The 69547-nt window shown below is 47.0% G+C and overlaps 6 protein-coding genes across 10 annotated transcripts in view; 4 read left to right on the top strand and 2 right to left on the bottom strand.

Moving 5' to 3' along the window:
- The window catches only part of LOC118092313 (GTPase IMAP family member 2-like), a 13674-nt gene extending 259 nt beyond the window's left edge, over positions 1–13415 (top strand). The window contains exons 2-5 of one of the 3 annotated variants that reach the window (XM_035130245.2): positions 3659–3737; positions 8465–8559; positions 10164–10188; positions 12000–13413. In XM_035130245.2, coding sequence (XP_034986136.1) covers positions 10170–10188; positions 12000–12736 — 756 coding nt within the window. In that variant the 5' untranslated portion in view covers positions 3659–3737; positions 8465–8559; positions 10164–10169 and the 3' untranslated portion in view covers positions 12737–13413. Of the gene's footprint in view, positions 1–3290; positions 3738–8325; positions 8560–10163; positions 10189–11999 lie in introns of those variants that run through there. The other 2 variants (XM_035130246.2, XM_035130244.2) reach the window with 2 other exon arrangements.
- A 1647-nt stretch (positions 13416–15062) lies between these two features.
- LOC118092301 (GTPase IMAP family member 1-like) lies at positions 15063–36168 on the top strand. Of its 3 annotated transcripts, XM_035130223.2 has the most exons (6): positions 15063–15496; positions 17959–18059; positions 26430–26552; positions 27640–27728; positions 29503–29611; positions 31397–36168. In XM_035130223.2, the coding sequence occupies exons 4-6, from the start codon at positions 27684–27686 to the stop codon at positions 32197–32199; spliced, it is 957 nt and encodes a 318-aa protein (XP_034986114.2). In that variant the 5' UTR covers positions 15063–15496; positions 17959–18059; positions 26430–26552; positions 27640–27683; the 3' UTR covers positions 32200–36168. The 3 variants fall into 3 exon arrangements, with proteins under 3 accessions (XP_034986114.2, XP_034986115.2, XP_060136501.1); XM_035130224.2 differs by lacking the exon at positions 17959–18059; XM_060280518.1 differs by lacking the exon at positions 17959–18059 and having other exon boundaries at positions 15065–15496; positions 29587–29611.
- Positions 18371–20918, top strand: LOC118092046 (GTPase IMAP family member 2-like; the record flags this gene model as incomplete). Its single annotated transcript, XM_060281075.1, has 1 exon — positions 18371–20918. A coding segment is annotated over one exon (636 nt), but the record flags the coding sequence as incomplete, so codon positions are not given.
- A 1848-nt stretch (positions 36169–38016) lies between the features above and the next one.
- LOC118092317 (GTPase IMAP family member 9-like) lies at positions 38017–45033 on the bottom strand. The gene is made up of 3 exons (XM_035130251.2): positions 44925–45033; positions 42347–42412; positions 38017–38983 (listed from the first exon to the last, which is right to left on the bottom strand). The coding sequence occupies exons 2-3, from the start codon at positions 42354–42356 to the stop codon at positions 38301–38303; spliced, it is 693 nt and encodes a 230-aa protein (XP_034986142.1). The 5' UTR covers positions 42357–42412; positions 44925–45033; the 3' UTR covers positions 38017–38300.
- A 3342-nt stretch (positions 45034–48375) lies between these two features.
- LOC118092315 (GTPase IMAP family member 7-like) lies at positions 48376–55742 on the bottom strand. Its single transcript, XM_035130249.2, has 3 exons — positions 55508–55742; positions 53339–53392; positions 48376–52502 (listed from the first exon to the last, which is right to left on the bottom strand). Exons 2-3 carry the CDS (start codon positions 53355–53357, stop codon positions 51814–51816), a joined length of 708 nt encoding a protein of 235 aa, XP_034986140.1. The 5' UTR covers positions 53358–53392; positions 55508–55742; the 3' UTR covers positions 48376–51813.
- Positions 55743–55766: 24 nt separating this feature from the next.
- On the top strand, positions 55767–64679 carry LOC118092286 (uncharacterized). The gene is made up of 6 exons (XM_035130190.2): positions 55767–55910; positions 58649–58696; positions 59364–60101; positions 60747–60953; positions 61838–62619; positions 64027–64679. Exons 2-6 carry the CDS (start codon positions 58669–58671, stop codon positions 64132–64134), a joined length of 1863 nt encoding a protein of 620 aa, XP_034986081.1. The 5' UTR covers positions 55767–55910; positions 58649–58668; the 3' UTR covers positions 64135–64679.
- The last annotated feature ends 4868 nt before the right edge of the window (positions 64680–69547 follow it).

Raw genomic sequence — 69547 nt, 5'->3', positions numbered from 1 at the left:
ATGTGGCTGGGTAGGCTTGTGGAGCTTCTGGTTGAAGCCACCTTGGGGGGGGGAGTGTCTGTCTCCAGATGTGAGCCAAGTGATTCCATTTATTAATAGGCTTGGAGTGGAGGATGCAGAGCTTCATTTGCAGCCCTGCAGAAACAGCCTTCTGTGCCAACACTCAGCCTCGGAATACATGGGCGTAGACAAGGGGGGCAGGAGGGGGCAGCTGCCCCCCTAGAAGCAAAACATTATTGTATTTTACAGACCATAACCAGCACTTTCCCCCTCCAAAAACTGAAGTGGAAAGGGCTTTGCTTTAGCAAGAGCAGCTCTCCACTTGCTGGGGGTGGGGGTGGGGCGGGAACACAGCTGTAACAAAAACACATCAAATAAATAAAGCAAAGTGTCTACCGGTACTTAAGCAGTTAAGACAATGGAGCAGAATATCCCTTCAGGCAAGGTTCACCCTATTCACCCTATTGTTCTTCAGTGGGAGCTGTTAATGAGCATTCAGGGATCACATTAACAGTTCTATTGGCGATTTAATGAGGGTGCAGAGGATTCATTTTGACTAAGGTGGCCCTGCAAGGCTAAAAGGAAGTGAATAAGGGGGGGGGGCTGTAGCTTTGATAGACACAGTGATGTTTATAAAAAGCAGTGGTGTTCCAGTCTGCTCCTGCATCTGTATACTGTAAATCAGGGGTGGCCACCTCCCAAGAGACTCTGATCTACTCACAGAGTTAAAAACTGGGAGTGATCTACCCCCTTTTGGGGGGTTCAGGTCAAAGCTGTTGAGTTTTTTTAAGGAAGGGAAGCCCTGTTTTGGGGGGTTTAGGTCAAACTTGTTGAGCTTCTTTTAGGAGGGAGGGAGGCCCATTTTTGTTTAGGGCTTCAGGTCATAGTTCAGCTTTTTTTAGGGAGGAGGAAAATTTTGGGTGAGCTTTTTTTAGGGGTGCCAGTGATCTAGCAGTGATCTACCACAGACATCCAGTGATCTACTGGTAGATCACAATCTACCTGTTGGACGTGCCTGCTGTAAATCAAGCAGAGAGAAAGCTGCTTACAAGGCTCCTGTACAGGTGAACCGGTATCTTCCTCTTGCTGCAGAGTTCTAGCATCACAGCGTCACCCAGAGGCACCCACAAATATGAGTTATCCCTCTCTATTTCTTCCTTCCTTTCCTCCCTCTTCCATCCTCAATAAAATACTGGGGGGGGGCAGATAAGCCCCACAAAGAAAGCCCATCAACATGGGGGGGATGACTCTTTAAAATACAGTATTTACCAGTAATTGGGGGGGGGAGGCACCTAGGCCTCTAGGAGTTGGCTGCTATGCCTAGGACAATTCAAGAAAGCAGAATGATGCATATGCTATGGTAATATATCAATAGAATCATGGAATTGTAGTTGGACGGGACCACAAGGGTCATCTAGTCCAACCCCCTGCAATGCAGGAATTTTTTCCTAAGGTGGGGCTTGAACCCACAACATGGTTGAAATATTTTGCTGATATGCAGCAACGCCTCGGAGCCGTCGTGACTGCGGCCGTGCCGTGCCTTGCCTCGCCCTCGCCCACCCTGTCACCCCCTCTCGCCTGCCCGACCCTCCCGTCCTCTCCAGCCAAGCAGGGTCCACGTTCCCACTTTGTGGCCCCGCCCCTGAACGACCATGGCTTGCCCCCCCCCCCCTAGTTTTGATCCTGGCTACGCCCCTGTCGGAATATGTCAAGTAATTCAGGAAAAAGTGGGGAAGACACAAGTGCTTGGATGAGTTAACTGCCCAAATTTTCTTGCTAAAAGTTAGAACAACCTGCAACACCAGCAGCTCTTGTTAAATGCCCTGATATCATTTTAGTTGCTGTTGACAGATCAGGGATTTAGGGATTTTATTTCTTTTGAATTGTAACCACCCTGTGCTCTTAGGAACTGGCTGGTTAGTTGTCATTAATGTGTAAATATCTCATATCATTTGCAGTGACAAGTATCTAGAGAGTGACTTGGTGGAAAAGGCTCCAGTTTAGCTGCCTAAATAAGCTTTTCCTCCTGGCTGTTGCTTTTTGTGCGAATAAGTTTCCAGGTGCCAATGTTCTGCAAATGTCTCCCTCTCCTGATATTTTTCACCCTGTTTTCCCCAGCTAGGTTCCACTGTTTCTGAACACCAGTTTCTGGAAATCATAGCAGGGGAGAATGCTCATGTCCTGCTCCTGGGTTTCCCAGAGGCATCTAGCAGGCCACTGTGAGAACAAGATGCTGGACTAGATGGGCTGCTGGCCTAATCCTGCAGGCTCTTCTTATATTCACTCTTCCTACTGTCCAGTTTTTGTGGGAATGTGGGTAGCAAGAGAGGATATATTGATTAAATATTCTTCTTCCCAACTCACGCTAGTGAGTTTATTCATACAGCAGAGAACATCCCCCCCTATTTACACAGCAGGAAGCTGGTTGCAGATTCGTTAGAATCTCCTAAGTTCTATTATTCCTGGCAAGACCCCTTTGCTTCCCTCCTAAAAGAATAAAGACACCACAGTCTTGCTCATAAGTAACAAGAAGAAGTTTACTCACGATCAGAGCACAGTGTGGTCCCTGAAGGAAGGCATTAGGCTTGAAGTTACAAATAAGTAGAAGGAGTGGATTTGCCCCATGTGGGTAGTCCAGGAGGCAAATGGCAAAAAAGACTCCAAGAGTGAAATGTACTCGGAGTCGAGAGTGAATTTCATGCTCTTTATTCAGCTCATAGTCATCAAGGAGAAGAGGAGGAGAAGAATGGCTCTTTTCCCAAAACCATCTGCTTATATACATTATTTACACAATGGGCCTTGCGTGATTGGCTACTTCAGGGCTACACCTGTGGGCCAATTATATTGTGGATTGACTTCTGCCTGCAGCCTGATTGGCTGCTCCTACAGGCCAATCCGGTAGCAGATTCACTTCTGCCAGCCGCCTGATTGGCTGCTCCAGCAGGCCAATCAGGTTGCGGATTCACTTCCACCTGGAGTTGGATTGGGTAGCTCCCGCTGATTCTGAATCCTATTGTTCTAGGATTCAGCTCAGTACATAACAAAGAGGAAGATGGCTGCATGAATGGACCTTTGATTAGGTCTGGAAGGGTCACACCCACCTACCTGGTCACACGCAAAGGAAGGATGTTCCAGACCAGGTGTAACAGGAAGTTCAACTGGCTGGACCAACATTCCCCTGCATGTTCACTCTAGGCAAAACAGGAAATGTTATATTTGACTGCTTATGTTCCATCCCACAGTTTTCACCTGGAACAGCTGCCTGGTGGTGGTGGAGGAGGAGGAGGAGGAGGAGGAATTTTAAACCAAGTCTGCAGTGGGAGTCTAACTGGCTGCCCTCCCAGAGGCCGAGGAGGAATCTTTTTGTCCTCTTCTTTGATCAGTCTGCAGAAAGGATCCCCCCTCCACCTTCTTCACACTGTCTTGCCAGGGAGGAGCAGTTAGCAGTGGGTGCTGGATAATTCAGTAGGTGAGTTTCTTTGGCTTTGATCAGTGGGCAGGTGTGTGGGGGACAGGTAATCATGGCCTTGTAGAGTTGGAAGGCACCCCAAGGGTCATCTAGTCTTACCCCCTGCAGTGCAGGAAGAGATTGAAAGAGATGGTGCGGCACTTTTCCAGTGGGTCGTGAATTAGTGTTCTCTGTGTGTTAACTTTGCAGACTGGGAGCTGTTTGGATCTTACATACTCTATTCTTACAACTATTTCAAGGACAGAAGGATGGAATCATATTGGATAAGGTGTAAAACCAAGCATTGCGCTCCAATGGCATTTGTGCAATACCACATGACTCGCTTTAAAAACACACGGCCTTTATTTTTTGCAATTTCTATTTTCTTTTAGGTTCATTGTCAACACTGACCCACCCTTATATTATTTTTTTAATTCCACTTTTGTGTGAGAGAGTATTGGTGGTGGATATTTTTTACCCCAGCTCTGACACAAGTAGCAATGCTGTCAACATTCATAATCGCTCGAGTTTTGCCCTCCCCAGAGTGGCTGGGGAAATCCATCCAGATGGGCAGGATATAAATATAAAAGTTGTTGTTGTTCTTGTTGTTGTTGTTACCACCACAGGTTAAGTTATGGTTTTTGCATGTCAGGTAAAACATTGACACTTGGAGACTCAGGCAGAAGTTGAGCACAAAGGAAAAGATTTATTATATGAAGTTGGTAAAGCAAATGGTTTGCCAGGAGATAATCATAGGGAATCATAGGGACAGAACTACCTAAATTTTATAGAAATTATTTATGTCTTCTACTACAGCAGCAAGAATGTTGCTCACCTGAAAATGGAAAGAAGCAGAAGTCCCAGCCAGGGCTGTCTCTAGGCCCGGGTCCGGTGGCGCGGGGCACTAGGGCGCCAGGCCACCAGGGGTGCCGCTGCACTTGCTGCACTCGCTGAGAGGTGTGACGGAGGCCACCCCAGGCGCCCCGGATGCAGTCCCAGGCGCGCCTCTCAGCTGTTGAGCGGCTTTAGGCCGCTCTCCAGAGGCACGCGCGATCCTGGGGCCGCCTCCGCCGCGCGCTGGGAAACGGGGGGGGGGGGGGGCCGCCGGAGGGATCCGTCGCACCACTGTGCCAGGTATGCTTAAGACGGGCCTGGTCCCAGCAAAGGAAGAATGGATGCAAAAACTTGTGGAGTTTGCAAATATGGCGAAACATACCAGAAGAATAAGAAAGCAAGAATAGAAATGGTTTATTGAATATTTACAGATAAATTGCAAACAGATAAAAATATTAGCAGGATTACTGTAATAACTGCAGTTTTATAATAACATATATTTACAGTAGATAAATAAGTGAGCAAGTTAAATGAATTTGGATATGCAGAAGATATTTTTGGAAAAAATAATTTAAGGAACTGCAGAAAGAGGGGGAAGGAAGTCAAAATTTGGAAATGTTAAATTGTTTGTAAAACTAATGAAATGTATAAATTTGAAAAATAGAAATAGAAAACTCTAAAAGAAAGAAAGAAGGGAGTGCCATGCGATGTGCCCTGCTAGCTTGCTGCTCTGAAGCGTGGCAGAACATCACCAGTGTTGGCCTAAGAGTCAACTCCCCATCTAGTCAGGTTTGATGCAGAGAATGGGAATTGCACCCTCTTGTCTTGGGCCGCTCCTGCCTCTGAGGATGGGAGATGGGGGCTGCACCTGAGGGCAGCAGGATGAGGAAGAGGTGCACTGGCCCAAGGGAGCACAGGGCCATGGAGCGTCTCCCAGGCAAAGGAATGAACCTCAGCAGCAGAGGACCACGACCTTCAGCCGGTGGCTTTCCCAAGGGGCACCTTTCGCCAGCAGGTCATTTGAACCTGGACAAAGATGGACGACCTTGGGGCTTGGACCCAGTGGCCTTTCCTTTCCTATGGTTCAGCCCCCACTGCCCCCAGTCCACCCCCCATTCTCTCTGTAGATTGACATCCTCATCACCTTTTAAAAAGGGGGGAGAGGGAGAGGCATCAGCATGACTTAGCTTATTGGGTTTATGAAAAGCTCCAAAGCCATTTCCAAGAGTCAAATACAACCCTAAACCAGCTCCGAGGATCTAGAGGAAGAATTACAAGCGCAAGACAATAAGGACAATTTTGAAACATCTCAAAAATGCAAAGAAGAGGAGAAAGAGGGAGGGCAAAATGCTCCACAAGTGAGAGATGTGGGGCAAATCCAGGACTTGAAAAAAGAACTCCTCAATGGTGACCCAGAGGGTTTTTCTGCACACCCAGTGAGAGAGGGTGGGCAGGGAAATCGCTGGGAAAAAAGAATGGAAGAAGGGTGTGGGGAAGTAATAAGAGGGGGGGGGAACAGGTGGGTTTCAAAAAATATGATTGGAAGCTTGCGGAAAGGGTAGGTGTGGGATAAAAGTCATAATTTTGTGTTTATAGGCGGATTGAAAGTCCGACACTGGCATGAATTATGGAATTTGCTGAGATTTCTGGGTAATCTGGGTCCAGGGGAAGGGGGGGAGAATGAATCTTTTTGTTTTTTTAAAAAGGGAATTTCATTTCTGACAAAAACTTAAGTTGGGGAATTATTAATTAGAATTGTATGTATATTAAAATTGAGTTATTAGTTATTAAAACTTAAAGAGGATAATTAGAAAGGAAATTCTAATAGATTTTAAAATAATTGATATGTTGTGAAAACTGCTTTGTAAAGGGAATTTCATTTCTGACAAAAACTTAAGTTGGGGAATTATTAATTAGAATTGTATGTATATTAAAATTGAGTTATTAGTTATTAAAACTTAAAGAGGATAATTAGAAAGGAAATTCTAATAGATTTTAAAATAATTGATATGTTGTGAAAACTGCTTTGTAAAGAATTGAAATAAGAAACCAATGAGGGGAGAATCGGGGGAGTCCAAATGAATTGATGAGGATATAAGACATAGATTATTATTATTATTTGTTTTTTGATTTTTTGTTGTTGTTTGTTTGCTTTTTTCTTTTTATGCTTTTTCTGTGCCTGTTATTTTTCTTTTTGCTTTTTGTATTTGGTATTTTATCTATAAAATGAATAAAGATGATTTAAAAAAAAATACAACCCTAAAAACACGTTAGCATAATAAGCATCTCCTTAAGGAGATCGAGCCCCCCCCCCCGTGAGCGATGCCGTGTGACATCATGACATCATGTACACGACGTTGATCAACACCCTGAATATTAGGGGGCTCGTCCCCTTCAAAAAATATGCCTTGCCCCCTGCCAGGCATCATTCTGTGCAATTCTCAGTATAGTATGGTGCTGATGATGTCAAGGTTGCAAGTTCGATGGGGCAGCTGCATATTCCTGCATTGCAGGGGGGTTGGACTAGATGACCCTCAGGCCCCTTCCAACTCTACGATTCTATGCAGAGCCGTCTTTCCCATTGGACTTAGTAGCGCATTGCGCAAGGGCTCTGACTTCTCAGGGGCGCCCCAGCGAATGGGGGAGCTGCACGGCCTCCCCTTTCCCTACACGCCTGCCAGCTGCGCCCCACCGACCATAACATTCTAAACTTGGTGTGTGTTTTTGTGTGTGTCTGTAACAGTTATGCTCATGTGTGTGCCCTCATACCCCTGCAACCTTTCCTGTCCATCAGCTCTTCTCTGCTCTCAATCCAGGTGTCTCCCATCCTGTATTTGTGCCTTACATTTCTCCCTGTTAAAATTCATCTTGTTTGCTTTAGCCCAGTTATCTAATCTGTTAAGGTCATTTTGAAGTATGATCCTGTCCTCTGGGGTATTAGCCACCCCTCCCAATTTGGTGTCATCTGCAAACTTGCTCAGGATGCCCTCAAGCTCAATATCCAAGTCATTGATAAAGATGTTAAAGAAGACTGGGCCCAAGACAGAACCCTGTGGCACCCCTCTAGTCACTACTCTCCAGGATGAGGAGGAGCCATTGATGAGCACCCTTTGGGTTCGGTCAGTGAGCCAGTTACAAATCCAAACTTTTCTTCTTCTTCTTTCCTTCTCCCTATCCTCCTTGGCCCGCTCCCCTCTGCGCATGGGCGCTGCTGCTGCTGCTGCTGCTTGTGCTGCTTCTTCTGGGAGGGCCACACGAGCTGGCCGCTTTTGCCTCCCGAGGTGGTGGTGGCCCTCCCTCCCAGCTGAGCAGCATGGAGGAGAACTCTGCCTCCAGCCCCCTGGTGTCCAGAAGGGTGGCTCCCACAAGTGCTCTGCAGTGGCAGCATGTGCTGCATTGCATGAAGAGCTGCTCCTCAACTCTGAGGTGGTGGTTGAGGACGAAGACAGGCCTCCTCCTTCTCCTCCTCTGCCTCGGTCGTTGTTGTCTGAGGAAGCGGCCCCCACCGCCACTTGGTGGGCATTGCCATTCAAATGGGGTTCATGTGTGCCATATCCTGCGATGGATTATGTGGGGTGGGGCTTGCCTTGTTTCATTAGCCATCGGAGCCTGAGGAGCTGAAGTCCCGTTAAACTCGGTGGGGTCTGGCTTCAGAGTCAACCTGCCTGGGGGGGAACCATGCAGGTTGACTTGGAAGCAGGTTCCACCGAGTTCAGTGATGCTTAATTCTCAAGGCTATTATTATTATTTTAAGGAAATTCACAAGGTCCTGCCTGGAGGCTTGCAACATAAAAAATTAGGAACACCAAAGGGTGGATGCTCAGGGAGTCCTGGATCCTTGGCCAGCGGTCACCTTCCTCTTGCTCTGCTTTTCATGACCATTTTATCAGAGACCCACCGTCATGAAGTCTTGCTTAACCCTCCCAGGCAAGTAATGTTCTAAACAGCTTGCCTCCCAGTCCCAAGCCTCCGCGGGAGGCGAGCGATCCCCGCAGAGGCTTAGGATGGAAGCTGCGCTCGCCTTTTCTCTAAATCTAAGCTGAACAGCGCCCCACGCGGCTACCCATCGCCCAAGCCAGCTGCTAGTTCTCCAAGCAGCCACTAGGGGGAACTCTTGTCCTGCTCATTCCAAGCAGAAGAGAACCTCATTCAGCTGCTACTTTCATTTTCCCTTCGGAGAAGCAGCTCTTCGCTCGCTCCCGTTCACGGCAGGAAAATTCAAAACGGGGTGGAAGACGACGTGGGACGAAGAAGGATCTGCAGAAGCAGCTGAGGAGGTGAGGTCTGCCAGCTCGGAAGGGCAGAGTAGTGGAGAGGAGGAGGGAGAAAGGGATCTCGTTGCAAGAGGACCCGGGAGACGCCCTTGTCTCGCTTGCAGCCCTTGGTATTGGCAGCCTCTCTGCGCTCATGGGCGCACCTTCCTCGCTCAGAAGGAGCTCCGTTCAATAGATCCAGGCATATAGGCTGGGCCCCTGGCATCAAGCTTCCTAGGGTGGCAGCAGCAGCTGTGTTTAGCCTGTTGCAAGAAAAGGCAAGGAAGAAGGATATTTGCAGAGGATCCTTAAACCGACTGTGGCTTAAGAGGGTGCCAAACTGTGGCTCCTCTTCCACCACAAATACGAGCAGGGTGGTTGGATTATTTTTGTCCGGGACACTGTACTCTTTTTGGCGCTTGCTGAAATTATTCCTCACCCTCCCACATTTTCCTGATGAAAATAGGGTCGTCCTGTTCCATAATATGATTGATAATTTTATTACTTGTACACATTTGACTTTGTGGCCCCAGACACTCTGGGTGGCTTCCAACATGTATTTAAAAGCAGAACCAAACATTAAACAGCTTCCCTGTCCAGGGCTGCCTTCAGATGTCTTCTATAGGTTGTCTAGTTACTTCTATCCTTGGCTCGTGGGTTCCATAACTCCATGCCTCCAACATTTCTCCAATGGTAATAGGGGCTTCCTGAACCTGGCCGTCTCTGTTGCTTGGAGCCAAGGGTGCAGGTTCGATCCCCATATGGGACAGCTGCATATTCCTGTATTGCCGAGGGATTGGACTAGATGACTCTCAGGGTCCCTTCCAACTCTACAGTTCTATGATTCTATTAGTCTAAGGAAAAGCGGGACATTCTGGGATCAAATCTGAAATGGGGGTGGCATCTGTAAATCTGGGACTGTCCCTGGAAAATAGGGACACTTGGAAGGCCTGTTAATCTTCTTTAGACAAGCCTATTCAGATGCTTAGAAAGCCAGCGAGACTTTTAATCTGTTATTGTCATTTTAACTATTTAACTCAGCTTTTAAGTCATCGTTAATTCTTCTTAATGGTGGTGTTTTTTTTGCAAACTGCTTTGAGGTTCTTTTTTTATAATCAAGGGGTGAATATTTTTATGAAATGAATATAAATTTTATTATTTGAACCCCACCCATCTGACTGGGTTGCCACAGCTACTCTGGGCAGCTTCCAAAAGATCTAAACACATAATAAAACATCAAATGTTAAAAACTTCCCAAAAGAATCATATAAAGCCTTAGATGTTTAAACTGATGTTTGGCAGGTGCTCCCTTCAGGGTGAGGAGGGGTGTTCTTCTATTCACAGTATGTGAAAATAATATTTGAAATAAATAATAATAACATTTTTCATTGAATTCTGCATAAGTGCCACCTGACAAAAGAGCCACAGCGCTTGGGCACAGTTCAGTGGGCATTTCCTTTCGCATTGCTTGCAAAATATTCTGGACATTTTTATTTCTGAAATGTGCTGCTTCTCACTCGAGATGCCACATGTCTGAACTAGGGCTGGGTGGGCTGGGTGGGTGGGCTGGCTTTGCAGGTGGAAGGCTGCCTGAGACTCTCATCTTGATTTCTTGCCATTTTTTTCAGGGGAAGATGGGCAGGACCAGAGGAGGTAAGGAAGGGTTCAAGTGACTCAGAGGCCAATGGACTGCTTGGGGTTGGGTGGATTATTCTAAATATATTTTGCAAGAGTTTTTCGCAGCACCCCCACCGACATTTATTTTATTTATTTGCAAAAATTATTGTTACACCAATATGTAATAATTTTTAAAAAAAATCAAAGTGGTTTTCAGCAAAAAAATATAAAAAGAGTACAATAAGCACCACAACAAAGAGAGTTAAAAACAGACATCAATGAACCATTGTGGAAGGGTGTGTTCTTAATTGCCTGCATAAGCCTGTCAGGACATTATTATTATTATTATTATTACCCTGCCCATCTGGCTGGGTTTCCCCAGCCACTTTGGGCTGATCCCAACAGAATACTATTATTGTACTATTACTATATACTATTAAAAGTTCAATCATTAAAAACTTCCCTAAAGAGGGCTGCCTTCTAAAAGTCAGAGAGTTGTTTATTTCCTTGACATCTGATGGGAGGGCATTTCAGCAGGTGTTCAAAAGTTGGCACAGACGGCACCAGCTGAATCTCCAGTGGCAGGGAGTTCCACAGGACTGGGCCAATGATACCAGAAGCTCGGACATGATGCCCATCCTTCCACTCTTTTCTTCCTCGGATTTTGGGAGGTGGGAGGTGCCTGGGTGGGATGCCATCCTGACGCACATCTGCAGGAACCTAGAAGATGCCCTCGGCTGCATCAGGCCACTGGTTCGCCCAGCTCATCCTTGCCTGCACTGGCCAAAGCTTGGAGAGCTAATTTGGAAAAGGAACTAGTTCAAGTTCAAGATGCCCCCAGAGGAACGAATTCTACTTCATAGTTGTCCTGTTGTGAAACAAACTTGTTTGGTTCATGCTCAGTTAAAAGATGCTGTGCAGAAGTATGAAATATACTTGCATAACTGTTTATACCAATGGTCCTCTCAAACTATTTATAGTTTCTTGGTTAGCCAGTCATTTTAATAATTGTTGTTTTTATGTGCCCTGAGATCTGTGGATGAGGGACAGTATAATAATAATAATAATAATATAATAATAATAATACTGTAATCACACGTTGTGTGATATTTTACATGAGTTGGTGCTATATAAACACACACACAAACACACACACTTCTGTTTTACAATTTAAAATACTAATTTTAACATCCTGAAAATATCAATGACTTCCCTTCTCTTTCCATGTTTCCTTTAAACCGTTCAGTATTCCATTATTGCATCCATCAAAACTTATTTACACTGTTGAATTTATCAGGTGTACATAATTATTTCCCATATATTCAATAAACATTTCCCAATCTGTTCTTCTTCTGCTTTTATTTTTACATGTGTACACAGTGCCACAACGGGTGGCGCTGTGGGTTAAACCTCAGAGCCTAGGGCTTGCCGATCAGAAGGTTTGCCATTCGAATCCCCACGACGGGGTGAGCTCCCGTTACTCAGTCCCAGCTCCTGCCCATCTAGCAGTTCGAAAGCACAAAAAAAATGCAAGTAGATAAATAGGTACTGCTCCGGTGGGAAGGTAAACGGCATTTCCGTGTGCTGCCCTCGTTTGCCAGAAGTGGCTTTGTCATGCTGGCCAATAACATGAGATGAGCGCCGCAACCCCAGAGTCGGTCACGGCTGGACCTAATGGTCAGGAGTCCCTTTACCTTTACCTTTACGCTTTACATATGCATTCAGTCTCTGTGAGGATCAGAAAACAAGGTAATTCTCAACAATCACATATTAAGAGGGATCCCACTAGAAGTGGTTGCTCTGATATTTTTGCTGACCAGATCTTCGCTGTCTTTCAAAACCCGCAGGAAATCAAGAACTGAGGATCGTCCTTGTGGGCAAGACTGGAGGCGGCAAAAGCGCCACAGGAAACACTATCCTTGGCCAGAAGCTCTTTGATTCGAAACTTCAGGCCAGGACAACCACCTTGGCCTGCGAAAAGGCGTCTTGCATTTGGAGAGGCTATGCCGTGTCCGTGGTTGACACAGCGGATATTTTGGGCACAGGAGCTTGCGATGAAAGGCTGGACCAGGAGACCAAGCGTTGCCTCGACCTCTCTCAGCCTGGCCCTCACGCGCTCGTGTTTGTGACCCAAGTGGGTCGCTTCACCGCGGAGGACAAGGAGGCAGCCCAGCGAGTCCGGGACATGTTTGGGACGGAGGCCATGAAGCACACCATCCTCTTGTTCACCCGCAAAGAAGTCTTAGAAGGCAACTCTTTGCAGGATTACGTGATGCAGTCAGAGAATGAGGCTCTCCGGAAGCTGGTCCAAGAATGTGGGGGACGCTTCTGCGCTTTTAATAACAGGGCAGCAGTAGAAGAACGAAAGGACCAGGTCTCTGAGCTGATGGAGATGGTTGTGGAGATGGTCCAGGGGAATGCAAGGCCATACCTGGAGACGCCCATCATGGAGGCAGCGCTTGGTTTCAGCTACAGAACAATATTCCTCTTCATATGTGCGGGTGGTGTAGGCCTTTATCTCTTTCTTTACTATCGTAATAGTTTCTCTCAATATCTCCCCATTAGCAGAGCCGGGGATTTTTAAAGCCAGCCCACCAGCTTCTTATGAGGTGTCAGGAGAAAAACAAATGAATCAACAAATAAACAAAGTCTTTTAGATATGACTTCTCTTTTAATACTTTTTAGCTTTCCAAAATGTTTTACAGATTCTAAACGATTGTACCCCACCCTGACTTATGCTGGTCTATGGCCGTAATAAAGATTTGATTGATTAATGATGGATTGCATCAGTTCGTTCCATTTCTGAATCACACGTCAAATCAATTGAACAGGAGAAACATAACAATAAAAGCACATATAAAACAATTTCACGTATGCAAACAAGGAAAACGACCTCACGTATATGAACCTTATCAAAGGCAGTACTAGGGCTGGGCGATATATTGCCCTAAACTGGTTTGAAGTCCGTATTGTGATAATCGTTTTCGTAATATTTGACCAGGCAATATATTGCAAATCATGGTGTGTGTGTGTGCTTTGCAGAAATCACAATCTGGGGGAAACCATGAAGCCAGCTAAGTTCCATCCGTATTTCAGACGTTGTGATATATCGGTATATCATGTGTGTTTAGCTGGAGATATATGGCAATGTTGAAAACCAGATATCTGTTCACATCTATATAGCTCCATCCTTATTTCAGACATTTAGCTGGTGATACATTGCAGTGATGAAAACTAGATATTGCCCAGCCCTAGCCAATGCAGATCAAAATCCCCACTTGTTAATTAATGGGAAGGATTTTGATCTGGGTGGCAAACCATAATTATTCCCACTTGACAAATAGGTGATTGGGGCTGACTGGACACGGTCCTTTTAAACTGCATGATTTCCCACAGAGAATTATGGGAACTGGAGTTTGTGAAGGGTGTCTGGGAATTGCTGCTCTGTGAGAGGTGAACTACAGTTCCCAGGATTCCTCAAAGGAAGTCATGTGCTTTTACCGTTCTTTCAATGTGTGATGTCGACCACGGACTGAGTAAAAGTCACAAACAAGCATGAATGAGTGTCCATAAAGAAATTTTGAAAAGAGGAAGAAAAATGGTTTGGAGAGGGTGTGTGTTCAGAATACAGAGAAGCTGGTGTTTAACCCTTTTGCCTGCGCACAATTTACCCTCCCTAAATTCTCCTGATGACAGACAAGCATGGTGCTGATAGGAATATACGGCAACCGATAGTAATAATAATAATAATTGCACAGAATATACAGCAAACTATTATTATTATTATTATTATTATTATTATTATTATTATTATTATTATTTATACCCCGCCCATTCTGGGTGGCTCTCAATCGAATATTAAAAACACAACACAGCATTAAATATTAAAAACTTCCCTAAACAGGGCTGCCTTCAGATGTCTTTTAAAAGTAGGATAGTTGCTTATTGCCTTGACATCTGGTGAGAGGGTGTTCCACAGGGTGGGTGCCACTACCAAGAAGGCTCTCTGTCTGGTTCCCTGTAACTTGGCTTCTCGTAGCGAGGGAACCGCCAGAAGGCCCTCGGCGCTGGACTTCAGTGTCCGGGCTGAACAATTGGGGTGGAGACGCTCCTTCAGGTATACTGGGCCGAGGCCGTTTAGGGCTTTAAAGGTCAGCACCAACACTTTGAATTGTGCTTGGAAACATACTGGGAGCCAATGGAGATCTTTCAAGACCGGTGTAATGTGGTCTCTCTCTGCGGCCTCTCCCAGTCACCAGTCTAGCTGCCGCATTCTGGATTAGTTGTAGTTTCCAGGTCACCTTCAAAGGTAGTCCCACATAGAGCGCATTGCAGTAGTCCAAGCGGGAGATAACCAGAGCATGCACCACTCTGGTGAGACAGTCCATAGGCAGGTAGGGTCTCATCCTGTGTGCCAGATAGAGCTGATAAACAGCTGCCCTGGACACAGAATTGACCTGCGCCTCCATGGACAGCTGTGAGTCCAAAATGACTCCCAGGCTGCGCACCTGGTCCTTCAGGGGCACAGTTGCCCCATTCAGGACCAGGGAGTCCCTCACACCCGCCAGCCCCCTGTCCCCCCCAAAACAGTACTTTTGCATAGTCAGGATTCAACCTCAATCTGTTAGCTGCCATCCATCCTCCAACCGCATTCCTGCATTGCAGGGGGTTGGACTAGATGATCCTTGGCATCATCCCGGGAACAATTCTACAATTCTAAGATTCTTACTCTAAGGAATAAAATACAGTACAGAAATATTCCTCTCTCTTTTTTTAAGAGAAGAAAGGGCCGCTTTCTTCTGAGACAAGCCTCTCCTGCAGGTCTATTTTCAAGACTTGAGATAAGAAATGGCTTATCAGTTCTGAAGCAGCAAAGCAGTTTCTCTCTGGAAAGTAGCTCAGCTCTGCTCCAACCTGCAGGTTAGGGAGCATTTTGCAAATGGGAATGTCCACAAGTTCTTATGAGAGAGGGAAGGGAAACGTTTCTCTCTCTGCTCTCTTTCCTCTGCCCACGTGTCCTGAATCGAGCCCAGTGGACTCGGTGGCTTTGGAGAATGCATGTACAGGATTCGGCTGCCTGTCACTTGCAGTCTCACTCTCTCCCTTGCACAGCCTTTCCCCACCCAACCTGCTTCTGTCTCGGGCAGCCAGGGGGTGTCCCCTGCTCTGCTTCAGGAAACCGAATTGATTCTGCCCCGTGAACTTTCATTTTCAGCTCCGAGCGAAAGTTCGTCTCCCAAGCCAGACGATTTCAGGGAGAGCGGAGGAAGGAGCAGCAGGCAGAGCAGAGCAGAAATAGGAAAAATCCACAGATGAAGAGACAATACTTGTGATCTCCAAAGAGGTAGGAGGAAGAGAAGGAAGCCACTGGGGAAGGGGGGGCAGGCAAAGGAGTCCAAGCCCATTAGTTTTTTCAGGGTGCAATTCTGTCCGCATTGCTCAATGTTTAGGACTGCGGCTCAAGGTGTCCAGTTAAGGGCAAAGCATTGTTGGGATGAAGAAATCAAAATAGGCATTTGTAATCTGCTAGTTGAAGCCATCCAAGGGGACGTTTGCATGAGGACAGGATGAAACCTGGCTCACGAAAGGGTACTTTATGTGAGGATAGGGACGGGGGGGGGGGGGAGGAATTCAGTTCACATTTAAAATTGAGCCATTATTATTATTATTATTATTATTATTATTATTATTATTATTATTATTATTATATTTATACCCTGCCCATCTGGCTAGGTTTCCCCAGCCACTCTGGGCGGTTTCCAACAAAAGATTAAAATCACAACAATTCATCAAGTATTAAAACTTCCCTAAACAGGGCTGCCTTCATAATTTGCACTTTCTGAAATAAGATGGAAAGTGAAACATAGCCACACTTCTCTGAATTTTGGGATGCAGGTCTCCAGCCAAACGTTTATGAAAATGCAAAAAGCAAGGGGGTATGTGAAATAAAATACATATATTACTAAAAAGAAAAATTAAAAAAAAATGCAAGCAATATGTTGGGGAAAATTGTTTGCAAGAATGTGTACATAGAAAATTGTTTTGTAAGGAGAGATTTGCACTAAATGCTGCTGAATTTACATGAGGTTTGTTTATTCATTTATTTTAAATGTAGATTTGCACAAATTTGGAGAGCTGTATTTAAGATTGTCAAAATGAGAGGGTGAGAGAACTGATTTGAGGCAGGGCTTACCCTCAGAACCTGTTTTGAGTGCCACAACTCAGCCCAGAAAAAAATTAAGTAATTGCATATAGAAGAAGGAAACAAAACTCAAGATTTGGAGTATTTCTATGGCCAAAATGTTTTTTTAAATTATTGGAAGAATTTGTGGTAGGATCAGTTTTGCTCTCATTCCTGATGCCACAGAGTTTTACCCTCAGGCTCAGGTGACCAAGCACGGGAGTGGATTCCATCTCTAGACACATTTAGAAGCATTTTTTGCCTGAAGTCTGGCCCAGTCATTTCATGACGCTTCAACTGCACAATTGTAGAAATGTCTGGATTGAAATCAGTTTAATGGTTGTGTGGTCTTTTGAATTTGTCAAACACTTCCTCTTCATGTGTGTCATGCTGGTGGCTTTCGAATGTGTTCTGTAAATCTGCACATCCACGGAAATAAAGAAATAAGTGGGATTTTCCTGGGGATTGGACTGAAAAAAATTAAAATCTGCCACAGGAAGTGGCTTGCGATCGTTCGTACTGCCATAACTCTGTCGTTTGCAGAGAGTGTGGTGTAGTGGTTAGAGCGTTGGCCTAAGACCAGGGTTCAAATCCCAGAAGCTCACTGGGTGTGGCCTTGGGGGCCAGTCACCGCCTCTCTGCCTAACCTACCTCACAGGGTTGTTGTGGGGATCAAATGAGGAAGGGGAGGACCAGGTGTGCTGCACTGAGCTCAATGGGGCAAGGGGGGGAGAACCAGGATCTAAATAAATAATAAAAAATATGTGTCGTATTTTCTGTAACCTACCCAAAGGTCTTAGAGCAGGTCCATCCCTACACAACCCAGAATATGCCATAATTAATACTGTAATGGAGAAACAATAAAATACCCAACTTGATCGAACAGAAGAGCGTAAGAAGAGCCTGTAGAGCGGAAAGGGCTTCCAGTCTTCTTTGGAAGATTCCAGATTTATGGCTTTCCTCAGTGACATCCATTTTGCCATCTCTGCATGTTTCAAGATTTTCACCCGCCCTTCTTCCTTTGAGGGCGTTCCCTCCTCCTTCCATTTTTGTGCATAGAGAATCTTTGCCTCTGTAGCCACATACATAAATACCGTTGAGACTTCCTTCGGGATTTTCCCGTCCAGTATCCCAAGCAGAAAGGATTTGGGCCTCTTGGGAAAAGTTCCTTTAAAGTTTTTCTTAATTTCATTATATAGTATGTCCAATTGGTTAAGAAATATCAAAAATTTGGTAACTGACCGTGGACTAATTTGGAAATGGACTTGATCCTGGTGGCAATTCTTGGGCCCCTGCTAATACCTTTTTACCTTTTACCTTTTATATCTATCTATCTTTTTATTAACTTGCAGTCCATTATCTTCCTGCATGTTTATCTTCTTTAAATCCCCCCCAAAACAAAAATCCTCCCCAGCTTAACTAACCGTTCCTTAGTTTTGCACAGAGGGCATGAGAAATGCAAGGAAATAGGAAAGAAGGTTGATGGTGTGTGTGGCTGGATGTGTGTGCGCCCTAAAAGGAGGGATTTTTAAAATAACCCTGAAAGTGAGGTGTGTTTTCTGTGCTTCTCTTTCCTTCTACCCCCAATATCCCTCCCCCTTCTTTTTCTCTCCCTCTCCCCCCAGGAAACCTCCCCCCACCTGCTCAAGAGCCACTCAGCTTGACTTCCAGGTTCCTGCCATGGGTTTGGGCTGCATTTCCAGGACACCGGACCCCAGTAGTGCAGGTATTCAGGGGTCATATGGGGGTAGTTATTCCTGCCAAACCCCCCAGGGTTGGAGGGGGGATTGGCCACCACCCGCAGGTTGTCCAATAACTGCCACTCACTGCAGAATGTGGGGGCAGGGACGCGGGGTGCTATGCTATGTCAAATCATAAAGGTACAATTATTTTTAAAATTATTTAAAAAGAAAGAAAATGGATGGGGAGGAATAGGGGACTCCCCCCTTACGTGTAACAAAGCCTCCCAGGGAATCCACTGCAAGAATGTGGTTGGTCAAGGGAGCCGTGGGCTCGAATAGGTTGTGATCTTTCTAATTCACAGGGGACAAGGAAGAATCGGAACTGTGTATCGTCCTTCTTGGCAAGGCCGGCGTGGGAAAAAGTGCCACAGGGAACACCCTCCTCAGACGGGAGAGATTTCGCTCGGCTTTTTCTGCAAAGCCAATAACTCAGAAGGTCGAGAAGGAGAGTGGGGATTTTAATGGCCAGAGGTTTTCTGTGATTGACACGCCCGCTGTCTCTAGTTCAGAATCTTTTGCAAAACACAAGCGAGAGATCAAAAACCTCTGCAAGTCCAGTCCTTACGTTCTGGTCTTTGTGATCACCGTGGGCCGTTTCACTCTGGAAGACAAGAAAACTGCTGAAAATGTTGAGAAGGTGTTTGGGAAGAAGAAGTTCAGGAAGCGCATGGTTGTCTTGTTCACCCACAAAGAGGATTTGAAAGGTGAATCCTTGGAGGACTATGTGGAGAAGTCCGAAAACAAGGCGCTCCTGAAACTGGTTAAGGATTGTAGGAATCGCTGCTTTGCTTTGAATAACAAGGCAGCTGGAGAAGAGAAGGAGGAGGTCTCCAGGCTGATGGAAAATCTCCAGCAGATGCTTCACGAGGATGGATCAGGGCCCTGCACAGATAAAGGGAAAGAGGGGGAAAGGAAAAAGAAAAAGAATTGAAGGCTGCTCTTATATCATCTAGTTTATAATGTTTCGTTTCTTTCTTTCTAAAATATGTGGGGCTTGCTTTGTGCCTAATCTGGAAGTTGCAATGAGTGCAGGATTCCACCATTGTTGACAGCAGCGGGTGCTTGTCAGCCTAGGACGCCTGGTCTCAGAGACCTGCCCTGGCTCCCGATTTGCCGCCAGGCCAAGTTCAAGGTTTCGCTCTCAGGATATGAACCCCTTAACAGTTTGGGAGCAGTTTAGCCCTGAGATCGCCTGACCCCACATGTGGTCTCTGGACGGCTTTGATTGGCAGAATGGGCACAGTTCCAGGTGCCACCTAATATCTCTTCTGCATTAATAAGAAATCGTTCTTTTGGGGTGGCGGCACCAAGACTCCCTGCCTATTGACATCAGGCAGGCAATTTTGCTAACTTTTTCCCCCCGCCTGTGAAAAACATTTTTGTTTAGACAAGGCTACTCACATATTTAGAATGCTGATACGTTTGTAGTTTGCCGCTGGTTTTAATTTGTGGGTGTTTTCATTGTTATTAATCATAATCCTGTTGTTTTATTATTTTTCAAAGCGCTTTGAGGTTTTTTTACAATAAAGAGGTAAAGGAATTTTATGAAAATAATAGCATAACTGTCCGCAGTTTCCAAAACCCCACATGGGAATGGATACATCGATCCACTTCACTTCTCTCAGTTTCTCATTTTCCCCGTCTTAAACGGGAAATGCTTTATTTTTATTTTTGAACCATTATGAAAGTTTAGCTGTACTTTTGTGTCAATTTTCCCTAACAAACACCTTTGTAAATTACAAACATTCTTTGCAAGACATTGTTCCTAATAAAATGCATCTTTGTATGTCATTTTCACAGTTATATGCATTCTTGCGAACTCCGGCTGCAGAACTGCGTCACAAACAAAGCGAGGATTTCAGAGATTGGCTGTGTTTCATTTTGCTTTGGAAAGTGGAAATTTATTATTTCCACCTTTCAATGGAAGCTGGGTCAAACAGCCACTGACCTTTTGGGACCGGGGGTACATTTTGAATTAGGAGAGAGCATGGTGGGAGGCGGTAGTCATAAAATTGCTGGCAGGGGTGTGGGGCAGAGCACAATGGGGCTGCCATGGGGAGGGCAAGTCAGAACACAAAGTTGGAGAGTGTCCTGTCATTGCTGCTTCAGTCTCTCTCCCCACCGCCCCCCAATCTTATGCTTGCCCTGGGAAGCCTGTAGAGGAAAACAATAGAATGGGGAAAACCAGAGATCTGTTCAAGAAAATTGGAGATATGAAAGGAACATTTCGTACAAAGATTACCATAATCAAGGACAAAAGTGGTAAGGACCTAACAGAAGCAGAAGACATCAAGAAGAGGTGGCAAGAATACACAGAGGAATTATACCAGAAAGACATGGAGGTTTGGTACACCCCAGGTAGTGTGGTTGCTGACCTTGAGCCAGACATCTTGGAGAGTGAAGTCAAATGGGCCTTAGAAAGCACTGCTAATAACAAGGCCAGTGGAAGTGATGATATTCCAGCTGAACTATTTAAAATTTTAAAAGATGATGCTGTTAAGGTGCTACACCCAATATGCCAGCAAGTTTGGAAAACTCAGCAATGGCCAGAGGATTGGAGAAGATCAGTCTACATCCCAATTCCAAAGAAGGGTAGTGCCAAAGAATGCTCCAACTACCGCACAATTGCGCTCATTTCACACGCTAGCAAGGTTATGCTTAAAATTCTACAAGGCAGGCTTAGGCAGTATGTGGACCGAGAACTCCCAGAAGTGCAAGCTGGATTTTGAAAGGGCAGAGGAACCAGAGACCAAATAGCAAACATGCGCTGGATTATGGAGAAAGCTAGAGAGTTCCAGAAAAACGTCTACTTCTGCTTCATTGACTATGCAAAAGCCTTTGACTGTGTCGACCACAGCAAACTATGGCAAGTTCTTAAAGAAATGGGAGTGCCTGATCACCTCATCTGTCTCCTGAGAAATCTCTATGTGGGACAAGAAGCTACAGTTAGAACTGGATATGGAACAACTGATTGGTTCAAAATTGGGAAAGGAGTACGACAAGGTTGTATATTGTCTCCCTGCTTATTTAACTTATATGCAGAATTCATCATGCGAAAGGCTGGACTAGATGAATCCCAAGCCGGAATTAAGATTGCCAGAAGGAATATCAACAAACTTAGATATGCAGATGACACAACCTTGATGGCAGAAAGCGAGGAGGAATTAAAGAACCTTTTAATGAGGGTGAAAGAGGAGAGCGCAAAATATGGTCTGAAGCTCAACATCAAAAAAACCAAGATCATGGCCACTGGTCCCATCACCTCCTGGCAAATAGAAGGGGAAGAAATGGAGGCAGTGAGAGATTTTACCTTCTTGGGCTCCTTGATCACTGCAGATGGTGACAGCAGTCACGAAATTAAAAGACGCCTGCTTCTTGGGAGAAAAGCGATGACAAACCTAGACAGCATCTTAAAAAGCAGAGACATCACCTTGCCGACAAAGGTCCGTATAGTTAAAGCTATGGTTTTCCCAGTAGTGATGTATGGAAGTGAGAGCTGGACCATAAAGAAGGCTGATCGCCGAAGAATTGATGCTTTTGAATTATGGTGCTGGAGGAGACTCTTGAGCGTCCCATGGACTGCAAGAAGATCAAACCTATCCATTCTTAAGGAAATCAGCCCTGAGTGCTCCCTGGAAGGACAGATCGTGAAGCTGAGGCTCCAATACTTTGGCCACCTCATGAGAAGAGAAGAATCCTTGGAAAAGACCCTGATGTTGGGAAAGATTGAGGGCACTAGGAGAAGGGGACGACAGAGGACGAGATGGTTGGACAGTGTTCTCGAAGCTACGAACATGAGTTTGACCAAACTGCGGGAGGCAGTGCAAGACAGGAGTGCCTGGCGTGCTATGGTCCATGGGGTCACGAAGAGTCAGACACGACTAAACGACTAAACAACAACAACCTTTCAATGGAAGCTGGGTCAAACGGCCACTGACCTTTTGGGACCGGGGGGTACATTTTGAATTAGGAGAGAGCGTGGTGGGAGGCGGTAGTCATAAAATTGCTGGCAGGGGTGTGGGGCAGAGCACAATGGGGCTGCCATGGGGAGGGCAAGTCAGAACACAAAGTTGGAGAGTGTCCAGTCATTGCTGCTTCAGTCTCTCTCCCCACCGCCCCCCCAATCTTATGCTTGCCCTGGGAAGCCTGTAGTGTCCTGCTGGTCCTGACTGTGAACAGACAGCTTTCAAAGGCTTAATAACCCTGTTTCCCCAAACACTGATCCTAAACCAAAACATAGACTGCCATTCTGCACCCATTTCTTGGGAATAAGGCCCAGGAAACAGAAAGAGGCCTGTTTCTAAGCCAGACACATTTACCGCCCTACAGCAAATTAAATGTACATTGAATTCCTAGAGAGTGCCTGGACACCAGGTCCTGCACAGCGAGAGACATGCTTGAACCTCTTCCCAAAGTTTAGAAATTTTACCATTTGGGAAGGGAATTATTTAACACCCATCTCCAGAAAACAACTCTTTTATTATTTGCATATTCGAAAACAGGAACAGAGAGCATATTTAACCTCCTCCTGGCCTCCCCCTGTCCCACTTACAACTTCATACCAAATAATTTTCACTTTTCAATGGAACTGGATCAAATTTGTCCTGCATCCCTAATTCCACTGCATCCCTAATTCCACCTCCTCGTTCTTGAGACCCTTTCATTGCCCATCTATCTGGTATTTGTTGGGGCAGCCCCATGGTAAATACTATTCAACTCAGTGGGACTTACTTCTGAGTAAAAATGGTTAGGCTTGCAGTGTAAAGCTGCCTAGTCTTTACTCAGTTAACTGGGAGTAAGCACCATTGAATACCGTAGGATTTACTTATGAGTAGACAGCACAAGGCTCCATTTTCAATTGAGGAATAAACACTCCCCGTGTTTCCTGAGAAATGGCTGGCCGCTGAAGCATTGCAATTACAGAATGGAAAGTGGATTGGTGACCTTTCCCTTCAAAATTATAGGAAGGGCTTTGTCTGCCAGCATCACCATTTCCTTCATTTGGTGCAGGGATTTTATTTTCAGGATAAACAGGAGTCCATTTTTGCGCCTACACACACCACTTTTAATTGTTCTCCAAGAGGTCGAGGGGAGGATAAAGGAAAACGGTGGCATTCCAGGATCAGATCAGAAACTGGGATGGCTTATGAAATTCCTGGGCTGTCCCTGGAAAACAGGGGCTCTTTGAGGTTTTGCATTCTCCCACCTCATGGCAGGAATATCCCTGGTTTAGATGTCAGAAGGCTCTCCCTGCTCAGGAGGCCAAGAAAGGCAGAGAAAGCTGCAGGGAAACTTTCAGAGCAAACAGCGAAAGCGAAAGCTATGTGCTGAGGACCATTTCTGAGAATTTGTGCTGTTTCAAATAACACCCTGCCTAGTGTGGGAAACCCCGATAAGCAGGAAGAACAATCTGTTTTTCATATCAGTCGTTTCTATCTACTGCTCGACCTTGAATGCAAAACAACATAGCAGTTTCTCTCCACTTTGTACAACAGCGCAGCAGAGATCTCGCAGTTTCATTCCACATGTTATGTTTTGTTTATGCTGCACGCAGACCTTATTTCACATGCATAGATCTGGAGTGTGTTCCAGGAATTCATGTAAAGGTTGCGCTTTGTGTGTTTGCCCTGCCAGCAGACATCATACACACCCACACACCGACTCCCAAACTCAACACAATAACTTCGGCAAATGTCCCCACAAAACACTTCATCACAGGTTTCCCTATCTCTGTTCAAAGGGCCTCTGCTGCATATTACCAAATGCAACAATTCATTGACAAATGTATCTATGTACTGGCTCACGGGTAAAAATTTAGAAAGTCATATAAAATCGCTCCAGTATGGATTTGCGCCATTCCAACTTTGTTCTGTTCAGGAAAAGAAAGGCTACCAAGGGGGGAGTCTGGGATGTGGGCAGCCATAATCCGTGAAACCTGGGATCAGGTACAGAGCAGCCTCTTGCGCAAGAGATAATCCCTGGGCTGGGATCCTGGCAATTGGGTGCCAGACAGGGAGTCATCTCATGGACAACAGCCAACCATCCAAGAATGGATGCATGCACACGAAAGCTCATACCTATGACAAATTTAGTTGGTCTCTAAGGTGCTACTGGAAGGATTATTATTTTTTGTTTCGACTAAGTCAGACCAACACGGCTACCTACCTGTAACATCCAAGAATGGATTAAGTTCTTGGCCAGGACAAAGATGTGTGATTACCTAACCAGGAAACCCAGGAACTTGTTAAGATTTCCTTTGTATCTTGTGGAGGGCAAGAGAGGGTTGGGGGCAGAACATGGTGGATGAGTTCTGCCAGAGACCCCTCCCCGTTTGTGACATATGTATGATGTATCTATGATGTGTGCATGATGCTTCACCAAAGGTGTTTATAGGAAAAGGGGGAAACTTATGAAAGAGGAAGCATCCCTTTGCTCCGGGCTTCTTCCTGCTTCTGCCCTGTGGAAGTCCTGTTGCAACAGTCTTTTGAATAAAAGAACAAGCCTTCTGGCTGCTGTTTTACTCCTCATTTGCTTGCCTGGTGTCAATCTAAGGGAGACCAGGGATTTCCCTATAGCAAGTGTAACATGCACCCTACGAATGCAGCAAAAGTGTGTTTGTAAGCATGTCTGACGTACAGGTATGAAAGTGCCAAGTGTATCAGAGGTGCTTTAAATGTATGGTTTGGAAGTGGCAAATGGTTCTCTGTTTTTCCTTCCATTGCCAAATAAAGCTGTTATCATTTCTCAGTCACCTGATGGTTGTTCTAAATTTAGGGTGGATTAGAAGCAAATTCTGTGGAAGGACTTTAATTTCAATTAAGTTTATTCTCCCCAGTTCGGGGCAGTTTATTATATTCCACCATTCTAGTACAGTACAGGGGTCAGGAACTTGAGCTTGCAACTACACAATCTGCAAAATGCCCGGAAAAAGAAAGAGACTCCGAAGGTCGTGCCTCTTGCGTTGACCTCTCGGCGGCTTCGGTTGCCAGGGCTTCCTCCAGAGCAATCTGGAACGTGAGGTCTTTTTTGGCGTAGGGGCTTCGTTGCAACATCTCGTCCCTCAGGCCACCGACGAGGCGGTCACGAAGCATGTTCTCCAACTCTGAGAAGTTGCATAGCCGGGCGGCTTGGCGGAGGGAGGTCACAAACCCAGTTATGGTTTCCCCCGGGGCTTGCCGCTTTGCGTAGAAGGCATTTCGGCAAGCTACCACCGAGGGCTGTGGTGAGAAGTGCTCCTTCAGCCGTTCCATTATTGTTTTGTAAGAGACGGTAGCGACATCTCTAGGTGCAAGGAGAGCCCGGGCGATTTCAAACGTCTCCTCTCCACAGACGCTGAAGAATGTCGCCCTCTTCATGGCATCGTTGGTGACTTCTTTCGCTTGCAGGAGGAAGTTGAAACGGGCGGCGTACCCTTCCCAGTCTCCTGATGCTGGTTTGAATGGCGAGAAGCTGCTGTCGGTTGCCATTCTGGGTTCCTTGGGTCCTGGAGCTGAAGCCTGGATGCACAGTGCGATGCAGCGGTGCAGCAGGTGGCGGTGCTGCGGTGCAGTGCGTGGTGGCGGTCAGCTCAGCAGGATCCCACCTTCGTCGCCAGTGAAATGTACTCGGAGTCGAGAGTGAATTTCATGCTCTTTATTCAGCTCATAGTCATCAAGGAGAAGAGGAGAAGAAGAATGGCTCTTTTCCCAAAACCATCTGCTTATATACATTATTTACACAATGGGCCTTGCGTGATTGGCTACTTCAGGGCTACACCTGTGGGCCAATTATATTGTGGATTGACTTCTGCCTGCAGCCTGATTGGCTGCTCCTACAGGCCAATCAGGTAGCAGATTCGCTTCTGCCAGCCGCCTGATTGGCTGCTCCAGCAGGCCAATCAGGTTGCGGATTCACTTCCACCTGGAGTTGGATTGGGTAGCTCCCGCTGATTCTGAATCCTATTGTTCTAGGATTCAGCTCAGTACATAACAGAAGGCAAATCTTCTGATTCCACAATAATAGGGCCACAATGGTCTCTGAGCTTGTGCAGAGTGCCTTGCCTCTCTGCTGGGCAGCTGTTGCCTGCACCCCTTTAAAACTTCAGGACAGGAATAAGGGACACAAAAACAGTGAGAGACAAGTTCGAGGGGGGAAACACTGGGACCAAAATAGCTGCAAAGACACACATGCAAAAATGTTGAAATATCTGCAACTTCCTTTGCAGCAGGACTTAGCACCGCTAACTCTCATGATTGCTTTTATGCTGCCAAAAAATCTTTCAACCAACGGCTTTCTCTGGCAGGCTGTGGGTGGAGATTTGGCCATTTCTTATCGGAGGAGAACGTAGTTTATTGCAGCCTGTCTTTCGTTTTCAGCTTGGAGCCAACGGCAGCCGCCTTCTCTGCTCCTTCCACCTGAACTTCAGGAAAAGAAGGATGTCCAAGAAAGTCCAGAATTAGGAAAGATCTGGAGAAGCCACACCTGTGATCTTCAAAGAGGTAGAGGAGAAGGGGTGGAGAGAACAGGGTCAAAACCAGAGGCATTTTTCAATGAAGACCCAGAGTGCTCTTCATTTTCGTCTGTTGCACAAAAAACAGGAAGGATTCTTCCAACAACTTCAAGACTCTCGGGTTTCCCCTTCTGCAACAACATCTGTGCAGTTATAAAAATATTAAGAGCTTTTTAAACAAGTTTTTACTTATACTTTTCAAATTTATACATTTCATTAATTTCACAACCATTTTAGCATTTCAAAGTTTGACTTCCTTCCCCCTCTTTCTGCGGTTCCTTAAATTTATTTTTTAATATCTTCTGCATATCCAAATTCATTTAACTTGCTCGTTTAATTATCTACTTTAAATATAAACTCTTATGAAACTGCAGGTTATTACAATAATCCTGCCAATGTTCTTATCTGTTTGCAATCTATCTGTCAATATTCAATAAACCATTTCCATTCTTTCATAAAAAGTTTGTTATGTTGATTTCTTTTTCTTCCAGTAAGTTTCGCCATTTCTGCACATTCCATAAGTTTTTGTATCCATTGTTCTTTTTCTGGGACTTCTTTCTGCTTCTTTCCACTTTGGGGCGAGTAGCAGTCTTGCAGCTGTAGTAGCATAAATAAATAAATATCTATACAGTTTAGGTAGTTCTTTCCCTATAATTCCCAAAAGAAAAGCTTCTGGGTTGTTGTTTTTTACGAAGGTTATTTTAAGCATCCTTTTCAATTCATTATATAACATTTCCTAGTAAGCTTTGACCTTACTACAAAAAATATTAAGAGCTTTAAGGCGGTGAATGTTGTAAATGACACACACAACCCAGACGCGGGTTATACCCTGAACATAGCTGCCAAGTTTTCCCTTTTCTCACGAGGAAGCCTATTCAGCATAAAGGAATTTCCCTTTAAAAAAGGGAGAACTTGGCAGCTATGGACCTGAAAGACTAAAATTTATAAGACGGTTGAGTTTAACAAGCACCGCACTGGGGAGAGATGGATCATCACAGATGTTGCCCCCACGCCCTGCCTTCAGCTCCTGATGCAGGCTGCCTTTCAAACAAATGACTAACTTGCACTGTTTGCAGGAACAAATCCTTGAAGACTGTTGCCTTGAAGCAAGAAAATTGCCATGGGAGGAAAAATGTCACGTGAACCATTGCTGAAGACCTCAGAGGTAAGCCCCAAGAAAGCGTGGGCAATTTGCTCCTGGAACATTTAACAAAAACGAGAGTAGAAAGGTAATTCATAGAATCATAGAGTTGGAAGGGGACCCAGGGGTCATCTAGTCCAACCCCCTGTAATACAAGAATTTCATTTATAGCATCCATGACAGGTAGCCTTCCAACCTCTGCTTTAAAATTTCCAAGGAAGGAGAGTCCCCCACCTCACAAGGGAGACCATTCCACTGCTGAACAGCTCTTACCGCCAGAAAGTTCTTCCTGGTGTTTAATTGGAATCTCCTTCCTTGTAACTTGAAGCCACTGGTCCTTCCCTCCAGAGCAGAAGAAAACAAGCTTGCTCCCTCCTCCATGTGGCAGCCCTTCAGATATTGGAAGATGGTATCATATCTCCTCTCAGTCTCCTCCATACCTGCCAAGTTCCTGCCGGAAAAATAAGGGACCGGGCCGGAAGTAGCAGACCGGAAGTAGCGCTGCCGCCATTTCGGAACTGGGCGGAGCATGCTCAGGAGCGACTTGGGATGCTGCTCTGCCCAGTTCCAAAATGGCCGCTGCTCCAGAAGTCGCGCTGCAGCCATTTTGGAGCAGCATCAAAAGTTGCTTCTGAGCATGCTCCGCCCAGTTCCAAAATGGCCGCCGCACCAGAATAAACCGGGAAAAAACAAAAAAAAACGTTTTTTCAGCTGGGAACAGCTGGAAAAACGGGGGTTTCCCGGGGAATACAGGAGACTTGGCAGCTATGGTCTCCTCTTCTCCAAGCTCAACATACACAAAGAGTTTCTACAAATATTATTTTATGAGAAATTTTGACATAGCCCTACACCAAGCGGAGCGGACCTCCTTCCCAGGAGCTGAATATGACCTCCCAAGGCCTCTCAATGTGGCCCCCTGGACCCTCCCCAGGCCTCTCTCACAGCCTCCTTGACTGTTTGACCCTGGCTGCAAGATTCTCCTTGAACTCCTTGAACTCTGTGGGGAAGGAGGCAAAGGCAAAATTATCATTCAATGTTCCACCCGGTTTTGCCCCTAGCCCTGCCTGCCATTAGCATGTGGCCTCTGGAAGCTTTCATAGGCAGGAATGTGGCCCTCAGGCTGAAAATGCACGCCCCCTTCCCATATACTCTTTCTGTGCAGAACAACACATGCCTCCTTTGCCCATGAGGGATAATCTTAAAAGTTCTCTTATCCCCACTCAACCAAAGTTGGGTTTCGCTACAAGGATCCTGCCAATTGATTCATTATTAATATTAATTGTTGTTGTCACACTGTAGAGAGGGTCCCCAAACCTACATCTCACTTGCTTTCTGAGTTGTTTTTCCTGTGAGCTGTGTTTTCTATATATCTCTGTTTCTCAGGGTCTGTGAACTTTGCAAGAAGCGAGGCCTCAGAGCACTGAAAAGATTCAGGGGGGTTGTTGTTAAAGAAGAGCAGTGGGTGATTTAAAAAATAAAATAAAAGATTTAAAAGCATTTTTCAGTTAGCATCAAATTAGTGCTTAAGTTTGCAAATGGAAGACTGCTTTGGACTAACCTTAAAGGTAAAGGTAAAGGTACCCCTGACTGTTAGGTCCAGTTGCGGACAACTCTGGGGTTGCGGCGCTCATCTCACTTTACTGGCCAAGGGAGCCGGCGTACAGCTTCCGGGTCATGTGGCCAGCATGACAAAGCCGCTTCTGGTGAACCAGAGCCCCGCACGGAAACGCCATTTACCTTCCCGCCAGAGCGGTACCTATTTATCTACTTGCACTTTGATGTGCTTTCGAACTGCTAGGTTGGCAGGAGCAGGGACCGAGCAACGGGCGCTCACTCCGTCGCGGGGATTCGAACTAACCTTAAACTATCACAAATATTTCAGGGAGATGAAGATTCCGTCGCAGAAGGTAAGAAGTCAAAACATCACATTTTGGGGAGAAATCTACATTAGCTACTGTCTCACAAACATTATCCCTTCCTCTATTTTTAATGGTTGCAGTTGAAACCGCATCAGGATTCTCAGCTCTCCCCTTCCTGAAGGTTACAGGGAGCAGACGATTCCCTGGTTACAACAGCTTCTCTGGCTACCCATCTTTTTCCAGCCACAATTCAAGGACCTTTAAAGCCCTTTACAGCTTAGGTCCAAGCTATCTGAAAGACTGTACTACCTCAGGTTAAGAATTTAATTCGTTCTGGAGGTCCGTTCTTAACCTGAAACTGTTCTTAACCTGAGGTACCACTTTAGCTAATGGGGCCTCCCGCTGCCGCCATGCGATTTCTGTTCTCAACCTGAGGTAAAGTTCTCAACCCTAGGTGCTATTTCTGGGTTAGCAGAGTCTGTAACCTGAAGCTTCTGTAACCCGAGGTACCACTGTATTCCCTCATATGAACTCGCTTGGAGTTTAAATGATACCAGCTGTACTAATGTCATGATCTATAGGAATAAACCATGTGAAAAATTCAGATTGGCACCCCTGTTTGCAGCCCTGGCAAATTCGTATGGGATAGGAATTCGTATGGGATAGGAATTCGTATGGGATTGGCACAATCAGCACAGTTTTCTTTCCATTGCAGTCCAGCTTCCACCAAAAAATACCTGATTCGTCTTGTTATCCACCATGGCCAAATTTAACATGCTAAATTTCCCCATATGAACTCACCTGGTCCCTGCGATCATCCTTTGAGATCCTTCTTCGTGTGCCACCTACGCAAGAGGTCCAGAGGGTGGCCAACACAAGAGCAGGGCCTTTTCTGCAGTGGCTCCCCATTTGTGGAATGCTCTCCCCAGGGAAGCCTGCCTGGTGCCTTCGCTGCAGATCCTTTAGGTGCCAGTAGAAAAAGATTCTCTTTAATTGGGCCTTTGGCTGATTAACTTTCTATGGCCTTTAAATGTGTTTGTGGGAGCGGGGTTATTGATTTGTTTTTGTCCTCGTTTTATTTTGTATTTTGTTTTATCATTTCATAATTTTTATGATGTGAACCACCCTGTGCTTTTTGGATGAAGGGTGATATACAAATTTAATAAATAATAATAATTAGGGCATTTTTTTCAACTGGAGCTCAGCTGCGGTACCTCTCAGGTGTGTTAGCGCTAAAGAACAAGGGAGAAGTTTTTTGTGAGCTCCTGCGAACTCTTTTTCTACAAAAATAGCACGGGTCATAATGGATGTTGTGATTAATTACATAATTCCACACCATTCATATCAATACAAAGGCCACTAATTTTAATGGAAAGGAAATACAGTGGAACCTCGGTTGTCAAACACCTCCGTAGTCGAACACCTTGGGTTTTGAATGCCGAAAACCCGGAAGTAACTGCTCCGGTTTTCAAACAATTTTCAAAAGCCAAATGTGCTATGCGGCTTCCATTTTGAGTCTCCCTATTGTATTGAGTTTTCGGTTTTCAAATGTTTCGGAAGTCGAACGTTCTTCTGGAATGGATTACGTTAGAAAACCGGGGTTGCACTGTATCAGACAAACAGCAGAAGCAAACCCCCATCCTATTCACCTGCCTGATTTCCATCCCAAACAACAAACAGGTGAGCTGCCGCCATTTTCACCCCCTCTGCTTCGCTGGATGGCAGTGAGGCGTTGCGTTGAATATCAGAAAAGGGTTGACGTTCACCTGGAGATAACTCAAACCCTATGGTTGCCGATCTCCTGTTCTCTAACATCTCCTCCATTGCTCACAGGAGAAGACAGAGAAGTGAGGATAATCCTCGTCGGGAAAACAGGTGGCGGGAAAAGTGCCACGGGAAACACCATCCTTGGCCGGAGAGAATTTGTGTCGGCGCTTAGGCCAAGAACAACAACTGTCACCTGCCAAAGTGGCCAAGGGACCTGGAAGGGCAGGACTGTCTTGGTGGTGGACACAGCAGATATTCTGAGTTCAGGTGCCTTCAGTGATGAAGAATCAGCAGCAGAGATCATCCGTTGCGTTGAGCTGTCCAGGCCTGGTCCCCACGCTCTGGTTTTCGTGACTCAGGTGGGCCGTTTCACGGCAGAAGACGAGGCGGCAGCAAAGCAGGTCCAGGATGTCTTTGGGTCGGAGGCCACCAAGCACATGGTGGTCTTGTTCACCCGAAAAGAAGGTTTAGGTGGAGGCTCCTTGGGGGATTATGTGGGGTCATCAGAGAACAAGGCTATCCTGGAGCTGAGGGCAAAATGTGGCAGCCGCTTCTGCGCTTTCAATAACAGGGCAGAAGGGGAAGAGAAGGAGGAGCAGGTCTCTGAGCTGATGGACATGATCCACAACATGGTTCAGGATAACGGAGGAGGCTTTTACAGCAACGAGCTGTATTTGAAGCCCTACATAACCAATGCAGATCTCAGGAGATACATGATAGGAAACAGACGGGCCAGGGAAAGAGCAGAGCAAGTTTCTGGGTGGAGGCAGAATGTGCTGCGTCTCATTGCAGATCGGTGGTTGGTCGCTGCAGGGATTGCAATTGGGTGTGCTTTGTTGGGGTACATTATTTGGCGTGTGTTTTCTTAGTTTCAAGGTGGGCCATCTGCTTCCTAAAATAGCTCATCTTGGTCTTTCAGACCCTCTCCAGCTGTTTTTGGACTACAACTCCCATCACCCCTAGCTAGCAGGACCGATGGTCAGGGATGATGGGAACAGCTGAAGACCCGCATTTGGGAAACCCTGGGACAGGGTGTCAGACTCGGAAATACCTGACTGCTCAGGGTTCAGATCCCCACCACTCAGCCATGAATCTCACTGGGTGACCTCGGGTCACTCACTCACTCTCAGCTTAACCTACCTCGCAGGGTTGTTGTGAGGATAAAATGGAGAGGGAGAGAACTCTGTACATCAACTTAAGCTCCTTGGAGGGAAAGGTATGATATATATGTGTGTATGTAATTAATAAAGAAATAAACTCTTGTGTGGCAAGGTGAGCAACGTAACTTGGAAGGTTAGAGTTCTGCAGGGTTTGAATTCCCACCACTCAGCCATGAAGCTCAGTGGGTGATCTTGGGCCAGTCGCTGCCTCTCAGCTTATCCTCCCTCACAGGGTTGTTGTTGTTGTGAGGATGAGGTTGTGTAGATAACAAATGGGATGGTGAAAAAGAGGTTGATAACGTGGAGTAGGAGAAAAGCAAAAGGAACCAGGAAAAGTGTGGAAGGGAAGTCATATGGTATATGCAGACATGCTGTATTTGGTATGAAGTTGTAAGTGGGACAAGGGGAGGGGAGGGGGTCAAATATGCTCTCTGTTCCTGTTTTTGAAAATGCGAAGAAGAAGAAGAAGAAGAAGAAGAAGAAAGAGCTGATTTCTGGAGATGGGTGTTAAATAATTCCCTTCCCAAATGGTAAAATTTCTAAACTTTGGGAAGAGGTTCAAGCATGTCTCTCGCTGTGCAGGACCTGGTGTCCAGGCACTCACTAGGAATTCAATGTACATTTAATTTGCTGTGGGGCGGTAAATGTGTCTGGCTTAGAAACAGGCCTCTTTCTGTTTCCTGGGGCTTATTCCCAAGAAGTGGGTGCAGAATGGCAGTCTATGCTTTGGTTTAGGATCAGTGTTTGGGGAAACGGAGTTATTAAGCCGTGTGTCCACAATCAGGACTAGCAGGACACAGCAGGCTTCCCAGGGCAAGCATAAGATTGGGGGGCGGTGGGGAGAGAGACTGAAGCAGCAATGACTGGACGCTCTCTAACTTTGTGTTCTGACTTGCCCTCCCCATGGCAGCCCCATTGTGCTCTGCCCCACACCCCTGCCAGCAATTTTATGACTGCCTCCTCCCACCACGCTCTATCCTAATTCAAAATGTACCCCCTGATCCAATATGGTTGGTGGCCCCTCTCTGTCCATTCTCCCAGAGAGGGGTCTTCTCACTACCTGGAAAAACCCCAAGGAAGCTGGAAATAATATTCCCTTTTTCATCACAGAGGGTCCCTCTGGCGTGGCTCATCGAGAGGACTCCCCCCCAACCCCTTATCAGAAATCGACTAACACTCTGGAGCAATTGCCTTCAATGGCTTGAAATAAGAACCAAGAGTACCCAATATTTAAAAACGTGACCAGAAAAGCCCCAGTGGGGATGGAGGGGGTGTGTGCAGAGAGGGGGGTGCTCTTCGTGAAAGGCTCTTGCTGCCTTTCTTGAAAATGCTCTGGCCATGTCAAGTTGATTTCCCAAGGCTTTGCACCAATAGCAATTTGGAATCCCAGCTGGCTTTCTTCTTGCCCCACCCAAAAGGAACTTCCCATGTTCCTCCCAACCTCCATGGCTTAAAAGCCGTGCTCAGTTTTTCTCCGTCTTGCAGTGATATGGATTCACATGACTCTGCAACACAGCTATTTGCCAAACAAAAGAAGCCTGGAAGAGCGTAGAATGTGGACTTGGGGGAAGGAAGACCCCTGTGTGCTTGTGTGTGAGTTCAACACCGTCCAAAAATGGGGAGAGAATTTCCACAAATTCTGCTTTCCTCAGCCCTGCGCGACAAGCTGCACCTTCTGAGATTTCCACATTTGCACTGCTGAAAGCACAGGGGCCGCCCTCTCGCCCTAGAGGGGATGAACAGGATCAAGGAGCCACTATGTAAGAAGAGCCCAATATTTGGATCCAGCCAGGGACCCACCTAGTTCCGCATCCTGTAACAGCCACACTCTCCTCACCTGTGATTCCCAAACAGTGGCATTCAGAGGCGATTGGAGACTCTGCTGCTTTTAGGATATGTGGTTCCAGTGGTATAGGAAGGGGGGTGCAGTGGGTGTGGGCTGACCCAGGTGTCATCACTGAGGGGGGTGACAAAATGGCACCTTAAGGATACCCTCCAACACTTTGAAGCCAAAATCGGGGACGCTGTCTTCCTGTTTTTTATTGCAAGAGCATGGCGGCTATTTGGGTTGCTGTGATCTCGTGTGACTTCACGCCGTGGTCTGTTCCCACCCCCCACCCCATTAAAGCACTTTTTTTGGGCACGTGCATTTCAAGGCAAGATCGCAGCCCCAAAAAAAACACTTTATGGGGGAAAGGAGGGGAATTGTGCTGTGATATCGTGCGAGATCACAACAACCAAAATGGCCGCTGTTCTCTCACAAGAGAAAAACAGAATGTCCCAGTTTTTCCAGGACACTTGTGGATTATGCCTTAAGGATGTATGCAAACTCAAGGAAAGGTGTGAGCTTTTGTGGGACGATAAAGTATGAGAAATCACACTTGTGTGAGAGAAAAGGGCTAACAAAATAAAATTGGCACAAGGTTTGAAGCACAAAGACTCTTTTGCAACCGATGTGTACAGCTTAATTATCTGCACACCTAAAAATGAAAACAAGACTTCCTTCACACGTGAATAAACCACGTCTTGCCTTCTGTGCAAACGGTTGTCTGTGGTAGGGACTCAATTGTGTTATTTAGGAGTTATTATTTATGCATTTCCTAAACCAGGAATCCCCAAACTTGGCCCTCCAGATGTTTTGGGACTACAATTCCCATCATCCCTGACCACTGGTCCTGTTAGCTAGGGATCATGGGAATTGTAGTCCCAAAACATCTGAAGGACCAAGTTTGGGGATGCCTGTCCTAAACTCTGCCTTCTGGGCTAGAGGGGAAGGTTTGACTCGATGTTTGCATGATATTGTATTATGCTGTAAGAATTTTTAAAAGAAAAAGAATAAGATTAATATCACTTCTTTAAACTGAATAATGTATTAAACCCAGGAACCACAAGTGAAGTGGGTGGGGTGGTATTTATAATGTCATTTTTATTTGAATATTTCACAATTTGCTTTTGCTTCAATACATCAATACAGAGTGTAAAGCCTAATGAAAAGATTTAAGGGAAAATTAAACGGAAGAGGAGAAACATTTGCATTCCAAATAAATGCACAAACCAGGCATATTTGCATATGTTTGTATATTATTTATTTATTTATTTATTTATTTATTTGAATTTCTATACCGCCCTATACTCGGAGGTCTCAGCGCAGTTCACAGAATAAATCAAGACATAAAACCACAAAATACCTAATACAAATTAAAAAACAACAACCCAGTAGCCCCCCCATTGCATATGCAAATCTGCTTTCTCACTTCTACCATTAACTACTCGTGAGTCGGGTTGAAGAAAGAATCCAGAAAGTTTATTTACTGCAGTAAAGTATTTCAGCAGGATTGCTCCACAAAGGCTGGAACCCCACCCCATAGCCCGGGAGGGGGGAGTTACTTATAGGTTTATTACACAAAGCATTGAGATTTCCTCCAATCATATGCATCATGACCTCATTCAAGGAGGTATACAAGCTGTCGTTAGCCAGAACTTATTTAGTTACATTTCATTTTAGCCTGCGCTTCTAGCATAAGCATCTGGGCTGGCCCTACAGCAAGGCTGGGTGGCGCAGGGCGCCAGGGTGCCACCACGCTGCTGCGCCCGCCAGACAGCCGCGCCAAGAAACAGGGTAGGGGGGCGCGTCGGAGGAATCTTCGCACCAGGGCGCCAGATATGCTTAAGACAGCCCTGATAAGCATATTCGTATTCAGATCGATTGATTTGCTGACATAGCTCAACATCTACTGTGCTTACGCATAACCTTCGCATGGATACATTTTGTAGCAAAAGCTCTTGTGCTTTGCATTGTGTGTGCTGTGAAGCTGCGTGTATGGCTACTGGTGTTCTTGCGATAAGCATTTTAGCTCCTCTCTTCCCATGGTGGGGGCTGCTTGCTTTCCCAGCAGTTTCCTAAAGTGATAGGCTACTCCTTTTAACAGTCACACTCAGGGGTCCACATTATCACACACCCCACAAAAAACTTATTTTTATTAAAGACTTGCTGGCCTGGCCCGCATTGCTGTGGCTCATCCCTGTGATTCCCCCCACCCTGTCCTGACCCATGACCTATTCTGTCCCCTCGTCCCCCACCCCCACCCCCACCCCTGGGTTCATCCCTGTGATTCCCCCCACCCTGTCCTGACCCATGACCTATTCTGTCCCCTCCCCCCAACACCCCCGGTTCATCCCTGTAACTGGCCCCACCGTGTCCTTACCTCCTCCTCCCAACCCCCACCCATGTCCTGTGCTCCCAGCATGCACTTGTGGGTGATTTGTGAGTTCTGGAACACGGGGTTTTGGAGTTTTTACGTGGCCCAGGTGTGACATCTGTCTATGCAAATGGTATATGCTTCCTCTCACAGTAGCGTGGGACATTGTGTGCAAATTTGAACGCTATCGGTCAAGTGGTTTTGGTGAAAAGTGGAAACGTACCCACATGCCCTTTTTACACACACACACACACACACACATATATATATGTGTGTGTGTATATATATATACACACACAGATATATAGTATGTATATATATATAGTATATATATATATATATATAGTATATATCGTATGTATGTATATATATATATATATATATATATATATATATATATATATATATGTATATGTATGTATATATAAGTATATATAAGTATATATATATATTGTCACAGATGGGGTGTTGGCTACTCCCGAGTAAGCACTCCACACATCCTCTGGATTTTCATAGTTTTATTGTGCATGCTATATACAGTGGTGAGATGTCTCAAATCATGTCTGCTCTGCATGGGGCAGAAGCCCACAATGGCGTCTCGTGGGCTCTGACCCCCTTTTTAAGACTCGGCATCCAAACGCCCCTCCTCCTTGCTCTATGGGTCCTCCGTGGTCCCAAACCAGGCTCCTGAGGTGCCGGTCTACCTCCTTTCCAGCCCCTGCTTCCCTGCTACCAGCCTGGAGCTGAGCCACCAGGACTCTGCAGAGCCCTGGACCCGTCTTAACCCTTCCTGTTCCTGATTTAAACTCCCAGACTTGCTGCTGCTCTCCCATCTGATGGAAGTAAGCAGAGTGGGCTGCTCTCTGCAAGCCCTCTCTCATATATATATATATATATATATATATATATATATATATATATTTCTTAGTTTACAAAAGTATGTAAATCGGATCAACCAAAGGCCTGGTAGGCGCCAGGCAAACTTCCCTGGGGAGAGCTGGAATTCGGGAGGCAGGGAGGTGCTGAGTGCAAAAGAACTTCACCTGGAGAAAACCTTCCAACTCTGATATCTCATTACCAATCTTAAAACCACGGAGCCACCTGGGATGAACAGAGATATCGGATTCTTATCTCATTATGCATGATCTAGCTTTCTTTTGTGCCTCATTATGCATGATCTAGCTTTCTTTTGTGCCTTGCTTCCCCCCCCCCCGCAGGACCAATTGCAGTCATCAGCAGTCGTTAACAGCCATCAACAGGTTCACCACTCCTATCAGCCCATCACCCATTCCCACCCCCCCACCCTCTGAATATACATAAGGGTCTGGTTACTTCCGTCTCAGTGTATCTGAAGAAGCGTGCATGCACACAAAAGCTCATACCAAAATAAAAACTTAGTTGGTCTTTAAGGTGCTACTGAAGGAACTTTTTTATTTTGCTTCGACTCAGACCAACACGGCTACCTACCTGTATTTTAAATTGGTATTGTTATAATGAGGCTATTATTGGATTGTAATTGAAAACTGATAAAAATTAGTATTTTTTTAAAAAAGAAAGAGTTGGTGGACAAACATATCTCCATCCTTGACTCCCTACTCCTCACTGCTGATATTATATAATGTTACACCAACGGCTGTCCTTTGGCCTCTCTTTTTGCTTCTCCTTTGGCCTGTCCTTTTCAAATTGTTCTTCAGTGTACATTGGTGTTCTGCCATTGAGTGCCACCAACTTAACAATCATCTCAATGAGCTCCTTCACCTGACTCTCCTTTTCTTCTTCATCAGCCACATTGTTAAAAGCAATCAATCGTCTTTCGGACATCTCAATCAGATCCTTCAGGTGCCCCTCAGCATCTTCTAATAACTCCTCTAAAGTTAAACGATTCTTAGCTAACTCATCTTTATGGGTGAATAAAAGAATCAAATACTTCTTTCCTTCATCCTTGAAGAGGCTTTTCACTTTCTGAAATGTTTCCTGGTCCTCCTTTGTGATCTTGCCCGCTTTTATCACGACGAGGATGGCGTGAAATCCAGGAGAGACCATATCAATGCAATCTTTAAGATCTTTTTGCGTGAAGCATTCTTTATATGTTGTATCAAAGAACCCAGGTGTGTCAACAACAACAATTCTCCTGCCACCTACAATATCTTCTTTTATTACGCATTTCTTGGTTGTTGAAGCAAGACTATAAGTGCTTTTAAATTTCTCAGCCCCCAGGATGGTGTTTCCTGTTGCGCTCTTCCCAGATCCGGTTTTGCCAATGAGCAGAATTCTCAATTCTTCGTCTGGTCTGACTAAACAAGAGATAAAACATACCATGTCAGCAAAGTTCCTGAGACTAGCAAAAAAAAAAAAGGCTTACAAATGTTTCATAGGTGTGCTACTCATTAGTTACCTAATTTTTATTTTTATTTTACAAGAAAGGTGATTCTGAGTAAACGTCAAGAGGAACTTTCTGGCGCCAAGAGCTGCTCGACAGTGAAATGGGCGCCCTTGGAAGGTGGACTTTCCTTCCGTGGAGATTTTTAAGCAGAGGTTGGCTAGCCATGTGCCATGGATGCTGTAGTTGCGATTCCTGCATTAGAGGGGGTTGGGCTAGAGGACCCTTGGGGTCCCTTCCAATTCTGCAATGCTGTGATTCTATTGAAGATACAAGGGAAATTTCCCACCCCTATTTCTCTTGCCAGTTGAGGGTGCACAAAAAAATGTGTCTGGATGGATCCTTCCAGGGGGCACCCTGGCCACAGTTTCTACCCTCAGCATGATCCAAGGAGAAGACGTGTTTGTGGCCACCTTGAAGCCATAAGTAGCACTCCAGAGATTTGTGGTGGCCTTGCATGTCCTGCCCTCCTGGAATTGAGCCAAGACTTGCTGGAAGTTTCCCATTAACTTTTATTGAGAGAAAGCTTTGGCATTTCAGGCAATGCATATAGACAAGGAGCATTCTCTCGGGCGCTCACTGCTCCTTCCTAGGTGTCGCCCCCTCTGCTGTCTGCGTTTCTCACTCCTTCTTGATCAAGGGGATGCGAGTGGCATCTCCAAGGTTTGCCCCTGTTCCTCCTCTGAGTGCACAGAGACGGTCTCCCTTCCATGCACATCCTTCTCCCCGGAAGAAACTGGCATGAGCGGTGGGGAAAGGGGACAAGCCTGCTATGGGGAGTGCATGGATAAGAGATCAAGGGGTGCTTGCCTCTTCCTCTCCTCATTGCTATTCCCTGACTCTCTCCCCACTACTGGAGACCCCTCTCTGCGATTGCCGTCTTCCCACAGACCCTCCCAAGTGTCCCTATTTTCCAGGCCAGTCCTGGATTTACAGAAGCCATCCCAGTTTCTCATTTGATCCCAGAATGTCCTGCTTTTCCTTAAAGGTAAAGGGACCCCTGACCATTAGGTCCAGTTGTGACCGATTCTGGGGTTGCGGCGCTCATCTCGCCTTACTGGCCGAGGGAGCTGGCGTACAGCTTCCGGGTCATGTGGCCATCATGACAAAGCCGCTTCTGGTGAACTAGAGCAGCAAACAGAAACGCCGTTTACCTTCCCGCTGTAGCAGGACCTATTTATCTACTTGCACTTTGACGTGCTTTCCTCAGGATGTCCCTATTTTCATCAGAGAAACATTGGAGGGTATGGAGGTATCCGACCCCTGAGCCAAGGAGATAAGTAACTAGACAACCTTAGAAAACATCTGAAAGCAGCCCAGTGTAGGGAAGTTTTTTTTATGTCCACTGTTTTATTGTGTTTTTATATATGTTGGGATGTATGGAAAGATATGGAGCTCCCGTACACCCCAGGTAGTGTGGTTGCTGACCTTGAGCCAGACATCCTGGAGAGTGAAGTCAAATGGGCCTTAGAAAGCACTGCTAATAACAAGGCAGGTGTAGCTATCTACCGTAGGGCACCTAACAGACCCTATTAAAACCTTTAAGGGTGCCTTTTGGCCCCCTTACTATTCAATTCCTTTCTAAATAACCTAGTAAACACTCTCAATAACCCCAAACTCCATCCCCCGAAGATAGCAACTCGGCATATCACAGTTCTGCTACCTGCAGATGACGCAGTAATAACCTTTAGAACCCCTGTATGGCTCAGAAGAGCTTTAAGAAAACTTGCAGCCTATTGTGAAATTGAGTGCCTTAAAATAAATTATCAGAAGACCAAGATCATCGCTTTTGGAGGGAAAACCAAAGCTCAGAAGCTGGGAACTCCAAGGTCACAAATTAGAACAAGTTTTGAGCTATAAGTATCTAGGAATGGCGATCCAGGCCTCCGGATCCAACAAAATCCATATAAATTCCATCGGGAGTGTCAGGGAAAGATATGCAAACTGCATCCTCAAATTTGTTAGAACTCAAGGGCCTTTTTTGTCCTTGAGGCCCTAAAACTATATTAGGCCAAACCTTTATGGATCCTTCTTGGGCCCGTCATCCTCTTCCTTCACTTCCCTTGAGAGAGTTCAATCCATAGAATCATAGAGTTGGAAGAGACCACAAGGGCCATCCAGTCCAACCCACTGCCAAGCAGGAAACACCATCAAAGCATTCTTGACATATGCCTGTCAAGCCTCTGCTTAAAGACCTCCAAAGAAGGAGACTCCACCACACTCCTTGGCAGCAAATTCCACTGCCGAACAGCTCTTACTGTCAGGAAGTTCTTCCTAATGTTTAGGTGGAATCTTCTTTCTTGTAGTTTGAATCCATTGCTCTGTGTCCGCTTCTCTGGAGCAGCAGAAAACAACCTTTCTCCCTCCTCTATATGACATCCTTTGATATATTTGAACATGGCTATCATATCACCCCTTAACCTTCTCTTCTCCAGGTTAAACATGCCCAGCTCCCTAAGCCGTTCCTCATAAGGCATCGTTTCCAGGCCTTTGACCATTTTGGTTGCCCTCCTCTGGACACGTTCCAGCTTGTCAGTATCCTTCTTGAACTGTGGTGCCCAGAACTGGACACAGTACTCCAGGTGAGGTCTGACCAGAGCAGAATGCAGTGGTACTATTACTTCCCTTGATCTAGATGCTATACTCCTATTGATGCAGCCCAGAATTGCATTGGCTTTTTTAGCTGCTGCATTACACTGTTGACTCATTTCCTCGTATCAAGAAACATAAGAAGGGCCTTTACTCTACCCAGAAGCTCGGCCTTGCCCGCTCCGGTTTTGGAAGGAGCATTTGGAAAAGTCCCGTATGCTTAGAGACTTTGCACCTGCCCGTTAGGGGAAATAGGAGGCCCCAAACATTTATTTTTTAGATGTCCCTTTTATGACGAGGTATGCAGAGATACCATTGACCCCCCAGCTGGTGAGGCCTGCTGACCTTCCGGATAAGTCTAAACTCAACTTTCTCCTCTTAGGCAAAGACCACAAGACGACCTGGATGGTTGCCAGATTCTGCACACAGATTTGGAGACGCAGAGCACCCCCCGAAATAAATTAGTTCACTAGGAAAACAGTCGAAGTCGGCCTCCAGGGCGTCAGGGCCAATTTGTATGGTAGCCCAATTTTTTAGGTCTTTATGTGTTTATGCTCTTATCTTAGATTTTAATCTTTAAGCTGTTGTTGTACACTGCTTTAAATGTGTATTTTATTCTTGTGAAAGCTGTCCCAGTTGTGCTTTTTGAGCTGGTCTTTGACCGTAATAAATTATGACGATGACTCACCTTGGGCCATGCTGCCTGTTGCAGAAAGACAAGTCGCCACTCAGGGTTCACAGCAGTCCAGAAATCCTGCATTAAAAACACCAACAGTCATTTGCAGAACTCCTGGGGGATTCTCAGTGTTGAAGAACTCAGTTTCTCTCCGGGGACTCCCCTCCTTAGCCAAAAACAAAGTTTGGGGAATATTGAAATAGGTCCTCTTTGATACCTAAGACTGGAAGCTAAGAAAATTGTAGCAGGAAGCAAGGATCTTGGGAGGGGTCTAAATCCAAAAAGGAACCATAGAAATGGAAAGAACCAAATGATTTCACCAGAGAATGCCCCTTCTTCATTCTAGTCAGTTTCACAAGAAGATCAGATCAGTCACCCAATCCAGTCACTTTCCCTGTGGGGGTCAGTAAGCTTGGCAGGCTGATTTTCTGTGTTTCTTAATTGTAATATTTTACAACAGCAGAACAACAAACAGAGGAGGAGGAGGAGGAAGAAGAAGAGGAAGAGGAGGAGGTGCCTGCAAATCAGAGCCAGAGGACTTACAACAGACATCCCCAGACTTCGGCCCTCCAGATGTTTTGGACTACAATTCCTATCATCCCTGACCACTGGTCCTCTTAGCTAGGAATCATGGGAGTTGTAGGCCAAAACATCTGGAGGGCCGCAGTTTGGGGATGCCTGACTTACAACCTTACAGGTTTTCAGCCAGAACCCACACACCTGTACTTTAATGTCACACCGAAGAGGGAGCAAGCTTGTTTTCTACTGCTCCAGAGGGTAAGACCCGAAGCAGTGGATTTGATTTAGAAAAAAAAAGGAGATTCTGACTAATCCTTAGAATGAACTTTTGGTAATAATTATAGGAATATATGCACCAAATGAAAAGAAATCAGAATTCAATAAATTACTAGAAGAAAAAATGATGGCTTACGACAGGCATCCCCAAACTTCGGCCCTCCAGATGTTTTGGACTACAATTCCCATCATCCCTGACCACAGGTCCTGTTAGCTAGGGATCCTGGGAGTTGTAGGCCAAAACATCTGGAGGGCCGCAGTTTGGGGATGCCTGGCTTACGTAGAAGAGAAAATCATTTTTCTAAGACGTTGAAATGGAGTAACTACCCCTGTGCTGTATAAAATCTCAAGAGTAGGTGGAAAAGAGGGGAAACTCCCCCAGAGCTTTTTCCAAATGATAAAAAACTTTGAGCTAAGTGATGTATGGAGATTCAAACACCCCATGGAAAAGGACTTTCTCAGAGTCAAACCAATCAAGCAAGCAGAATCAATGCCCTGTAGATTTCCAACGTACTGTTAGCTAGAATAGTCAAAATGGAGATCCATCTGAGAACAATCTCAATGTTAAAACTAAGATGGGAAAGGGGGGGATTACTAAGATGGAAATTCTGTTAAATGATGAGGAGATATTACAAAAGGCCGAAAAGATCTTAAAAGGGTTTTTGGATTCAAAAAAACCAGAAGCCTTCCTGTTAGGCATTATGTCCACTAAAATCCAAAAAAACTTTAGAACCATCTTTATGTACGCAACCACGGTCACCAGAATTCTGGTAGCAAAAAATTGGAAAGGTGACTTAATTCCTACAAAGCTTGACTGGCAGGTGGAGATGATAGAATACCTGGAACTTGCAGAAATGACTGGGAGAATAAGAGGAAACTCTAATCAGAAAGTGAGCCAAGAACGGACAGTATTCAAAAATATTTAAAACAATATGGTGAAAATGCAAATCTCCTACAGGTATAGATTGAGTCTTGAATCTTAAATAAATTATACAAGTAAAAAAAATTCTTGATTGTAATAGATATAACAGGGAGTGTGTATAGGTTAAGAATATTTAGAAAGCACAACGAGGTGAAACAGATGTCAAAAATGTGGTGATGTTAGATTATGTGTAGTCAGTTAATGTTTAGTTGTCATTGTGGTATTGATTTTGTCTGTTTGTCTTGTATGTTTTGTAACAACAACAACAACAACAACAACAACAAACAACTTTCTGAAGGCAAGAACTCTTTGATGGCGGAACAGACTCCCTCAGAAGGTGGTGTAATCCCCTTCCTTGTATGTTTTTAAACAGAAGCTGGGGGGCCATCTGCCGTGGATTATTTAGATGTGATTTCTGCATTGTGGGGGTTGGACTAGATGGTCCCCTGGGGTCCCAACTCTGCAATTCTATGGTTCCTTGTGTACCACATTGCCTGGAACAGTCTGGGAATCTCAGGGAGGCATTGCATCTCGCAGGAAGAAGGAGAAAGGACCTAAGCGGTGGCTGTGCCTTTTTGGAGGTAGGGTGTTTGTGGAGCCTTTGCCACCTGACTTCTCTCTCACACACCTCCAAAAAGGGGTGAATTCTTGGCATGGATTGTGCCCCCCTTTCCCCTTCCTTCTAGAGCATCACCCAGGAGGGCAGACTTTGCCTCCAACCACCAACCGTCCCTACAAAACCAAGTGCGGAAGGCGCATTGTGGCATTTGCAAAATATTTTCCCACCCCCCCAATCCCCCTCCCCATTTCCTTCTGCAGGAGGGACCCCCACCTCTGCTTAATTCCACCAGAACAGTGGGGTGTTTTCACTACCTTGACTTCTGCTGGGCAGTTTTCTCAGCCTGGAGGTCTTCCTGGTCTGGCTGTTTCTCTCTGCAACTTCAGGCAGCCTCTGGCTCTCTCCGTTCCTCTCAGAGTTCTGAGTCTGACGCAGGTTTTGAGTGCACAGTAATAGCCGAAAGTGAAAGTGTTTTCTTCTCAGTTGATTCATCCAGTTACCAAGAGAACACACCTCACAACAGCAGAAAGCCAGTTGCCACCGGAATGCTATTCCTTTCAAGATGCCAGACCACACCTGGTCAGACCACACCTGGAATCCCATTCTGGGCAATAGAATTTAAGGAGGATGTTGACAAGCTGGAAGGTGTGCAGAGGAGGGCAACCAAGAGGATCAAGGGTCTGGAGACCAAGCCTTAGGGGGAACAGTTGATGAGGTTGGGGATGTTTAGCCTGGAAAAGAGGAGACTGAGAGGAGATAGGAGAGCCATCTTCAAATATCAAAAGGGCTGTCACATGGAAGGGGGTACAAGTTTGTTTCCTTCTGCTCTGGAGGGTAGGACTAGAACCAATGGCTTCAGGTTATGAGAAAGGAGGTTCTGACTAAACATGAGAAAAAACTTTCTGACAGTGAGAGCAGTTCAACAATGGAACGGTCTCCCTTGGGAGGTGGTGGACTCTCCTTCCTTGGAGGTTTTTAAGCAGAGGTTGGATGACCATCTGTCAGGGATGCTTGAGCTGAGATTCCTGCATTGCAGGGGGGGGGAAGTGTCAGGGGTTCTTGCGACTACTCCAGAGTAACGACGCTCCACACGCTTGTCTTTAAACAATATTTTATTGGTGCACTCTATTTACAGTAAGACAGGTGTGGAAAACATGTCTGCTCATTCCGATGCAGAATCCGGCACTGCCTCCCCCCGTGACTTCCGCCAACATAAGAGTCTCGGTTCAGTGAACCTCCTTCCCCTTTTTCTCCTGCGTAATTCCGGAACCGGAGGAAAGGGTCTACGCTCCATGCTTTCCTTCTCCCCCCTTTCCCCCTCTATTTCCTCCCTCCTGTGTAGCCGGGGCTCTCCCATGCTGCCAGAGCCCTGGCACTCTCCCTCCACTTCCTGACAGGCTTCCTCAGCATCTTCGCTTTCATCACTGCTTGGGGAGGGGCTACTTCTGATGCACGGGGGAGGTTCTCTATACTGTCTCCCCCTTACAGGTGGGCTAGATGACCTTTGGGGTGTCTCTTCCAACTCTACGATTCTATGAATTAGCTTTCTACTCTCCTTTCTGTTAAATCAGTGGTTCCCAACAGGTGGTCTGCGGACCCCCAGGGGTCCGCGAGCTATGCCAGAGGGGTCCGCAAAATGCTATTAGAATAAAAAATATATTAAATATATTTCGTATGATAACAGATTTTTTGTTTTGGCTGCTTCCTGCATGAGCAGAGTCTAGCGCAAAACTAGAATTAGAGGCAGTAGTTCTGCTGTATGCCGTTAGGTGGCGCTTTACAAACACTACTGTTTTGCAAAGTGGCAGCGCGCGCATTCTACTAACGCTCACCTCCCCCAAGATGCTTTGCGCGCGTCGGCTTCATTTGTGCGCTACTGCGCAGGTACCCTGTCTTCTCTATTCCCCTCCCTCCTCCCTGGCACGCGCTGCCTCTTTGCAAAACGGATTTCAGAGTGAAAGTTTCAAGTTTGGAACCTAATATTTCAGAAATAATGGACTCAAAGGACAGATTTAACTCATCTCAACTGTATACTGATGGAGTACTCTGTTGTAACTGTAAAAAACGTATAAATATAAAATATAAAAAGACTCTTAATTTGGCTCTCACTTTTTAATTTTAGGATTAGGAATTAATGGGGGTCCTTGTCACAATAGCGGCTCGGTGAGGGGTCCTCGAGAAAATTTTGTTGGGAACCCCTGTGTTAAATGATCCAAATTGCCCGCCCTTTCTTGGGGCTTACCTCTGTGGCTTTCAGCTAGTTACCGCCTGTGCCAGTATGGCCTGAGATCAGGACAATTTCCCCAGGCTAAGCTTGCCTGGTGCACGCTGGAAAATCCAGGATTTCCTGCCAAACCACACAGGAGAACCACTAGCCCCACGTGGGGCGCCATCTGTTAAAGAAAACTCTGGATTGAGAGACTAGTCAACAGCCCAGCTTGTTGGGGTACAAGTCCCCCGTGGGTCCATGTGGTCAGTAAAAGAAGGAAATTCCAGCCAAGAAATTTGGAGCAAAACAGCAGTCAGTAGATTTAGATCCTTTATTGTTGCGCAACAAGCGAACCCTGAACAAAGGGCGACATTGACTTTTAAAAGTTCCCACCATATCGCAGAATACAGTTCAGACACCACCATCAATACACCATTGCTACATCACTAAAACATCAGAAAGGGGAGGGTTATACACAATTAACATAAACAGACATGCTGGGTCAAGCCCCCAAGAACAAGATTAACATAGGCTGTTGTTGTTGTTGTTTAGTCAGAGCACGCCAGGCACTCCTGTCTTGCACTGCCTCCCGCAGTTTGGTCAAACTCATGTTCGTGGCTTCGAGAACACTGTCCAGCCATCTCGTCCTCTGCCGTCTGAGACGAACCTCCCTCCTCTATTACTAACAGTGTGCTGAAGGAATTCAGTTATTGTTCAAACAACCCACTATTCCTTCTTTCTCCCAAATAAACTCCCTGTTTTTATATGGGTTTGCTAGTACATAGAGTACAGTTCCAGCTTTCCAAATAACGTGGCTCTGTGTCCTTAAAAACTCCAGGCAAATATTACAGGAACAATCTTGTGCCCTCAGTAAGGTTTCCCTCTCAACTCAGGTTCACCTTAGCAGCTGTTTGCCTCAGCACTTTAGCCTCTGCAAGGCACTCTTTCCCTCCACTTGCCTCCTCTGGGCGTGACTTTGAGATGCAAACTATCCACCTCCTCCTCAGGCTTAGTTTTATCTCCCCTCTTCAGTCACCACCTTTTTGAGTTCAGATACGTTGCTGGAATAAGGAGGAACATCCAATTTGACACAACATAGATGAAAGCTTTATTTAACTGGAGAACATGTATATTTCTTTATGGTTTCATTTGTTTAAACCAGCGTTTCTCAACCGCTGTTCTGCGGCACACTAGTGTGCCGTGAGACGCTGACTGGTGTGCCGTGACGTGCGGTGACGAGAAGGGCGATTGTCGCCCGCAATGGACCGGGCTGCCAGGGGCGCCGAGCCGCTGCGCCCGCAGCAGTCGTCCGGCGCCCGCGTCAGTTGCGCCCGACTCCCGAGCCGTGCGGCGGCTGAGGCGCCCGTCATCACAGCCACGCTGTGTGGGAGGGGGCAGGGGCTGACGCTGACACTCCCGACGTTCGGGAGTCCTTTGCGCATGCGCAAAGCGCAGCTGTGGACTCCGGCGGTTTCTCCCAAACGTCGGGAGTCGTCCAGCGCTCTCCATACGGCCGCGAGGCGCCCGCCGGAGTCCGCGCTGTGTGGGAGGGGGCAGGGGCTGACGCTCTCATGGTCTCCCGACTCTGCCAGCCAGGTCTCCTTCTCCCGACGTTGGCAGCCCAGCGCAGCTCACGGGGCGCCCAGGGGCCGTCAAGGCAGGTGCTCGGCTCCCGCCGGCGGCCCTTCTCCCGCCATGGCTGCCGCCACGCACCCGGCTGGGCTCCAAGCAGGCGGCCGCGGGGCGGGTGTGTCGCTGGGTCCGCTCCTCCTCCTCCTCCCTCGGCGGGGCTCTGAACTCCGTGTAGGTGTGTTTAAACTTTTATTGATGAAAAGTAAACTCTTCAGCATAAGTCTGTCATGATATTAACACGTATTTTCATTTTAGGCAGGCTAAATCATTTCGATTAATGACACAGCACTTCCTGTCGAGAATCCCAGCAAAACAATTTTGCATAGGTGTACGCCACACATTTCATTAAAGTGCGCATCCAGGGAATTCCCCCCCCCAAAAAAACCCCATTTATTGAGTACATAATCATAAAAGGACATCATTTTTATTCATCAAACTAATGAAACAAAAGCTTCACTATTTCTTTTAAATTAACAACCAAACTTTAAAAATACAATTTTAAGTGAGAGACAAATTACTATCTTTTTGGCAAGTGTTTCTTACAGTCATAATTATATAGTCAATATAGGGCGGCACAGAGTTAAATTTTTTAACTTTTTTAATGGTGGTGTGCCTCGAGATTTTTTTCATGGAACAAGTGTGCCTTGGCCCCCAAAAGGTTGAGAAACACTGGTTTAAACTCTTAGTTCATCATCTTCTTTTCACATAACACAGACTTGTTAATACAGCTCCTGCATTCCTCTCTAACACTCTGCTCTCAACTGCCAACTGCCAACTGCCAACTGCCAATTCCCAATTGCCGTTTAGAATGCCCTCTAGCTCCGCCTCCCAGGGAACGCCTGCCTATAATGGGAGTGATAGATTAACTCATGGTGAACTGGAATAATCATCAGGCACTATTCCGCCACACCGTCCCCTTCTCCTTGTGCCCTCCATCTTTCCCAACATAGGCTAACACCGCTTATTTGCCCACCACCCAAAGTACAATAGAACTTCCCTTGCATATCTAGATCCTGGGGCAAGTCCAGTGATGGGATTTAGCTTTCCTTGGCTAAAAATAAGCTCAGCAATTGTCACCTCTGGGCATTTCCTGGGAAGGGAGGAGTGTATGTGTCTGAGAGATTATGGTAGAAGGTGGTACGGTAGGGAAAAGAGTCATTTTTCCAAGAGCAAAATGGCATTGGAATGGAGGAAATTGGCAAAGGGGTTGATTTTTTATGATTTATAAAGCTAGGTATCTTCCCTGAGCTGTCAAGTCGAAAGGATACATTCAGGCATAATATTCGTAACATTTAATAACTTTAAATATGCCCCCCCGTAATTTCCGTAACAACATAAATTCCTGTATACACTTCAGATATATGCATGTGAAATAAGGTTTGCGTGCAGCATAAACAAAACATAACTTGTGAAATGAAACTGCGAGATCTCTGCTGTGCTGTTGTGCAAAGTGGAGCAAAACCGCTGTGTTGTTTTGCTTGCAAAGTTGAGCAGAAAATAGAAACGACTGATATGAAAAACAGATTGCTCTTCCTGCCTATTGGGGTTTCCCACACTAGGCAGGGTGTTCTTTCTAAAGGGGCAAATTCTCAGAAATGGTCCTCAGCACATAGCTTTCACTTTCGCTGTTTACTCCAATAGTTTCCCTGCAGAGTTGTCCATCCTCCTTGATCATTTGGCCTGCCCTTTTCTGAACCTTCTCCAACTCCACAAGATCCTCTTTGAGGTGAGGTGGCCAGAACTGGACACCAGAACTTGCCTAACCGATAGGGCTGGAGAAAAGAGCTGCTGGTGGAAAGGGGGTCTACATTTCACAGGGAGGCAGAGAAATAATATACTCAGGGGTGGGGAGCATTGGGCCCCCAGAAGTTGTGGGACCACAACTTCCATCAGCCCAGGCAGTCATGGGCAGTGGCCAGGGGTGATGGTATTCAGCAACATCTGGAGAGCCAAAGATTTCCCACATCTGGTTTGCACACACACACACACAGTGTCACTGATCGTTTATTTACAGAGTTAGAGATTATTTATTTGCAAGTATTTATTTGCAAAATAATAATAATAATAATAATAATAATAATAATAATAATAATAATAGGACATGTCAAAGCAATGGAGAACAAGAAAAATTACAAACCCACAGCAAACAAGACAATAATGTCATTTTCTTATAAATTTGCACAACTGAACATGGGGAAGTAATAGACTTAGATGGGAACCCAGAGTCACGCAGTCCACTCCTCTCAATAAAAGCAGGTCTTCTGGGTAATATGGGGGATTCTCAACATCAGGCACAGCAGTGAGGTATCCTTCTCTCAAGCAAGCTCCTCATTTCAGGAGCCCCAACTAATCCAGACAGTCCTTTATTGATTAAAACAAACTCAATCGGGGAGACGACTGGGACAAGTAACTCTCCTGCCTCAGTCTCCATTTTGTAAAATGGGAATCACGGGGAAGTGGTATCTCTAAGAAGATTATTCTGAGGGTAAACACCAAATGATGTTGTTGTGAAGTGGGGTTGGTGATTTCAGCTCTCTTGACATAATATGCTGGAGACAGTTCTCTAGTAACACTTCTTTATTAAAGCAAACAAGACTCAATACACAACAGATGTAAAGCGATTTGAGATGAAGAAATATGTTTCCTCAACAAGCGTACAATGCCTGCCCTTGCCTCTCTCAGTAAAGCTGCCCCTTAGGCTGGGGGGTTTGTTTGGGGTGTTGACAGAAAGGTCCCTCCCTCCTCCAGAAGGCCAGAGGTCGGAGGAGGCAGCCCCCCCTTTGGGTCCAAGATTACATTGGTGGATTTTGCTTTCAAACCACATGTTTGAAAGATATCAGGGGAATGGTGGTCACGGTCCGGGCTGCTTACGAGCGAAGTCCCAGCAAGGAGCATCGGGACCGGGGACAAGACGGTAGGCACGAACGTCCGGAGAGCAGAGGTCCAAGGGTCAAGAAGCACAAGGGAAGAAGTCACAGTCCGAGGGTCAAGGCACAAAGTCACGGTCAAAAGGTAAGGAGGCACACGGCGAGGCTGAGAGTGCGTTGCTGTGGCAAAGAGCTGAGGGGAAATGCTGGCCTTATATCCCCTGCCGGCTCTTGCCACCAGGTGCAGCGAGTACCAAGTGGCCTCACCTGTGCGGCCGCGCCCTGCCTCTCCGGAACAAGCTGAAGAGGATCCCAGTCCTGCAAAGCCCTGGTGGTCCCAGGGCCCGGCTCCTGCACAAACTCCTGACAATGGTGCTCACGTGTTGTTTTTTTCCTTTGAGACTAATAACTGCTCTGAGAAGACAGATTTGCAGAGGACAACAGATGGAGGTGGGGGGGAGGGTTAAAGCACCCCATATGCCAGGGCATACTCTATTAGAGTATGTTACATCGTGTATTAGCAGCTTCTTCCCATTTCATCTCTTCACGTATTTGCCTCTTTATCTTCTCAACCAATTCTTTGTCCACCTCTAGCATGTCTTCAGTGTACCAGGGGGCTGCCTTGTTCCTTTCAACCAGGTCGTCGATTATCCCAAGCAATTCGGCCACCTGATCTTCTCTTTCTTGCCCTTTCGCCCCGTTGTTGAAAGCCAGGCATCTCCCGCCACACTGAGCGATCTGGTTCAGCAGATCCTGGTCTCCCTCCTTCAAGAACTCTGTCAAAGGCTTATCTTCCAGCTCATCCTTCCGGGTGAACAAGATGATCATGTAGTCCTTGGCTTTGCAGCTGAAGATCTTCTGGATCAACCGAGCAACGGCTTTCTCCTCCTTGCTGAAACGAGTCAGTTGCATGACTTGTATGATGACATGGGCTCCTGGGTAGATGTATTTCACGCAGGTCTTGATTTCCTTGGAAGCTGCATCTTCTGGAACATTTGTGTCGAAAAAGCCAGGCGTATCAACCACCACAATTCTCCTACCACCGATGTCAGTGTCCTCTTTCTGACACTTTACTGTCACTGAGGAAGGAGAGATGGCCGACTTAAACCGTTTCTCCCCCAGGATGGTGTTTCCTGTTGCGCTTTTCCCAGCTCCAGTTTTGCCGACCAGGGCAATCCTCAGTTCTACAAGAAACAGGCAAGAGATGGTGGGTGAGCAACTCTTCTGCAAGGTATTGATACCCACTGGACAGCCACAAACCCCTGACCTCCTTGGCTTGGCAGCAGGTGTGGGAGAAAGGCTCTTGCTGACCCCTTTGGATATATATATATATATATCTCCCTAGATTGTAGAAAAAACTGAAGCAGGTATGCTTTCTTTGTACATCTTTTACTGGAGAATTGCATCCAAATGCTGTGATTTGTTTAGGTAGTGCGGATTAGTTAGTTTTGTATAATTAATAATAATAATAATAATAATAATAATAATAATAATAATAAATTGCCTACCCTTCACCTAAGGTCTCAAGATGGGTTACAACAATTAAAGCACAATCTTAAAAGCAGTTTCAGGCAACTTACAATTACAACTTACAATTACAATTACAGAAACAGGGTGTGTCCTATAGACACCTCAAGCTTCAAAAGGCAGAGTAAAGAGGTGTTGTACCTTCAGTATTCCCCAGAAGCTGCACAATGAAGAATCCAGATGTAGCTTAGGTGCCACCACAGAGAAGGTCCTGGGTTGCCACCATCCCTGAACTGTTGAGGGTTGTGGAACAACCAAGAGGACCCCTACCACCAATCGTAGCACCCAAGAGGGTCTGCAGGGAAGGGTGGGGGTCTCTCAGGTATTGGGAGCCTGGGTCATTTCAGGCTTTAAACACCAATGTGAGCACCTTGAATATGGTCTGGAAACAAACCATGAATCAGGCTAATGTCTCTCCCATGCCTACATTGATTCCATCCAACACAGCCCAGGAATCTGGGAGAATGAGATCAAGTCAGGTTAAAGGACTTACCTTTGCTTCCCTCAGCCATATTCAGAAAGAGTCACAAGTCAATATTCAGGCTTTCTAGAGTGGAAGCAAAATGAACAATAGAATCAGCTAATAAGAAGCTTTGTATATTAGGTAGAAATGTGCCCCCCCCCCCAAAAAAAAGTATAGCTCAATTGCTGTCTGGCTGCTTAGGGTTTACCCAGCTGGTAGAACGAGGGTAGGCAACTTTCCTTTTTAAGATTTTTGCTGTCCCACGATGTGTACCCAATGCAGCCTTGTGTCTAGAGGGAGGTCAACACAAGGTTGCCTTTGAAGAAATCAGTAGGGAGGAGAATGGGCGAGTTTGGTCCACCTGTAATTGGCTCTGCCTCTGCCTATCTGGGGCTCCCTGGCTTCCACCAGCCCAGCTCAGCCCAGTCCTAATGGCCACTGCTTTGAGTCAATGTCCAAAGCTCTGGGTGTCATTTTGGATGTCTGAGCGGAGTGGGAAAATGCATACCACTTTCTAATTCCTTGGCTGAACTGAGAAGGGCATAAAAGACCATTCTCAAGGAAAGAAGCGTTGCCTGTTTCAGGGAAACAAGGGCAGGAGTTATTGCTCAAAGAGGAAACTCCCTTCCCCGCTGTGGTTTGAAAATATTGTCAGACTGTTTTTGCACAGAGAGTGTTTACCAAGGCTCACAACTAGTGAGCTGATTTGGGGATGTGGCTAGTGGGCAATATCCCATTCTCCTCCAAATGAGTTCACTGAATTCATGGATATTTGTGGGTTTGTGTGAGCAGCCCTTATGCCCTAAGCGCTCCCATAACACAGAATCACACCTATGCCGAGGATTTAGTGGTAAACATAGTTTTCTCCATCTGGTGTAAGCTGAAGAGAGTACAGATTGCTGTTACGGTATAAGAGATAGAAGACAGGGTGAAGCAGTGGGGAAGAAATAAAAACGCCATGGAAAACAGGGTGGGAAGTCGACCAAAAAAAAATGTTTTGGAGTGTATATGTTCAACGTTTGAAAATTTAATAAAATAAAATTTAAATAAAACAAACTGCTCAGACATGGAGCTTTAAAGCCCAGCTCTTTTTATGGTGCCTCTTGTCAAAAGCCCTACACCAGTCACCCAAACCCTGCTCAGATGCATTTAGCTACCCACATGGTTGCACCGTCCAGCCTAAGATTACTTTTGAAACAAAAACCCCAAGGTGCATCTCTCTTTGTGCCTCTTGCTTGATCAGCAGGGTTGGCAATTGATCCAGTGATATCAGCTTTTCAGAGTCTGACAACCATTTTTACATCTCCAGCACACACACTCTCTCTCTTAGCACTTAGCATCCCCTTAGTAATACCCTTGCTCTCCCAGACGGTGCTACTGCCCAGTTTGAGAACTACTGCCCTAAATGGCTCGGCCTGCAGTTTGGCAGGCTTAACTTGGCCTGGAGGGGCTCTTTTGCCTGAACATTAGGTCAAAATGAAATAATAATATCACAGATTGTAGAGTTGGAAGGGACACCAAGTGTCATCTAGTCCAACCCCTTGCAATGCAGGAATCTCAACTAAAGCATCCATGGCAGATGGTCATCCAACCTCTGCTTAGAAACCTCCAGGGAAGGAGAACCTACAACATCCTGAGGAAGTTCATTCCACTATCGAACAGCTCCTACTGTTAGAAAGTTCTTCCTGCTGTTTAGTTGGAATCTCCTTTCTTGTAACTTGAAGCCATTGGTTCGGGTCTTACCCTCCAGAGCAGGAGAAAACAAGCTTGTTCCACCTCCCATGGGACAGCCCTTCAGATATTTGAAGATGCCTACCATATCTTCTCTCATTCTCCACTTTTCAAGGCCAAACATCCCCAACTCCCTCAACCATTTCTCATAGGGTTTGGTTTTCAGGTCCTCAATCATTTTGGTCACCCTCCTCTGTGCCCATTCGAGCTTATCAATAGCCTTCTTAAATTGTGACAACCAGAACTGGACACAGTATTCCAGGTGGGGTCTGACCAAGGCAGAATAGAGTGGGATTTTTACTTCCCTGGACCCTATACTTCTGTTGATACAGCCTCACACTGTTGACTCATGTTCAGCTTGTGGGCCACTAGGACCCCTAGATCCTTTTCACATGAACTACTGGCAAGCCAGCTGTCCCCCATAAAGTCAAATATTTTGGCTGCTGCTCACTCCTACCAAATACCTACCTGTGGGTCCGTCAGACGTGCGGGGATCCTTCTTTCTCTGTGTGAGGCTCCTTTTGCCACTCTTGGGTGTGCCTCCAAGCACTGCTGAAGACCAAGTACAGCTCCTCTTAAATTCACCAACCATAGGACAGTTTTATCTCCTCCCTTCCTTTAGTCAACGCAAACGGAAATGCAACTGAAAGAAATGAACCTGACTTCTCAGAAAATGCTCTGGCTGCTAGCCTATAATACTTTTTCAAAGACAGAGGGAGGAAGAGAGAACACTGAAGTTCCCCTTCCTCATTTTATTCATCTCAGAACAGTCAGCCATCCACAGAGAGGAAGGGTGCAAACTCCAGAGCAGAGGGATCAGCAGACACCACACGAGAATCTTCTTCAAGCACCAGAGGCAACACAAAAGCAGGTACCATTTGCTTTCTTGTCTGAGGAACATCAAAAACTCCCTTTATACTGAAACATCGCATTTGTCCTTCTGGCTGGAAATGCCAGCAGTTGAACTGGAGACCACTTCTGTACAAACCAGACGCTCAACTACTGAGCTGTTCCCCATACCCAATTATGAATCACATGGAGAACAGAGGAAGCTATCTTGGACTGAATCAGACTAACTGGTCCATTTAGATCCGGCAGTAACCGACAGTGGCTTCTCCAGGATTTCTGAATGGGGAGGTTCCAGGGGCTCAACTGGCAACATTCAGCAGTAGCAGCAGAAGGAAGGAAGGAAGTGGGAGAGAGTCCGCTGGCTGAAGGAAGGGGGGGGAGCTCTTGGTATGAACCTGACCAAACATGGGTTAGGCTGCTCCATCCATGCGGCAGTGGTGGCAGTGAAGAAAGCCAACTTTTCTGTCACCATTGGCTATGTTGCTCTGACACCCCCAGAGGACTGTTGGAACAACTATGGAAGGCACTTCAGGGACAAAATGGCTCATATTTGGACAGACTTGTATGCCACAGTTAGAGTAAGCCCAGTGGATCTGTCTGCAGCACTGTCTTGTTCCATTTATACTGGAGCAGTTTAGATTATTATAGCCTGAGATGTGGACAGACTCCTTGAAGAAGTGCGGCTGACAACCTGCCTCCTTGACCCTTGCCAATCCTGGCTTCATAAAACTAGCCATAGGGGATTGACTGGGTGGCTCCCAGGAGTGATTGATGCTTCATTGGAGAAGGGGGGGGTTATCATCTGCACCCCCTCCTTAAGAAGACCTGGTTTTAATTCTACCAGATCTTCAAGATCATATGTGACCCGCAGGTCCCAACACATGCCACAAAACCACTTGCACTATTCAAAAATGTTTTTCTATATAGGCTGAAGGCCACTTTGGAAGTTGATTTTAAAGATCCCATAGAGGAGAAAAATTGGCCTGTTATTTTGGGGGCGGGGGTAAAATCTTTAAATCAATATAAGAAAATATGAGAGAATTGGCACTAAAATGGTTCTCTTTCATGTCCTTGGAGCGCCTCTGGATTGTTGGAGGAGTTGTGGAATGAAGGGCACCTACCATCACATTTGGCAGCCATTTCGGCAGAAGGCTTTTAGAGAAGTAAAGATGGTGCTTAAAGAAAATATTTTATTCTCACCCAAATCTCTTTTCTTGAAGGGCAGAATAAAAATAAATAAATAAAGTATGTCTGTTTAATTACCTCATTATTGCTGCAGATTTCCCAAGGATGGAAATAATTGTCTGAAATTAACACCTCTACTATGGTGAAGCTATACATGGAAAATTGCATTACATGAAAAAATTGCTTGCCACACCAGGTTCTTTAAAGGAAAAAGAAAGGTGGCCTCTTTGAATGCATTAAAAAAAACCATACACTTGTCTCCCACACAAATCTCTCAAGAAATTTGGGATAAGTAACATCTAATGGGTCGCGGGTGGCGCTGTGTGTTAAACCACAGAGCCTAGGGCTTGCCGATCAGATGGTCGGCAGTTCGAATCCCTGCAACAGGGTGAGCTCCCGTTGCTCAGTCCCTGCTCCTGCCAACCTAGCAGTTTGAAAGCACATCAAAGTGCAAGTAGATAAATACACTACAGCGGGAAGCTGAACGGCATTTCCGTGTGCTGCTCTGGTTCGCCAGAAGCGGCTTTGTCACGCTGGCCACATGACCTGGAAGCTGTACGCTGGCTCCCTTGGCCAATAACGCGAGATGAGCGCCGCAACCCCAGAGTCGGTCACAACTGGACCTGATGGTCAGGGGTCCCTTTACCTTTAACATCTAATTGGTTGGGGGGGGGATTCTTGAAGTAATATAGACCCTTTTATTCATGCCACACCTAGTTTCAGCTATAGGTTTAAGTTTCTATATATCTGGCAATTCATGTGCCCCATATCTCTTGTTCTCTCCCTTCCTACGATGCTGAAAGTATCTTATCGCAAATATTCAGACAACCAGCTTTCCTTGTGAATTTATCATCCCATGCCAGCCTTGGCTTGGTTCAGTTACCAGTTTGCTTCCAGGCCCGATTCAAAGTGCTCACACTGGTGTTTAAAGTCCTAAATGACTCCTGCCCCAAACGCCTGAAAAACAGTCCCCTGTAGATGCCGAGATCAGCAGAGGGGGCCCTCTTGGTAGTTCCTCCACCCTCAGAGGCTTAGTGTGACGGCAGCTCAGAGGTAGCAGGGCCTTCTCTGTGGCAGCCCCTGAGCTGTGGATCTTCACTGTACAGCTTCCGGAGGGTGCTCAAGATGCACCTCTCTGCCCAGGCTTCTGAAGCTGGATGTGTATGTTTTTAGGACCCACCTTGCTTTAAAGTTGTAAGTTGTTTTAAGCTGTTCTTCATGTTGTGTTTTAATGCTGTAACGCTCCTTGGAACCTTTGGGTGAAGTGTGGTTAATTAAATAATAATAATAATATAGTAATAATAATATTGTAAAGAAGATGCTGTTCTGCTGGGCTATGGTCCATCCCTACTTCTGTTTTATGGCCAAAATCTCTTGCTCTTCAACTCCTTGTAGGGTGATCTAAACTGGCTGGCTCTCCAGCTCCATTACTGCATGTTGGATGATTGGAGAAAGGCTTCTGCCCACAATGTTGCTTGTGAGAGAGGCTGGAAATGGGGATGGGACCTGTCCAGGGATGGACCAGAGAGCTGAATGGTGGGAGCTAATGAACTTCATTTTCTGGTTCTTTTCCAGCTGAGAAATCTGCCTGGACAATGGATAAATGGATAGAGGAAGATACCGGTAAGTCTCTCCTTTCTCCTGACCCTCCTCTGAAAGAACCACGTGATGGGAATGGTCAAGGTTGGACCATTTCTGAGCCACAGTTGGCCGTGACATGGCATGGGGCAGGGGGGCCATGGCCCCGGGTGCAAAATTCTGAGGGTGTGCAACCAGGCACCCCCATGCAAGGACCGGCTTCCGCGGGGATCCCTGCCCTGATCTGGCAAAGGTGGCAAAACAGCTCAGGACCACAATGAGCAGGCGTGGACGGGGGGAGGATTCGCCTGCCTAGGCCCACATCAGCTGGTTGGGCTCCTCCCTACATGGGCAGGTAGGTGGCACAGGGCTGCCCCACTTGGCTCTGGTGAGGGGGCACTCCGGTGGCGTCAAAATGAGGGATCCTTCCAGAGCACCCAAGCAGGTGTATTTCAGGGACCAACCCTTCTTCTGATAGGAAATGCCTAGGGGGGAGATCAGTTGGCGGAGAGTGAGAAATGTCACTCTTTTCAGCTGAGGAATGTTGGACGGTATGGTATGAGTCTGGCCAACCAAGGGTTTTCCATAACAATAAGCACCTGGGTTTGCATTGTCATCTCTCAGTTTTGCTACTGCAAAGTGCTGTAAACGGGGCGTCCCTTGAAAACAGTTCATTCCTGGATTCCTAGACATCTTCCTAATTCCTTTCCAGAGACCGACAAAGCACAGGAGAGCAGAACCACAAACCTCAATGAAGACCCAGATCTACGGATTGTTCTTGTAGGGAAGACGGGAGGAGGGAGAAGTGCCACAGGAAACACCATTTTGGGGCAGAAGACCTTTGAGTCCGAACTCTCTCCGAAGCCAGTGACCCAGACTTGCAGGAGAGAAGTCCGAGCAGAGAAGTGGGAGGGGAAACAAGTGGTCGTCATTGACACTCCGGCCATTTTTGATGCCTGCCTTCCAGAGCAGCAGAATAATGCAGAGATCCGGAACTGCCTCTCTCTCTGTGAGCCAGGTCCCCACGCTCTGGTGTTTGTGACGCGGGTTGGCCGTTTCACCGAGGAAGACGCTAAGATTGCCAAGAGAGTGGAGGAGGTCTTTGGCCCAGAGGCCACAAAGTACACGATCGTCTTGTTCACCCACAAAGAAGACCTAGAGACAGAAAGCCTAGAGGAGTACATAAAGCTGTCTGGAAACAGAGCCCTGCAGGATTTGGTGAGAAAATGCAAGGGCCGCTGCTGCGCTTTCAACAACAGAGGGATGGGAGACGAGGAGGAGCTGCAAGTGGAGGAGCTGCTGGTGAAAATTAAGCAGATGATGATGGAGAACCAGAAGAAGCCTTTCCTTGAGCAGTTTCCAAGAGGATCTACAAGAAATGCAGCCGAAATGAAACCAGAGGAAGAGGCAATGGACACAGATGAAAGAGGACCAAGTGATTTCCCTGAAGGTAGAGTCAAATTATGATTCCGAAGCAGTTATAGACCTCCCTGAGTTGAGTTTCCCAAGGTAGCCCTTCCTTAAAGAGACCCACCAAGTACCTGCATTTCTTCTTTGTTCAAGGAAGAGCTCAAATGAGAGCCAAATTCTGCACCTAGAAGGGGGTGGCTCTGTAGCTTGCAAATATTTTGCAAAGGATGGGAATGCATGTTTTTGCTTGCTTTCTGCAATCAGTCACATGAGACCTATGCAAGCGTTTGATTCACACATGCAAACCATGTGCCCAGCAACCCAGTGGTTGGAAATTCCGGGTCATTGGGGCTCCTGGCTGTGGGGTGGCTTCTATTTGTGCTTGGCTGAATGTGCTTAGAAGCCCCTTCAGATCCTCCCTCATAATGTCCCAAGTGGAGTCAGTGCAAGCCCAGACAAAGGCAGGTGGACACCTGTGTTCTTCCTCCTGATTATGGATGGGAGAATCTCTTAAGTTTTGGCTTCTCTCTCCCTCTCATTTTCCCAATCATACAGCTCTCCACATTTCAACATATACCCTATTGTGTACATTTTTGCACACCTTACCCGGTTGTAAAATTGCACTGATGAATTTGGAGAAATGTGAATTTCAATTGATAGTTGTTTTGTTTGAATATTGTTTCAGAAAGTCTGAATCTGATAGATTCTTCCAGGGGAAGAGACTCCACAACCGCATCCTCACCACTGGGAAGTCCTGGCCACACCACATCACTGGGGCACCCTGAGCCTCCCCAACCAACAGGACAACAGGAAAGGCACCCCCTGCCAATCTCAGGAGGATCTGGGGCGACCGATGGAGGGGGAAGTGTTCCAAGAAACCCCTTGGTCCCAGGTCAGTCTGGCCTTGAGAGCCCTGGATAACACCTTAAATAGGGTCCAGAGGCATTCAGACAGCCCTGGATGCTGTTTCAGTTGACACTGATAGATTATCCACACTTACATTATCCACACTTCAAGAAAGAAGATTCCACCTAAAAATTAGGAAGAACTTCCTGACAGTAAGAGCTGTTCGGCAGTGGAATTTGCTGCCAAGGAGTGTGGTGGAGTCTCCTTCTTTGGAGGTCTTTAAGCAGAGGCTTGACAGCCATATGTCAAGAATGCTTTGGTGGTGTTTCCTGCTTGGCAGGGGGTTGGACTGGATGGCCCTTGTGGTCTCTTCCAACTCTATGATTCTACATACATTTTACCCAACACATTCCAGGCAAACATCCATGATTTAAAACTCTGTGTCTGAGAATGTTTGTTTGTTTTTCGCTTTGGGGTTTCCCCACAACAACTGACTGTCTAAAGCTGAATCAAAGCAAATGTCATAGAATCATAGAATTGGAAGGGAGCCCTAGTGCCATCTAGTCCAACCCCCTGCAATGCAGGAATCTCAGCTAAAGCACCATTGACAGATGGCCATCCAACCTCTGCTTAAAAACCTCCAAGGAAGGAGAGTCCCCCACCTCCCAAGGGAGACCGTTCCACTGTCAAACAGCTCTTACAGCCAGGAAGTTCTTCCTGCTGTTTAGTTGGAATCCCCTTCCTTGTAATTTGTAATGTCAATTCAGGTTTTCCAAGGCTTGACATTTGCTCTGATTCAGCTTTAAAGAGCAGGTTTTCTTGGGGAAACCAAGACCAGGTCATTGGGCCCAGAGCTATAACCTGAGGACTGTGCCTGGGAAGCATGGAGGAAGCGGAGTGTGGTTCATGTCCCTTATTCCTTTCCAACAGAGCCTGAGAACGTGAGTCGATCCCACAAGGATTCAGAAGTGCGGGTCGTCCTTGTTGGGAAGCCTGGCGGAGGGAGAAGTGCCACAGGAAACACCATTTTGGGGCAGAAGACCTTTGAATCCAAACTCTCTCCGAAGCCAGTGACCCAGACTTGCAGCAGAGAGGTCCGAGCAGAGAAGTGGGAGGGGAAACAAGTGGTCGTCATTGATACTCCGGCCATTTTTGATGCCTGTCTTCCAGAGCAGCAGAATAACCCAGAGATCCAGAAGTGCCTCTCTCTGTGTGAGCCAGGTCCCCATGCCCTGGTGTTTGTGACGCAGGCCGGTCGTTTCACCGAGGAAGACGTTGTGGCCGCCAAGAGGGTGGAGGAGGTCTTTGGCCCAGAGGCCACAAAGTACATGATCGTCTTGTTCACCCGCAAAGAAGACCTAGAGACAGAAAGCCTAGAGGAGTACATAAAGCTGTCTGGAAACAGAGCCCTGCAGGATTTGGTGAGAGAATGCAAGGGCCGCTGCTGCTCTCTCAACAACAGAGGGACGGGAGAGGAAAGGGCCAGCCAGGCAGAAGAGCTGCTGTCTCTGATTGAGAAGGTGGTTCAGAAGAACTGGGACCAGCCGTATCTCATGCCGCGTCCGATGGAGATGTCACTGGGGTCAGATGGAAGGAATCCTGGGGAGACTTCAAAGCAGACAGTAGCAGAGGAACCAGTGGAAGATGAAATGAATGCTGGAGAAATCCCCGAAGGGCAGAAGAAGAAGAAATCGAAACATTGGGGGGTGAAGGTAGGGTTCAAAGAATAGGAATGGGGCCCCTGTCTTTTCTCATTGCTGATGACGTACATGGTAGCCAAATTCAAACTTGGAAAAGGAGGATGGAACAGGGCTGTTTTCAGTTGCTCCAGAGGGTAAGAGCTGAACAAGCAGCTCAAATGTACAATACAAGGAAAGGGATTTAGACTAAGGTTATCAGATTTTTTTCAATGAATCCGGGGACACTATACATACATACATACATACATACATACATACATACATACATACATACTACATGTTTGGGACGTTGATGCTGCAGCGATGGCAGTGGCAGAGGGGTGGCCGTTGCCTTGACCTCAGCTGCCACATTTTCCCTTCCTCCTTTCTCCCTTTCCCTTTCTCCATGAGCTTGGGCAGCCTCTGAGTTGTTGGTTCTTTGGTGGGGGGGGGGGGGAAGCACTGTGTGGTGGGTCAGGCATGGAAGATGGAGAAGGAGGGCCAAGAGCGGTGGTGGCGGCGAGGTTTGGGCAGCGTGATGCCTCCCTTCCCATCCCAACAAATTGTTGTTGTTGTTGTTGTTGTTGTTGTTGTTGTTGTTGTTGTTATTCCCTACTTGCGTGCAAGCAGGAGGGGGCAGGGATCCCTCAGGCAGTGCAATGTCTCCCTTCCATTGGAGCAGCCCCAATCCCATTCCTACTTGCATGCAAGCAGGAGGGGGTGGGGATCCCTCAGCTGGGAAGGGAGGCTTCCCGTTGCTTAACTGAGAGATCCCTGCCCCCTCCTGCTTGCACGCAAGTAGGAGTTGGGAGGCTGCTCCGATAGGTAGCATGAAGCCTCCCTTCACAGCTTAGTTGCTGGGGTCAGGGAAGGTGGAGGCAGCCCAGAAGCTGCATCTTAGAGCCCCTGCACCACCATCCGTTGGGGACTTCCGAGCAGCTCCTGAAGCCAGCCAGAGCCAACTGCTCCGGGCCGCTGCTGTGTTTCCCGGGGACATTAAGTGAAATCCGGGGACATTCCGGGGATGGAATTTGTCCGGGGACTTATTTGCAAATCCAGGGACTGTCCCCGGGAAACGGGGACGTCTGGCAACCCTAATTTAGATTAAACATTTGGAAGAACTTTATGTTCCTGGGGAGGAATTCATTAATTTAATGCATGTATATCCCATCTTTTCTTCCAAGGAGTTCAAGGGGGCACACGTGGTTCTCCCCCCTTCTCATTTAACCCCCCCAAATGCTATTTCATTAGAAGTTTTTAAGCAGAGGCTGGGGGGGGCTCCCTATTGAGAGGTTGGGCTAGATGACTTTTGAGGTCCCTCCCATGAGTCTAAGGGAGAGGGGATAAATTCTTGCTTATTTGAGAACTTCCCCCTCCTTCTCCCCCCTTCCCTCTTTCTTCTGACTCCACACCAATTACTTATGGGTTTGTTCCCAACAGGCATTTGCTTCTCCTATGGACTCCCTTCGTTCTTACTTTGACCCAGAATCTGGACAAGCTTCCAAAGAAGGCAAAGGAGGAGCAGGAATATCTCATCCTCCAATGTAAACGGAAGCAGTATCATCAATAAACACAGCAGGATAATTTGTACCCAGCATGGGGCAGGGGGGGCAGCTGCCCCCCCCCGAAGCAAAATAAATAAATCGTCCTGCTTCACGATGGCTGCAGCTGAGCTGGAGATGCGTTGGGGTCCCACAAGAAGAGCCTGAAGCGGCTCAGCAAGGCACAGCAGCGTTGCTAGCCTTCTGGCTGCCCAGGGTGGCAAATCAGAAGGCACCCCGCCAGGGGTGGGGTGGGGTGTCCGTCGCGCGCATAAAGGCTAGCGACGCTGCTGGGAGGAAGGGACCCGCGCGAAGGGAAAGGAGGGGCAATGGAGACAGGGAAGCGGCTTCCTCCTCTCCGTTTCTACCTCCCCTCCTTGAGCTCCAGTGTGAGGGCAGCGCGGGAGCTGCGTCCCTAACCAGCCTAGCCCAGCCCCAGTGGCGGCAGCGCCGCCACTTACTGCTCCTGCCGGCCATGGCCCAACGGTGTGCCCAACCCCACTGGCCCCGACTCCGAGGGCTGCACATGGGCCGCTCCTGGTGGCTGCAACAATAGCCCACGGCGGCGCGGCGCCTCAGCAGCTCCCGGGTTGGCGCGCCCTCGGAGTGCGCAGCAGATGCCGCCACCGCTTCTGCTTGGGCTGCAGCGGCAGCAGGAGGCGGACAAGGCGGAGGGGCTCTAAGCCGCAGAGCCAGGCCTTGCCCCTGAGGAAGGACGGAGGAAAAGGAGGGCGGACCTCAGCTCACACCCCCGCCGGGTCTGTGGAAAGCGGAGGCATCTCGAGTGTGCAGCTTCTCGGCTGCTCAGCCAGCCCTCCCTCTCTCCCTCCCTCCTCCTCCTACTCAGGTGGGGCAGCAGTCGTTGGAGGTGGCGAGGGGGCGCCGTGCTGCCCCCCACAAAGTGGAGCCCGGGGCCCCCACCCCCCGATTGCGACGCCCCTGGCCGCACATGCACACTCTCCACCGGGGCGGCGCCCAGGATGAAACTTCTTCCCGGAGTCAGTTTCACCTGGGCTCCGTAGCCCCGCCCATGTTTCCACTTTGTGGCCCCTCCCCTCCCATGCCTTGGCCCCGCCCCTGAACGACTTGCCCCCCCCAGTTTTGATCCTGCGTACGCCCCTGAGCAGAAGAACACCCCTCCTCACCCTGAAGGGAGCACCTAGCAAACATCAGTTTAAACATACAGTATAAGGCTTTATATGACTCTATTGGGAAGTTTTTAACATTTGATGTTTCATTATGTGTTTAGATCTTATGGAAGCTGCTCAGAGTAGCTGTGGCAACCCAGTCAGATGGGTGGGGTTCAAATAATAAAATTTATATTCTGGTGGAGTGTTTGCTTAATTTATTCATTTGGTAAAAATATGCACCCCTTGATTGTAAAAAGAAAAGAAAAAGAACCTCAAAGCAGTTTGCAAAAACAAACAAACAATGCCATTAAGAAGAATTAATGATGACTTAAAAGCTGCATTAAAAAGTTAAAATGACATGAGCTACTAAAAGATTTAAAGTCTCGCCAGCTTTCTAAGCATCTGAATAGGCTTGTCCAAAGAAGATTCACACGCCTTCCAAGTGTCCCTATTTTCCAGGGACAGTCCCAGATTTACAGAAGCCACCCCGGTTTCAGATTTGATCCCAGAATGTCCCGCTTTTCCTTAGAATAATAGAATAATAGAATTGTAGAGTGGGAAGGGACCCCAAGAGTCATCTAGTCTAACCCCTCGGCAATACAGGAATATGCAGCTGTCCCATATGGGGATCGAACCTGCACCCTTGGCTCTAACCAATAGGGACATCCAGGTTCAGGATGCCCTATTATCATCGGAGAAATGTTGGAGGCATGGAGTTATGGAACCCATGAGCCAAGGATAGAAGTAACTAGACAACCTATAGAAGACATCTGAAGGCAGCCCTGGATAGGGAAGCTGTTTAATGTTTGGTTCTGCTTTTATATACATGTTGGAAGCCACCCAGAGTGTCTGGGGCCACAAAGTCAGGTGTGTACAAGTAATAAAATTATCAATAATATTATGGAACAGGACGACCCTATTTTCATCAGGAAAATGTGGGAGGGTGAGGAATAATTTCAGCAAGTGCCAAAAAGATCACAGTGTCCAACCCCCCCCCCCTGCTATTTGTGGTGGAAGAGAACCCCCAGTTTGGCACCCTCTTAAGCCACAGTCGGTTTAAGGATCCTCTGCAAGGGTCCTTCTTCCTTGCCTTTTCTTGCAACAGGCTAAACACAGCTGCTACTGCCACCCTAGGAAGCTTGATGCCAGGGGCCCAGCAGCCTAGTATGTCTGGACCTATTGAACGGAGCTCCTTCTGAGCGAGGAAGGTGCGCCCATGAGCGCAGAGAGGCTGCCAATGCCAAGGGCTGCAAGCGAAACAAGGGCGTCTCCCGGGTCCTCTTGCAACGAGATCCCTTTCTCCCTCCTCCTCTCCACCACTCTGCCCTTCCGAGCTGGCAGACCTCACCTCCTCAGCTGCTTCTGCAGATCCTTCTTCGACCCGCGTCGTCTTCCACCCCATTTTGAATTTTCCTGCCGTGAACGGGAGCGAGCGAAGAGCTGCTTCTCCGAAGGGAAAATGAAAGTACAGTGGTACCTCTACTTACGAATTTAATGCGTTCCAAACACACATTTGTAAGTCAAAAAAATTGTAAGTCGAATCCCATAGGAATGCATTGGGAGAAAAAATTCATAAGTCGAAGCAACCCTATCTAAAAATTCGTAAGTAGAAAAAATCCTATCTAAACCGCATCCAAGATGGCGGACTGAGCTCCATTTGTAAATAGAAAAATTTGTAAGTAAAGTTATTTGTAAGTAGAGGTACCACTGTAGCAGCTGAATGAGGTTCTCTTCTGTTTGGAATGAGCAGGACAAGAGTTCCCCCTAGTGGCTGCTTGGAGAACTAGCAGCTGGCTTGGGTGATGGGTGGCCGCGTGGGGCGCTGTTCAGCTTAGAGAAAAGGGGAGCGCACCTTCTATCCTAAGCCTCTGCGGGGATCGCTCTCCTCCCGCGGAGGCTTGGGACTGGGGGAGGCAAGCTGTTTAGAAGGGAGGGAAAAGGAGAAAAGTGTTGCTTGGGAGGGAAAAGGAGAAAAGTGAATTGGGAGGGTTAAGCAAGACTTCATGACGGTGGGTCTCTGATAAAATGGTCATGAAAAGCAGAGCAAAAGGAAGGTGACAGCTGGCCAAGGATCCAGGAGTCCCTGAGCATCCACCCTTTGGCGTGCCTAATTTTTTATGTTGCAAGCCTCCAGGCAGGACCTTGTGAGCTTCCTAATAATAACAACAACAATAATAATTTATTCTTTGTACCCCGCCCATCTGGTTGGGTTTCCCCAGCCACTCTGGGCGGCTTCCAACAAAAATTAAAAATACATTAAAATGACACACATAAAAAACTTCCCTAAACAGGGCTGCCTTCAGATGTTTTCTAAATGTCAGGTAGTTTATCTCTTTGACATCTGATGGGAGGGCATTCCACAGGGCGGGTGCCACCACCGAGAAGGCCCTCTGCCTGGTTCCCTGGTGACCAGGTACCGGTAGGTGGGTGTGACGCTTCCAGACCTAATCAAAGGTCTATTCATGCAGCCATCGCACGCGAGAGGAGGCGAAAGCAGACGGCTCATGGCCCTCCCAGAAGGAGCAGCACAAGCAGCAGCAGCAGCAGCAGCAGCAGCAGTGCCCACGCGCAGAGGGGAGCGGGCCGAGGAGGGTAGGAAGAAGGAAAGAGACACGTGCCAATCAGGGTGGGAGGAGCAGGCCGGCTGCCCAATCGGCAGGTTTGGGTTGGCTGGGCTCGCGCTGCTTCTCCTGATGGACAGGAAAGGTTGTCGGGGGGGGGGGGTATGAGGCACCCACAGGAGCATAACTGTTATAGACACACACAAAAACACACATCAAGTTTAGAACGTTATAGTCGGCAGGGCACAGCTGGCAGGCATGTAGGGAAAGGGGAGGCAGCCAGTCAAGCCGTGCAGCTCCCCCATTCGCTGGGGCGCCCCTGAGAGGCCAGCGCCCTGGCACAACAAGCCACTAAGCCCCATGGGAAAGACGGCTCTGCATAGAATCATAGAGTTGGAAGGGGCCTGAGGGTCATCTAGCCCAACCCCCCTGCAATGCAGGAATATGCAGCTGCCCCATTGAACTTGCAACCTTGACATCATCAGCACCACAATATACTGAGAATTGCACAGAATGATGCCTGGCAGGGGACGAGGCATATTTTTTGAAGGGGACGACCCCCCCTAATATTCAGGGTGTTGATCAACGTCACGTGCATGATGTCATGACGTCACACGGCATCACTCATGGGGGGCCCTCAATCTCCTTATGGAGATGCTTATCATGGGTGTAGGCGGGGGGGCAGGAGGGGGCAGTTGCCCCCCTAGAAGCAGGGGCACTGGCCAGCCTGCCCCGCTGCCCGGTGCCGCCCGGTGCCGTCTCCCTTCTCCCTGGCTGGCTGTGGGGCGGGTGGAGGGAAAGCCCCAGAGCCTCGCAAAGCGTTTGGCTGGCTTTCCCTTCGCCCGCCCCACAGCCAGCCAGGGAGAAGGGAGGCGTCCCTTCTAGCCGGCTGGCTGTGGGGCGGGTGGAGGGAAAGCCAGCCAAACGCTTTGCGCGGCTCTGGGGCTTTCCCTCCACCCGCCCCACAGCCAGCCGGCTAGAAGGGACGTCTCCCTTCTCCCTTGCTGGCTGTGGGACGGGCGGAGGGAAAGCCAGCTTTCCCTCCACCCGCCCCGGCGATCGCGAGGGGGAGGAGGGGATCGGAACAGCCCGGTTTCGAGCTGATCCTGGCGCCCCCTCGCCCCTGAATGACCATGGCTTTCCTTGCCCCACTGTGGCCCCTCCCCCTGCCCCTTGGTCCCACCCCTTGCCGCCCCTGATTTTGATCCTGGCTACGCCCCTGATGCTTATTATAAAGGCATTTTTAGGATTGTATTTGACTCTTGTAAATGGCTTTGGAGCTTTTCATAAACCCAATAAGCTAAGTCATGCTGATGCCTCTCCCCCTCCCCCCCCTTAAAAGGTGATGAGAATGTCAGTCTGCAAAGAGAATGGGGGGTGGTCTGGGGGCAGTGGGGGCTGAACCATAGGAAAGGAAAGGCCACTGGGTCCGAGCCCCAAGGTCATAGAATCATAGAATCAGAGTTGGAAGAGACCACAAGGGCCATCCAGTCCAACCCCCTGTCAAGCAGGAAACACCATCAAAGCATTCTTGACATATGGATGTCAAGCCTCTGCTTATCAATCTCTGTCCAGGTTCAAATGACCTGCTGGCGAAAGGTGCCCCTTAGAATAGCCACCGGCTGAAGGTCGTGGTCCTCTGCTGCTGAGGTTCATTCCTTTGCCTGGGAGACGGTCCATGGCTCTGTGCTCCCCTGGGCCAGATGCACCCCTTCCTCATCCTGCTGCC

This window comes from Zootoca vivipara, chromosome 12 (genome assembly GCF_963506605.1).
Source record: "Zootoca vivipara chromosome 12, rZooViv1.1, whole genome shotgun sequence".
Classification (NCBI taxonomy): Eukaryota; Metazoa; Chordata; class Lepidosauria; order Squamata; family Lacertidae; genus Zootoca; species Zootoca vivipara.
This window is presented reverse-complemented; position numbering and strand designations above follow the sequence as displayed.

Excerpts from the sequence above, each read along its gene's own strand:
- LOC118092301 (XM_035130224.2), top strand. The coding sequence starts at position 27,684 with ATGGGAGGAAAAATGTCACGTGAACCATTGCTGAAGACCTCAGAG. Across the intron at positions 27,729-29,502 it reads CATTGCTGAAGACCTCAGAG|GTTGGCAGGAGCAGGGACCG; the intron begins GTAAGCCCCAAG and ends TCGAACTGCTAG. Across the intron at positions 29,612-31,396 it reads TGAAGATTCCGTCGCAGAAG|GAGAAGACAGAGAAGTGAGG; the intron begins GTAAGAAGTCAA and ends CATTGCTCACAG.
- LOC118092286 (XM_035130190.2), top strand. The coding sequence starts at position 58,669 with ATGGATAAATGGATAGAGGAAGATACCG. Across the intron at positions 60,102-60,746 it reads ACCAAGTGATTTCCCTGAAG|AAAGTCTGAATCTGATAGAT; the intron begins GTAGAGTCAAAT and ends ATATTGTTTCAG. Across the intron at positions 62,620-64,026 it reads CGAAACATTGGGGGGTGAAG|GCATTTGCTTCTCCTATGGA; the intron begins GTAGGGTTCAAA and ends TGTTCCCAACAG.